This window comes from Humulus lupulus, chromosome 4 (genome assembly GCF_963169125.1).
Source record: "Humulus lupulus chromosome 4, drHumLupu1.1, whole genome shotgun sequence".
Lineage (NCBI taxonomy): Eukaryota > Viridiplantae > Streptophyta > Magnoliopsida > Rosales > Cannabaceae > Humulus > Humulus lupulus.
Genome location: NC_084796.1, coordinates 45409406 through 45481494, shown reverse-complemented (window position 1 = coordinate 45481494; position 72089 = coordinate 45409406). Strand labels below are relative to the sequence as shown.

General features: G+C 40.0%; 2 protein-coding genes and 1 non-coding gene across 3 annotated transcripts; 2 read left to right on the top strand and 1 right to left on the bottom strand.

Annotated features, from left to right (window-relative positions):
- The first annotated feature begins 18912 nt into the window (after positions 1–18912).
- On the top strand, positions 18913–19019 carry LOC133833347 (small nucleolar RNA R71). Its single transcript, XR_009892728.1, has one exon. It is a non-coding gene; the product is annotated as a small nucleolar RNA R71 (small nucleolar RNA).
- A 3056-nt stretch (positions 19020–22075) lies between these two features.
- LOC133832137 (probable glucan endo-1,3-beta-glucosidase A6) lies at positions 22076–24827 on the bottom strand. Its single transcript, XM_062262521.1, has 4 exons — positions 24745–24827; positions 24492–24654; positions 22987–23026; positions 22076–22896 (listed from the first exon to the last, which is right to left on the bottom strand). Exons 1-4 carry the CDS (start codon positions 24825–24827, stop codon positions 22076–22078), a joined length of 1107 nt encoding a protein of 368 aa, XP_062118505.1.
- Positions 24828–30540: 5713 nt separating this feature from the next.
- LOC133830387 (U-box domain-containing protein 38-like) lies at positions 30541–32969 on the top strand. The gene has a single exon (XM_062260362.1). The coding sequence runs from the start codon at positions 30936–30938 to the stop codon at positions 32601–32603; it is 1668 nt and encodes a 555-aa protein (XP_062116346.1). The 5' UTR covers positions 30541–30935; the 3' UTR covers positions 32604–32969.
- Positions 32970–72089: the final 39120 nt, after the last annotated feature.

The window sequence follows — 72089 nt, the reverse complement described above, 5'->3', positions numbered from 1 at the left end:
GCCGCACCCTGTGCGCATGTGTAAACTCCAGTGCTCTTAGGCCACTCGTTTACTATTTACATGGCGTGATACCATCCATTTACATTATACATGGCATAATACCATTCTTTCAAAGCATACAAGATAGGGAACCCTTAGTCCCATTATATATCCACAACCGGGTGTAGTTTTGTTACCTTTAGTTCCAAGTACTTTAATTAGGAAAGACGACCCCCGAGCACAATCCTACTCCGAGCCCAAGTGTACACCTAGTCACAACCAAGGTATTGGATTCCATTAATATTCAGATATAAGTTTTCGGGTACAAAACTAACTTCCGGGAAACCGAATTCCACCAAGCACGGTGGTGAAATCAATCCCGAGCACTCTAGGCTAGATTCTCGTGCTTTAAAACCCTAAATGTTCAAGTACACACCTAAGGGTTGCGGCCCTTGAAGCTTAGCCGCGGCCCTGCCCTAAAACAGAACCAAGGCCACCCCTGAAAGAAGACACGCGTCGCGGCCCTTCCCTTGGGCGCCGCGACGCTTACCCTTGGTCGAGCCTCCCTGGCTCCTTTGCATCCTAGGGCCGCAACGCTCTAGACCAGAGCCGCGGCCCTTCCCTTCGTGCCCAGAAAACTCACCATTTCCAACATCTAAACCTCATCCAAAGCCATCCCAAAGCTCCCTAATTCAAAACCCATTAATCACAACACTTTTATCATGACTCTAACAACATATCTCAACAGAAATCCAGCCCAAAAACCTACTAGAATCCCATTTTTAATTTCTGAAACTCAATAACTCAAAACACCAAAACCAGTTATACAAAACTAAAATTTAAACTTTCAAATCACAAATTGGAGCTCACCTCTTCTGCTGAACCACTTCTCTAAGAAAAATCCAAGTTAATTCCCAAGTCTCCAGCTTCAATTCAACCTTAAACATCAAAATCACAATTATCTCACTACTCAGAAAAACTCAGAGTTTCTAACCTCAAAAACACAGTTTGATTCTCACATTGGCCTTGATTAAATGTTCCTTGGATAATCCTTGAGCTAAGCTTCTAAATCCCCACTGAAACCCTCTGAAATCCCAACTCAAATCCTCCAAATTTTCTCTATTTTCCTTGTGTTTTTCCTAGTTTCCTTGAAAGAGAAGAGAGAGAGAAAAAAAGTCAGTCTATTTTTGTTCCACTAGCTTCTGTTTTGGCTAAGTCTAACTTTGGCTAGTTAAGTCAATCCCGAGGCTCGGGGTGCCGAAAACGTCCCCGGGGGCAAAACGGTAAAATTCCCCAATATTCCCGCCTAGACTTCCTAACCTCAAATATATCTCCATATATTTATTTCCATAACCTGATAGTCTAAGATAACTACCCGATACCTGAAATTCCCCTTGACTTATCCAAAGTCAAATATTAAGCCACGTTGTGACCCTTTCCCGCTATCTAGCTCCCTAGGATCGCCTCATGCCGAAAACTACAAACACATATATCCACATAATAATGTGGTCTTAACAATTTATCACAAAATCACATTTATGCCCTAACGGGCCAAAATTACAATTATGCCCTTACAGCCAAACAGGGCCCGCATGCTGACCAGATACTCATAAACATACTTTTCACATAATCATGCATATCACACCATTAATTCACACAACTTCCAATTATGCCCTCCCGGCATACCAATCAAGGCCCTTAAGCCTTATTAGTAATTTTGGGTCGTTACACCTACACAACCCTAGGTGGCACAGCTTGTAGCTAAACAACTACCATAACAGATTGGCACAGTGGTGAAGGACATCTAGGCTATGCGAGAGAATTTCCCTATGCATGATTCATATGAAGATGACAATCACTCTTATTCATTCATCGATTGGATCTTTAACGCCCTAATGCCTTCAAATTTCATAATGCTTCAACAATTTTCATTGACGAATTTGTTAGGATTAATGCCCTAAAAGCTTGTAAGGACATTTTATTGAATTGAATAAAAAGAAAAAATTTATTATATTTGAATATTATAATTATTGTTTGAATTAATTATATGATAATGTCAAGAAAATTCCTTATTCATTCATGAGAATATGAACTTGTATTAGTACGAGAGAATTAAGATCATATGTAATGAAAAAAATAGTCAGTAACATACTAAAGTAATGAATGGCTACTAGTGCGGTTTATTAAGCATATAGGATGCAAGTGATCTAGATTCGGATTACTGATGTGGATAGACATCTTAGTAAATGTGTTGTGTATAATAGATATTATATATGACAGGTCTGATAAGAATTAATTATCTTTATAAACTTGTCGTTTGACATAAAGATTTGATTCTTATCATAATAAATGATCATTTGTAGATCAGTCTAAATCTTGAGTATTCATGAACTCGTGTTTGTGTTTATTGGATCTTTTGATTCACTCGTTAAGGTTTCTTAGTATAATGAGGCTAATGACTTTTGTTTTGGAGATTCAATATCATGAATGGTTGAGAACATGAATTACAATAATAGAATCCATACTTTCCTAATGAATCGAATATTAGTTCTCTTAAGGGTTAATTCTGGAACTGGATAATTATTGAGCTGAAATCTATAACTTAATTATAGATTAATTATTCACTAGTGAATTAATGGTACTTAAGGATCAAGAGTTAATTAGAAGGGTAAAACAGTAATCTTGACCATCTCTATTTAACGAACCAATAAATGGATGACATAACTACATTTATTGATTATATCAATGGACTACAAGAGAAAACTCTGTAAATATAATTCTATAAATACTTAGAGTGCAATTCAATATTTATAGTGAAGTAATCATGGAATTAATAAATAAGATTATTAGATTAAAGAGTTTAATTAATAATCTGGTTTATTGGAGCTTCGTATTATAGGTCCATGGTCCTCAGATTACCTCTATCCTACACTGTCAAGGGTAAGGATGTCAAAAGAAAAATTTGTAGAAAGAATAACTTAATTACAAAAGAATTAATTTTCTAGGGCAATTAAATAATTATGTGATAGTTATGGGCAATTGATTAATTATGAATTAATTATTTATTTTAACTATATAGTTTTTATTTTGAAAAACTATAGGTTAAAATAAATATTAATCTTGTTTGGATTAATATATAAAGAGAGATTAAAAACTATCTTAATTAGAATAAGATATTTATTTATTTGAAACTAATATTTTAAGATAAAGTTTATTTTGAATTAACTGATATTTATTTTGGGATAAATATATTGTCTTAAATATTAATTAAATAAACAAATGAGAAAATTAGGGATAACCCTAATGGTGTGGTCAACACACTCACTGTAAAGTGAGTGTGGCGCCACACACAGTGATTTCCTATCTTCGGGATTTGAATTTTGAATTTCAAATAATTTGTTTTATTTAATTATTTTTTTAAAATACGATTTAAATTAAATAATTAAATAAGGTTATAACTGATCAATTTTATTTTAATAAAATAAAGATTAATTAAATTAGTTAATTATCTTTATAAACCTGAAAAGAACTGATATTTTTCATAGACTGTCAGACTCTTTTTCTGAGATAGAAGTGATAGTTTTCCTAAACCTGAAAACTATTCAATTCCTCTTCTCTCTATCAAACCTCTCTACATCTCATGTGTTGAGTACATCTAGAGAGTCATAAATCAACATTTTGAACCTACGTGCCCACACATTTCCTTATGTGTTTGAGGATTGGTCAGGAAGATCAAGGTGTGAGCTTTTCAGAACTTGGATAGGAAGATCGATTATTTTATATACAAAAAGATTCGAAGACACTTGATAGGCTACAAGATGTAATCTCTAATCTGATTGTATGTGATTTAATATATATATATGTGTGTGTGTGTGTGTGTGTGTGTGTGTGATCTTGACTGATATTAATAATTATTAAAAAAAAAGACTCATTCCTCGATGCGTATCTTTGATTTTCTCTTTTAATACCAACAAAATTTATGTTTCAAGAGTAACCTAAATACCAATCAGCTAACACTACCTACAACCCTAGGTGGCACAACTTGTAGTTGCACAACTAGCAGAGCAAATTGCCACGGTGGTGAAGGACATTTAGGCTATGCGAGAGGAGTGCCCTATGCATGATTCATATTCAAATGAAAATCACTCTAATTCATTCATCGATCAGACCTTTAACGCCCCAATGCCTTCAAATATTATAATGCTTCAATGGTTTTCATTGACATATTTATGCTTCAACAATAACCTTAATACCAATCAACTGACACTGCCTACACAACCCTAGGTGGCACAGCTTGTAGCTGCACAACTAGCAGAGTAGATTGCCACAATGGTGAAGGGCATCCATGCTATGCGAGAGAAGTTCCCTATGCATGATTCATATTCAGATGACAATGACTCTAATTCATTCATCGATCAGATCTTTAACGCCTTAATGCCTTCAAATTTCATAATGCTAGTAATGGACAAATACAATACCACCACCAATTCACATGAGTGTCTCAATACAATCAACATACTGATGAATCTTCTCCATGTGTCAAATGATGCTCATTGTTTATGTTTCCCTCCAACCCTCATTATTATTGCTTGCTAGTGTTATATGAAGTTCAAAACGAACTCAATTACATCATGGGTGTAGTTTAAGAAGCAAATCCAAGTTGCTCGTACATGATCAAAAAAGGAAATAGTTTGGCCAATATGAAGCAAGGGCCCACTAAGTCTCTAAAGCAGTATGCAAGAGATTTTATGAGTTTATTTGTAACGACCCAAAATTACTAATAAGGCTTAAGGGCCTTGATTAGTGTGCCGGGAGGGCATAATTGGAGGTTAAGAGAGTTAATGGTAAGAAAGCATGAAAATTGGTATTAGATAAGTAATGCGGGCCCTGTTTGGCTGGTAAGGGCTTAATCGTAATTTTGTCCGTTAGGGCATAAATGTGAAAGTGTGTGATAAATTGTTGAGACCACATTATTATGTGGGTAGATTGATAATATATATATATATGCGTGTACATGTGTGTGCATTTGTAACTTTCGGCACGAGGCGATCCTAGGGAGCAGGTAGCGGGAAAAGTCACAACGGGGCTTAATAGTTGACTTTGGATAAGTCAGGGATATTATAGGTATCGGGTAGTTATTTAGACTATTGGGTTGTAACGCCCTACTACCTTAGGGCCGTTACTAAGTGAGTTTTTAAGACAAAACAGTGTGCAATGAACTCGCTAACCGAGGTTTTGAAACAAAAGTGTGACTAGTTAAAAGTTAAGGCTGTAATCTCTGAAAATGCGTCGTTTCATTAAAACTTCTATTATTAAACATTTGGGATCCCAAAATAAGGTTTGAAAACTAATTACATCTTGAAATAAGGTTACAGTTGAGAAATCATAAAATCATAGGTTATTACAGCCATTTTTGAATAAACCCCCAACCAAAGCAGTCGGGCAGGCCAAACATGTATGCGTCGCTTCACGCTCTCCGTACTCATGGTTGGTTGACTCAGTCATTGCCCTTACCTGCAACACAGAGCACCCGTGAGCCGAAGCCCAGCAAGAAAACTCATGCAGAACATAACATATGCAATGTATACAGTTTATCATAACAGGTAGTCCACAAATAAACAAGTCAATCATTAGACTAAGCAAACACGGCCAAGCCGCCCCAGAGCCTTACCGAAGCCTGGGGTATCGGTTCTCACCGCGAGGATAACTCATGTATCCCTTGGGTCCCACCCTGAATATAGCATAACACATGTATCCACCGGGCCCCGCCCTGACTATAGCATCCCATGTGCTAGGTGTTACTTTCGGCCCACGGCCGCCACGGCTTACGCCGTACTCGGCCCACGGCCGCCCCGGCTTACGCCGTACTCGGCCCACGGCCGCCCCGGCTTACGCCGTACTCGGCCCACGGCCGTTCATTTCATCATAATCACACATATAGTACATTCGAAATAACCATTCACACACATCATGATTCATTTAAGTTTAAACATTTGCACATAATACAATCTGGGGCCATGCCCTATTCTCGGGTGCTATAGTTTTCTTACCTGCATTCCGAGCCTCCTGATGCACTAAAGCCGTGAGCACGGTCCTCTAGCACGAGCCTCTCAAAGAACCTAGTCACAACACACAAGAAACATCCCTCATTACTAATCAACCCAAAACCACTTTCCGGGACCAATCCCGCACTCTCGGGACCCCTAAAACCTTAGAACAACACCCCGGAGGCATCCCCCGAACCCCCGGAGCAAAGGCCTAAAATTGCCTAAAAATGATGCCCTGAAATTAGCCTTGTGCCGCGGCACCACATCCTTGTGCCGTGGCACCCATCAGTCAGAGGCTCCCTTGCCGCGGCACGAAAAACCTGTGTCGCGGCACGCCTTCGCAGACCCAGAATTCTGGGTTTTCTCCTGCGTTTTCTCCGAGCTAAAACCTTACCAAATCAACCCAAACTCACACCCCAGCCCCAAAACCAACTCAAGACTCCAAATAAACCATCCAACAACCCATAAACATCACCAAAACATCTAAACACCCAATCAAATCCCCAAAATTCACATCCTTGATTTCAATTTCAGAAAAAAATAAAAACTCAAACATCAAACTTAACCCATGCTCAAATTCTTAACCCATAACATAATCAAGCCTTACATGTGTATAAAATTCCTTACCTCATATGGAGAATCCATCCCTAAGCTTCCTTCATCTCCTAGGTCTCCAACTTCTCCTTCTCTTCTTCTTCTTCTTCTTCCTCATGCCCTAGCTTTTCCCTCTCTTTTCTCTTCTCTTCAAACACTATCAAGACCAAAATGGTTAAGCCCCAAACCGTGTACCCCATAAAACCAGCTGCCATTTATCTAATTCCCAACCAAATGACCATTTTGCCCCTCCTTGCCTATCCTTTCCCACCTAAACCTCAAGGGTACTTAAGTCTTTTCATTTCTACCATTTTCTTTCTAAAACTTGTTACTCTCAGCAGTAACTAATGGTTACCCAGGTTACTAAATCTCCAATAACCATTACCCGCTAAATCTCAACTTAACCATAAAATTCCCGAGGTACCCCTAGGCTCCTCCCGAGCCGGGTATAGAAATCCCGTTGTGACTCTTGAGTTAACTAGCTCTCTAGAACCGTCTCGGCACGTGCATCAAAATAATACAACCACACCCACGTGGTACAATTCACAGAATACAGTTATCACATATCAATACAGTTATGCCCAACATGGCCGAAATTACAATTATGCCCTTCTAACACGATCCGGGCCTACATGCATACTAGTAAACATAGCCATGCATCTCAGTTAAACAAATAGCCAAATAACATGCTTTAAATCATAATCATGCATTTAATTCATAAAATCACACATAAATCCCAACCTGCCCTCCTGGCACACTAATCAAGGCCCTTAAGCCTTATTAGCGAATTTGGGTCGTTACATGGGTTATGAAAATAAATATATGGAGATATATTTGAGGTTAGAAAGTCTAGGCGGGAATATTGGGGAATTTTACTGTTTTGGCCTCGGGGACGGTTCCGGCACCCCGAGCCTTGGGAATTAACTTAGCAGATAAGATAAACTTAAGGAAACCCTTAGAGGAAAATAAACCGACTCTTTCTCAGCTCTATACTCTACTCTCTCTTAAGGAAAAACAAGGCAATAGGAACATTGAAATCTAAATGAAACAAGCTGGGAATTTCTGGAAATTGAGGCTGGATCTTTGGGGCTTAGTTCAAGAATCATCCAAGGAATAGAATCAACACTAAGGTAAGCATTGAATCTTCTTTCTATGATTATAAATTCTGGGTTTTGGTTGGGTTTTGAGGTAAACATGGTTTTGATGTTTAAAGACAGAATTAAGGAGGAAAGCTTGGGAATTAGCTTGGTTTTGGCTTGGTGAAGTGGTTCAGCAGAAGAGGTAAGTTTCAATTCATGGTTTAGTGGTTTTAATCTAAGTTTGAATGGTTGGTTTGAGTGTTTGAGGTTCTTGAGTTTTAGAAGTTGGAGATGGGGTTCTAGTAGGTTGTTGGGCTGTAATTATGTTGAATTGTGCTGTTTAAGGTATGCTAAGAGTGTTGGGAATAATTGATAATGGAATAGAGAACTTTGGGATGATTTTGGGTAAGGTTTGGAGGTTAGAATTGGTGGAAATTCTGGGCTCGAAAGGAAGGGTCGCAGCACTGTTCTAGAGCGCTGCGGCCCTAGGATGAAGATGAGCCAGGAGGGCTCGGCCAAGGGTGAGCGCCGCGGCGCCCGAGGCAAGGGCCACAGCGCGTGTCTCCTTCCAGGAAGGGCTTAGGTTCTATTTTGGTGCAGGGCCGCGGCTAGGCTTCAAGGGCTGCAGCCCTTAGATGTATACTTGAACATTTGGGGTTTTTAAGCACGGGAATCGTACCTAAAGTGCTCGGGATCGATTTCACCACCGTCTTTGGTGGAACTCGATTTCTGGAAGCTAGTTTTGTACCCGAAAACCTATATTTGAATATTAATGGCATCCATTATCTTGGTTGTGACTAGGTAATAAGCTAGGGCTCGGGAAACGGATCGTGCTCGGGGGTCGTCCTTTCTAATAGAAGCATATGGAATTAAGGTAAGAAAACTGCACCTGTGTATGTGGATAGGATGGGACTAAGTGTTCCCTATATTTGAATGTATTGTTATGTGATCATGATAAACCATGTGAATATGTTGGGACTAAGAGTTCCCTATAATCGTATGAGTGTCATAAGGTGGTATTATGCCACGGGGACATGTGGAAACGGCCTAAGGGTGCCGAAATCCACACTTGCGCATATGGCGCGGCTCGGACACTGGTATCCGAGGGCAGCTTATTAATCACTGAGCTCGGTTAAGCTGGTCGAAGTCAGTGGGCATGTCAATGGAGTTGGCCTAAGCGAGCCAAAGGCAGTGAATTGAATAGAGGGTGCGGCCTGCGGGCGTTAACCCTAGTTATTGCCTTATATGTGTTTATTGTGGATTATTGTCTGTGACCTAATGAATATCTGGAGCTGGAGTAATGGTTATTGACCAGTGTTTTGCCTTGAATGAATTTTGTGGCCTGATGGAACCGAATAATACTTCGTGATAATTGAACTATGCTCTGTGAACTGTTAGCTGTTAATACTGTTATGTTATGATATTATGTTTTCTTGCTGGGCTTCGGCTCACGGGTGCTACATGGTGCAGGTAAGGCAAGTTGGCCATGGGTTGGAGAGCTCTGGGGCCGAGGTGTACATTGTCAGCCGCTCAGCCACCACGGTCGAGGTTTTGTACAGGAACAGGAACCTAAAACGTATATTTTGCCATTAGAGTGGCTTGGTCATTTAATTGTAATTAAGAATTTTGTATTTACGTTATTTAAACCCTGATTTGGGATCCCATGTAACAAACATCTGTTTTAATAAGGTTTAACCGTTTATAATCAAAATTATGTTTAACCTAATCTTTTTGTGTCATTAGATACACAGTTCGAACTAAATGACTTAATTAGCAAGTCTTGCACTATTTCAAACACACAGTGTAACGGTCTTGGTTATCCAGGGCGTTACATTATTCATATCAATTGTAACACCCTGGTTATCCCAAGATTGTTACGGTGAACGTTGAACCATGAATTTAACTCGCTACTCGAGTTCTTTGGTTAAAAACGTGCTTCTAGGTGTTATTAATAGGGTAAGGTGGAAAACCAGTCAAAAGGAAAGGATATGTTTTATTTAAAACATAAGACTTCTCATGGGCCCATAAAAACATTTACAAGTTATTTACAACTCAAAATGGTCATTAGAACTTAAATTTACAGCCCGCCGACCTAAGCGGCAAAAATAGGGTAAACCCCCTAGTCCCTCTGAGAACTCCTTGGCCGTGGTGGTCAAGCGGCCGCATATGTACACAACACCACCTAAGCTCTCCACTCAAGGCTGGGTGAGGTTTTCTTTTCCTTTACCTGCACCACATAGCACCCATGAGCCAAAGCCCAGCAAGAAAACACAATATTGCATGAATATAATATCAACAATGATCGTAATAATCATTCAGGACTTTCAGTCCAAAATAAAGGAGTGACAGTTGTAAAAGTCACTAAGGTGGGTTCCGTTCCCATCAGCCATGTGATGATAGGGACACTTTGGTCATTTTGATGCCTAGAGATGGGCTTGGTTTGGGGCTCTAGACTTTAGTAGAAGCTGGGAAAACAAAAGCAAAAGGATAACACTCTCTTTCGAGAATTTTCTTAGGAATTGAAGAGGTTGGAGGCTAGGATTACTGGGGTTCTGTTTAGAGGTCGAATCTCTACTGAGGTAAGCTTTACAATCTGAATTTTCTTTGTGAATTTTGTGATTTAGCTAGGTTTGGCTAAGTTTAGTTCTAACTTGGGTTGTGAATTGGATTAAGGATTTGATCTGGATTTCAGGTTGTTTGTACTGTTTAGGGTGTGTTGTTGAGAGTCCTAGACTCAATTTTGGCTATAGTATATGTTTAAACTGAATTCTGGTTATTTTAGCTCAAGGAAAACGCAGGAAAGGTTCTGGAATTTCTGAGTTCGCGGGGTCGCGCCGTGGCCCGCATGAACTCAGAAGCCTAGGGGGTTCCCTGAACCGCCTTGACGTCGCGGCACTGGGAAGGGCATGCCACACTGCGTGTCCAGGGGAACTCCTAGGATTACTCTCTGACTTTAGGGGATCGCGGCACCTCTAAGGAGGGTCGCGGCTCAAATAGAAGACATTGGCTAAATAAGGATTTTTAAGCTCGGGAACTCATACCTAAAGGCTTGGGAAAGATTCTACTACCTGGTTTAGTAGAATTTGAGGTCCTGGAGGCTAGTATATTATTCTAAGGTTTTTAATTGGCTTAGGTTTTGATGGTTATCCATTATTGCTTGTGACTCGATTATACCGCTAGGGCCTAGGGATAAAGATCGTGCTCAGGACTGCCATACGCTTGCTGCTCAGGACTCAAGGTAAGAAAATTGCGTCGAGTTTGTGAATGGGGCTTAGACCCTTGTTAATGAATATGTTCTAGTTGTGAATATATCTATATATGAGAATATCTAGGCAGGCATGCTTGTATACGCTGCCTTTGATTGCTTGTTATACGATGTACATTTGTGATTATATCTGTCTAAAGGTCGGTCTAAGGGTGTCGGGGCCGATAGCTAGCGTGCGAAATATAACCCGGCCTAAGGGTGCCAGGGTCGGCCATAAAACCAGAGGACTCAGCCTAAGGGCACCGGGCCTGAACACTATACAATAAACAGAAGTGTTGTTTGCACTTAACTATTTGTACTAGCTAATGAGATTGATTTATAAATCTGATTGACTTGAATATTACTGTTGAGTTTGTTTCGTACATCCTGTTGTTGATTGAATTTATTGATTTGAATTTACTGTGTTATATATTGTTGTTCATTTGTGCATGTGATTTAAGTTTTCTTGCTGAGCCTTGGCTCACGGGTGCTATGTGGTGCAGGTAAGGGAAAGGGATAGCCAGACCAGCCATGAGTTGGAGAGCTTCAGGGGTAGTGTGTACATATGCAGCCTACTCGACCGCCACGACTGGGATTACCTAGGAGGAACTATGGTTGAACCATGTGTTGCCGCTTAGGATGGCTAATTTGTATTCTCTTTGTATTTTATCAATTAATAACTATTTTTGAGATCCCGTGTATCTACTTAATATTTTTTATGAAAAATAATCACTTGTTGACCAAACTTTTTAATACTTGGCCTTGAGTTAGTCTTTAATTACACATTTAAGTGCAAATGACTCGTTTAGTGAGTTATGCATTTTTTTAAACACACGGTGTAACGGTCTTTATTAACCAGGACGTTACAAATGTATTGGCTAAAATGTGTCATAAGAAAACAAAGAATATGATGTTTAATAATAAGGACATATTTTCACAAGATTAGCTTGAAAGGCTCAAACATTTAAAACATAACCTAAATCATCTCCCTTAGGATAATCACTTGCTGATGTGGCCATCCACATCAATGCCACATATGTATTTTTTTTTTAAATTAATTTTAAAATATTAAAAATCTCTTATTTAATTAAAAATTAATAAATTTAAAATAAATCATTACACTAAAAATAATTTAAATTAAATAAAATCTTACAAAATTAATTTTTTTTATATAAACTATGATTTATTGATTTTTAATAAAAAAGAGAGTTTTTTAATATTTTTTAAATTACACATGTTGCGCTAACGTGGCCAAGACACATTAGCAAGCAAAGAGTCACGTGAGCATGTCATTAGCCACATTTGACAAAATTGGACGGAAGTCCCACTTTACAACATTGTGAATAGTTCGGGAGAACTTTTAACGACCTAAAAAAATCAAGGAGCACAATAATATATTGGTCATAGTTCGGGGGGCAAAAATCCTAAATAACCTTTATTAATTACATAGTTTTTTAAAATACATGTTTTTTTCGCTTAAGAATGACATATTTTTTTGGATGTCAAGTAGTAATTATATTTGAACTCTCATTGTCATGTTTGGTAAAATGATTATATAATAATTACATAGTAAAATAAATGATATGTGATAATAAAAATTTTAAATTAATAATTGTTGCGGATTTTCCTAAGTGTGTGCAAGTGTACACAATCGTTGAACAAGTAATATAATGAAAGTAATTTTTATCGTCTCCTCAAGGATTGCCAAACAAATATTGTAAAAATCATCATCAAACAATTTGGGGTACAATTAACTATCTTTTTTTTTTATGACTTAGTCAATTGAACTAAAGAACAAAAAGAACTAAACAGGAGAATTAAAATAGGCTTTTAACAATAAAGCTAGAAAATGACAAATTATGATTACTATGATGATAAAAGTTAGGCATATCGAATCCCCCTAATTTGTATTTTTTCTCTTGATGTTGCAACAAAGTTCATAGTAAAGTTCTCTTGTAACTAGGATTTCCAATTTAATGCACATGCCATTTTTCCAAATGCTCATGTTAAAGTTCCATCAATTAGATTCACATATTCCTATGCTAATTTTAATTTCAAGAACATAATTCCAAGCATCAATCCTTCAAGTTTGCAAGGTGAATAAAATATTCCTAATCAATAACAAGAGTATCAACATGCATCAATCAAGCATTTCCACTAATTTTTACCCTTCCAGAATTAAAACTAGCTTGTCTCTCACCTAAGTTGATAATTCTCAAGCAAGAGATTTGCACAATAAAAATAGCTCAATTGAACAAGAGAAAATTTTCATAAAACAGTCAACAATTTGGGGGCAATGGCAAATTAGGGTTCATTAATATCCCTAACACAAACAATTTAAGTCATAGTAAAAATACCCAAGTCACCACAATAAACATTCAACATTATCTCAAGAGTTCAAGGAAGAAAGAAAAATAAAATAAAATTATATGAAAGTAGAGTTTAGAAAAACAAGCCAAATTGATAGAGATATTATGTGCAAAATTTAATATGAGTGCAAGTGTACACTGTCAACAAGTAATAAGGTGATAAGAACCCAATATCGTATCCACAAGGATTGTTTTTAAGCTTAAAATTGTGAAATTAAAGTTTAGCAAAATGATTAAAAAATAAAAGAACCAAACTCAAATTAAATTAGAAGTTGATTTTTTTATATGCAATTAAAAATAACTAACTGCTGAATTTAAAGTCTAAATTAATGGGATGCAATAGGAAAATCAGTTGATAATGAAATGGTAAGCTAGGATAATTAATTCCCCCTATTATGCAATTACTCGAAACAATGCTATGAGAATGCTGTAGCATTCCTGACAGTTTAATAATCAAGAATTCTATTCAAGTCCATGAGTTTCTGTCGAAATCAAATGGGTTTAATTCCCTAATTAATTTGCTTATGTCTAAGCCAATTTAATTTCAGGAATTTCAACTAAAGCACCAATTCCATTTGATTATGCAAGGCAAAGATATATGTCTATACCTTCACAAAATAAAAAAAATCAAAGAAATTAATCTTGCACCATTCAAGTCTTTTGTCCAATAGTTATAACCCTTTTCAGCAATCCTAATCATTTCAATCATTTACTAAAGGTGATCAAGCAATAGTAAATATTTAACATGCAAATTACTCAAATGAATAAACCTCAATTAACATTAAGCATCAATAGCAAAGTTCCACAATTACATAATAAAGTTCCTTAACTATCCTAACTTAAAGATAATTAGTTCATAACTTTAAACACAAAATAAACTAGCTTATAATTAGTCATAAATCAAAATAAAATCCAAGAAAGAGTTGAGTTCAATAAGAAGGGGAAGAAAAACAAGCCAAGAGTATGATGGAGTGTCTTCCAAATAGCTCTTCTCTCTTAAGTCTTCTTCCTTCCAAAATCCCTTCTCTCTCTCCTTCCTTTAACTCTTTAATGGCTGCCAAAAATGGGTGTATTCTCTCTTCTAGGTGGCTGCTCCTTTCTTCTTGCCTCTAGGGCACATTTTTCTTGGCTGCCAAAAGAAGACCACCCTACCCTAGGTCACTTTTTCCTCTTTTTGTCATGTGGGCCTCTTTTCCTTCTTTTACTTTTTTTTTTGTCCTCTTGTCCATTAATTGGGTCCAAGGAAAAATAAAGCTCACTAATCCTTTTCTTATCTATAATGCAGCCCACTTTAAATAATCCCTAAAATGGGCTAGAAAGTAGTGTCCACATGGGTCATCCAAATAGGCTGGCTGGCAGTACGTCATGCTGCTGAAATGCTGCAGCATTCCTTCCTGCTGAAACCATTTAAAACTTAAATCTCTTTCCAAATGACCAAAATTCCACCACCACCTGCCAAAATAAGATTTTCACACTTTAGGATATATTTTTCTAGCAAAATACTAGTATATAATATTATTTTATTATATTTTAATATTTCACAAAACAAAGATAAAGACTCTACAAAACACTCTAACCCACTCTTTCTTGATAAAATTACAAGTTTAAGCACATAAAAATAACTCTAATTCCTAGAGTTATCACACCCCCAAACTTATTTCATTGCTTGTCCCGAGTGATGACACTTATGAACCTAAGAACACAAACCAAAACAAACACAACAAACAAACAAAGTTCACATGGACGCAAACACAACAATAAAACAACACACAACAGACAAATGGAACCAATTCTTACAAAGATCATGCCAAAGTAGGGGGACAAGGCTCTCAAATTTATTATGCAAATGATAACTCCAATGCGCTCACAAGCCAACTTCCACAAGTATTAAGATGCTAACAAAATCAAGATTTGAATGCTATTCCCGTGAGTGTGTGAATATTTCTTTCCAATCAACTCATATTCCCTAGATCAAGCTAAACTACAATCGTAAGGTTCATTTCATGCCCTCATATGTTGGACTTAATAATCCCTCTCCACTAATGTAGCTGGCTAAGCACTTTAGATCAATAGGTCTTTCTTAGGTTGTAATGTTGGCTAGGCTAAAGGTATGGATGGAGTTAAATATTTTTTTTAAGCTAAAACCTTCAACCTAGCTTGTCTTGGACCTCACAAATATATTGCTTTCTACCCCTTCTCAACACAATGAACCCTCCAAATCACCCAATAACTACACTTTTCCCACTTCTTTGAATATAAAACATATGCTCAATTATTACAAACACAACTTCTGTAAAACAACTTATTTATTTACAACATACAGTTTTTTTTTTTTTTTGAATACTTGAATGAATATAAATTTTTCTTTTTCAGATTTTTTTTTTTTTTTGAATGAATAAAATCAAACAGCTAAATGAAATTGAGCATATTCATGAATAACATTGATAAACAAGACAAATTATATGCCAATTTCCCTCCCCTAAACTCACACAAATTCATGTCCAAGACAAACTAAGCTTAAGGTTTGGTGAAGGAAAGAAAAGGAGATATTCAAAGGAATGGGCTATTTAATTTCAATTCATGGGTTTTCAAAATAAAAATAAAAATAGGCCATTAAGCTCAAAGTGGTTCAGCTAGGGACAATTTTCAGTAGGGTAGGCTTGAAAAGCTCAAACAGTCCAAGAAAATGCCTAAATCCTCTCTAACTTGCATAGCCTCCTAGGATTTCGCCTCAAGAGAATTATTAAGCCAATTCTAAAAGCTTGAACCTTCATGCATGCTTAGTTCTTCTCTAAGGAATTTGGAGTTTTCATGGTTGAATATGTGCATTAAATGGAATTCACACTCTCACTAAAATTCAGTTAGCATCAAAAACTTTTAAGAACTAACAGCCCATTCACACACAAAAGTTACCACATTACATCATTTTTTTTTAAATTTTTATCATTGAGCCACCCCCAAACTTTGGCACAACACTACATTCGTTGATTCCAAATCACACTCCCCCCCCCCCCCCCCCCCAAACTCAGAGGAAAGCAATGTCCTCATTGCTGCTAGACACAAACAACACAAAATCACAAGAACAAGACAGAAACTAAAAACAAAAATCAAAATAAACAATGCAAAACAATAGAAAATGCAGTAACAAAAAGGGTCAAGAGAAACTCCCTCCCACACTAGTCGCTGGTCGCGTCAGCGTCCTCGTCAGAATCAGTGCTCTCTTCGTGGTCCAGAATGTGCTTGGGGAATGGAGCCCAAGTGCGCAGGGCTTCAGGAAATTGCCTGTTTATGGCATCCCGAAGGGAGTCATCACGCATATATATATATATTATATACATACATTTTTTTTTCTTTTCATATATTTCTTTTCTTCTTCTTTTTTGTTTTTGTTTTTTTTTTTTGTTTTTCTTTTCTCTTTATATATATATATACATAATATACATCTATATAAAACTTGGGTTGCTCTACAATTAAATCTCAAAGTTCCACAGCAACCCGAGTTTTTACATATTCTTCAAGGATCCTCCAAAATGAGCGAGGTCTTATTTGGCTTAACCTCGCCACCCCCAAACATAAGTTCTTTCCCTTTCACCTTCAACTTTCTTCCTGAAATTTCATCACGCAAGTCCAATGCACCACAAGGAAAGACTTTAATTATCAAGAATGAATCAGAGAAACTTGATGTTAGATGTCTGGAACTTGCTTTCATTTGAGAATTAGAGAAACACACTCGCTGCCCTGCTTCGAACCTTTGGGAATGAGCCTTCCTTCCACACTTCTTTTTCTTTTTCTTCTTCCTATGTGGCTCTTGCAAATGAGATGGTGCCTTATTTATACTTGCCCCTAGCTCATTGTTGCTCTCAAATTCTTTAGGAGATGGCCTAGTCCTCACTTTCTTACTATACCTTGTGGGTACCTCTTCCTCCATATTAGAGATTTTGACAGTAATGGCAAAACAATCTCCTACTTCATCTGGAGAACGTATAGGATTGAATACCTTGAAAGTTACTTGTTTTTCTTGAGCTCTCATTGTGAGCTCCCCCTTTTCCACATCTATCAAGGTTCTACCTGTAGCAAGGAATGGCCTTCCCAAAATAATAGGCACCTCTATATCCGCCTCATAGTCTAGAACAATAAAGTCAGCGGGAAAAATGAATTTGTCAACTCTTACCAACACATCTTCAATTTTTCCATCAGGGTGAGCGAGGGATCTATCAGCTAGTTGAAGGGTAACTGTTGTAGGTCTAACCTTTCCAATCCCTAACCGCTTGAACACAGACATTGGCATCAAGTTTATGCTAGCACCCAAATCACACAAAGCCATCCCACTATAAGAGTCTCCAATAGTACATGGAATGGTGAAACTTCCTGGAACTTTCATTTTAGGAGGCAGCTTGTTCTACAAGAATGAGCTACACTCCTTGGTTAAAGCTACAGTTTCAAACTCCCCCAACCTTCTCTTCTTTATAAGAATATCTTTCAAAAAATTTGCATAGTTGGGCATTTGTTCAAGGGCTTCCACAAGTGGGATGTTAATACGCAACTTCTTTAAAACATCTAGAAATTTCTTGAATTGAGCATCTTGCTTTTGCTTCTCAAACCGTTGGGGAAATGGAGGTGGCTGCTTTGAAATTGAGTTGTCTGGGTGCTGATGCTGCGGCATTCCTGCAGCATTCTGGGTAGAGGCAGATTTTTGTACACTAGAAATTTCAGCATCTTTTTGAATTTCCTCATTTATTTGGATTGAGGAAGGCTCACCCTCATGCCCATAATTTGTCTTGGAATTCTCCAACTCCTTCCCACTTCTCAAAGTGATTGCTTTGCACTCCTCTTTACCTTCTCCTCTTGGGTTTATGGTGTCACTTGGCAACGACCCTTGGGATCGACTACGCATCTCATTAGCAAGTTGTCCAACTTGAATCTCCAAGTTTCTTAATGATGCTGCTTGGCTTTGTATCATGGCTTAATTCTTAACTATATACTCCTTCAACATGTCCTCAAGAGAGCTAGATTGCATTGCTTGTTGTTGTGGCCTTTGTTGTGGTGCTTGTGGGGGATAACCCAGCGGGAAATTTGGTCTTGGAGGCATAGAAGAATTGCTAGGGCCAGCCCCTTGATTACTCCACGAGAAGTTGGGATGTTGCCTCCATGATGGGTTGTAGGAATTAGAATAAGGGCTATTCCTATTTTGGTTCCCCATGTAACACACAGCGTCTGGATTGGAAGGACAGTTGTCAAAAGTATGGCCCTCACCACAATACACACAAGAAATGTTCTCCATAGGCCCCATTTGTGTCCCCATGGGCTGCCCCATTGACTGATTCATTCCCATATTCATTGTCTTGAGCATATTAGAAATAGAGGAGACTTGGGCTGCCAAAGAAGTGATGGCATCTACATCATGAATACCAGCCACCTTTCTACCTGTAGACAATCTAGAAGTGGGCCAGTGATAGTTGTTGTTGGATATCCTCTCAAGTATTTCATATGCCTCATTATAGGACTTAGCAAGAAGAGCCCCGTTCGCTGAAGCATCAACCACCATCCTAGTATGAGCATTGAGACCGCTATAGAAGGTCTCCATTTGGATGCAATGAGGAATGCCATGGTGAGGGCATTTGCGCAGCAACTCCTTAAACCGCTCCCATGCCTTATATAAGGATTCTTCATCAAGTTGTTGAAATGAAGTAATCTCATTGCGGAGCTTGGAATTTTTAGTGGGAGGAAAATACTTCATCGAAAACCGCTCAGCCAACTCTTGCCAAGTACTCACAGAATCAGATGGCAAAGAGTTCAACCAAGCTCTGGCTCTGTCTCTCAAGGAATATGGGAACAACTTTAGTCTTAATACATCCTCTATCACTCCGAGCAGCTTGAAAGAGTCACTTACTTCAATGAACAAGCGAAGGTGAAGGTGAGGATCCTCTGTTGGCATCCCACTAAACTGACCCACAGTTTGAAGCATCTGGAACATGACTGGCTTCAATTCAAACTGTGCTGCCTGAATTTCTGGTTTGATGATGCCTGGATTGAGCTCATTGAAGAGGGGGAGAGCATATTGCCTGATAGCACGATCTCTGTCATTAGCGACAATAACTGCATTTTTCCCATTGTTGGCAGCTACTCCCCCTTGAGCTACTCGATCTTGAGCAACTCCTGCTATATTTACTGGTGGATCATGAGCGACTCCTGATAGATTTGTTGCCCTCTGGGCAGCTCCCTGTTGAGCCCCTTGCTCAGTATCCATCACTACTACTTCCCTTTTTGACTTTTGTATTCTTCGCCTTCTTCTAAAAGTACGCTCGATTTCTAGATCAGTGGGAAGTAGTTCAGGGTCTTGATTCTCATTCATACACTTTATAAACCTAAAATTGCACGAGAATCACCCAAGTCAGTAAAAAAACAGTTGAAACCAAATTGCGATATACTTAATTTCACAATAAATGACTTTAAACAATCCCCGGCAACGGCGCCAAAAACTTGTTGTGCAAAATTTAATGTGAGTGCAAGTGTACACTGTCAACAAGTAATAAGGTGATAAGAACCCAATATCGTATCCACAAGGATTTTTTTTAAGCTTAAAATTGTGAAATTAAAGTTTAACAAAATGATTAAAAAATAAAAGAACCAAACTCAAATTAAATTGGAAGTTGATTTTTTTATATGCAATTAAAAATAACTAACTGCTGAATTTAAAGTCTAAATTAATGGGATGCAATAGGAAAATCAGTTGATAAAGAAATGGTAAGCTAGGATAATTAATTCTCCCTATTATGCAATTACTGGAAACAATGCTATAGCATTCCTAACAGTTTAATAATCAAGAATTCTATTCAAGTCCATGAGTTTCTGTCGAAATCAAATGGGTTTAATTCCCTACTTAATTTGCTTATGTCTAAGCCAATTTAATATCAGGAATTTCAATTAAAGCACCAATTTCATTAGATTATGCAAGGCAAAGATATATGTCTATACCTTCACAAAATAAATAAAAAATCAAAGAAATTAATCTTGCACCATTCAAGTCTTTTGTCTAATAGTTATAACCCTTTTCAGCAATCCTAACTATTTCAATCATTTACTAAAGGTGATCAAGCAATAGTAAATATTTAACATGCAAATTACTTGAATGAATAAACCTCAATTAACATTAAGCATCAATAGCAAAGTTCCACAATTACATAATAAAGTTCCTTAACTATCCTAACTTAAAGATAATTAGTTCATAACTTTAAACACAAAATAAACTAGCTTATAATCAGTCATAAATCAAAATAAAATCCAAGAAAGAGTTGAGTTCAATAATAAGGAGAAGAAAAACAAGCCAAGAGTGTGATGGAGTGTCTTCCAAATAGCTCTTCTCTCCTAGTCTTCTTCCTTCCAAAATCCCTTCTCTCTCTCCTTCCTTTAACTCTTTAATGGCTGCCAAAAATGGGTGTATTCTCTCTTCCAGGTGGCTGCTCCTTTCTTCTTGCCTCTAGGACACGTTTTTCTTGGCTGCCAAAGAAGACCACCCTACCCTAGGTCACTTTTTCCTCTTTTTGTCATGTGGGCCTCTTTTCCTTCTTTTACTTTTTTTTTTTGTCCTCTTGTCCATTAATTGGGTCCAAGGAAAAATAAAGCCCACTAATCATTTTCTTATCTATAATGCAGCCCACTTTAAATAATCCCCAAAATGGGCTAGAAAGTAGTGTCCACGTGGGTCATCCAAATAGGCTGGCTGGCTGGCAGTACATCATGCTGCTGAAATGATGCAGCATTCCCTCCTGCTGAAACCATTTAAAACTTAAATCTCTTTCCAAATGACCAAAATTCCACCACCACCTGCCAAAATAAGAATTTCACACTTTAGGATATATTTTTCCAGCAAAATACTAGTATATAATATTATTTTAATATTTGACAAAACAAAGATAAAGACTCTACAAAACACTCTAACCCACTATTTCTTGATAAAATTACAAGTTTAAGCGCATAAAAATAACTCTAATTCCTAGAGTTATCAATAATATTAAATAAAAAGTTAAAATAAATTTTATCTACTTAAGAGTTAAAATATTTAAGTATTTTCTATTCTTATGCCAATTAAAAAATCAAGTATATAATATATTATTACCTAATACACTCAACAATTCTTCAATGAAAAGCAATGAATACATAGAAATGTCAATTTTTTGTTTTGTTATTTACTTGAAATTATATTTTTGGTAAAAAAAAAAATCTATTGTAAACATAAAACAATAAAAATGATTTCCTACAATATTTATAAATACTCCTAGCCTAGAATATCTACATAATAAATTAAACAATATATAAATATAATAGAAAAATAACAATGTTAAATAAAATAAAAATATTTTGCCAGAAATTTGGAAGATAGTAAAAAAAAATATTAACTTTTGGAAAAAATATATTTTATTTGATAATTGATATTATTATTTATTTTTAATAAAATAATAGATATTATTTAGGCTATTTAGGTTTTTTACCCCCCGAACTATTACATATGCATTATCGTGCCCCCCGAATTTTTCAGGCCGTTAAAAAATCCCCCCGATTTATTCACAGTCATGTAAATTAGGACTTCCGTCCAATTCCGTTCATTTTTGTAACGGAAGGATGATGTGGCCTTTTTTTTACATATTTGGGATGACACGTGGGACTTATAACCCGCTGACATGGAAATTTAATTTTAACCCAAATAAGAATAATTTGTTATAAACCGAATTTTTTACAACAAACTTAGAACCCCAGTTTCAATTTTCATACATTTCGGTTGTAAGTGGCGGCGTTGTAAATGTTAGCTCCAATCTGGTCTATATCCCCGCCATTGGGCCAACCAGCCTCGGCGATCCATATCCGAACATCCGGGTACCCGACTCGTTTCATGGCGAAGATGACCGAGTCAACCATCTGGTCAAAGAGGTTGGTGTAGGTCAATCCAGATTTTGGGTCGGTGTAGGTGATATTCCTAGACTCGAATAGAGCGTAGTCTAGGTTAATGTTGTTGGGTTCAGCAGACCAAGGAAAGTACGGGTACACATCGAGGAAGAGGAAGGACTTGGTTCGGTTCAAGAACTGTAACATGGGTTTCATCACCGAACTCGAAATATCAGACCTGAAAGTTCCATTCGAGGGTGGAAACGAAAATTGGAGAACATCCATGGCTAGAGTTGTACCGACCTTGACTTTGTGGGCTCCATGGGTTTTAAGGGCTTTCTTGATTTTTCGCATGGCTGGGACGATACTGAACCAGGTTGAGTTATCAGAATCGTCGAGCATTTCGTTTCCGACCATGAGATATCGGATCAGAGTTTCTGGGTAGAAAGGGACGAGGTTGGTGTGAACCCATTGATCGGTGAGTGTTTGGTTGGTGGACATGTTTTTTACTATGTCGTTTGGCACCATTATCGACACTTGCAGACCAGTGTTCTTAAGCACCGTGAGGATTTCTGGGTTGGCATCGTAGATTTTGACTCGTTTCGCTTTCAGGGATTTGATTAGTTCGACTGATCGAGATGGAGTTGGTAGATTGTTCCCTAGTTGACCATAGTTGACACCTACTTTGCCTGAGATCTCTGCACCTATTCATCAAAAAAAAAAAAAAAAAAAAATTTGAACTTTAATAAAACCCAAAACGATTTCGGGGATTGACTAGTATATAGAAAACTTACAGGAAGATGAAACTAAGAAACAGAGTATGAACAAAGGGTTCTAAGTTTGTTGTAAAAAATTCAGTTTATAACAAATTATTCTTATTTGGGTTAAAATTAAATTTCCATGTCAGCGGGTTATAAGTCCCACGTGTCATCCCAAATATGTAAAAAAAAAGGCCACATCATCCTCCCGTTACAAAAAATAAACGGAATTGGACGGAAGTCCTAATTTACATGACTGTGAATAGATCGGGGGCATTTTTTAACGGCCTGAAAAATTCAGGGGGCACAATAATGCATATGTAATAGTTCGGGGGGTAAAAAACCTAAATAGCCTATTATTTATTGGTGTTATTACACAATGTAATTATACCAATTCTTAGGGGTTGTGAGAATTGGAGAGTATAATTAAGAAATCTCAATTATCTCTAATTACATGGTTACAATGTAATTATTTAGTTAATCAAACAAGTTTAATCTAGTAATTTATACTAATTTCATCTAATTATAATTACTAGGTGAATTTCTAAACACATCCTAAAAAAAAATTAAACTAAACAAACAAGCATCGTAATATATACAAAAATAAACAACACATGCAAACAAAAATTAAAGTTTTCTCCCCCAAACTAAAATCTAAGATTGTCTTCAATGTTAAAAATAAAATAAAAGAGAAAGAAAACTACTATGAAGTCGATGTATTGCTTATGATGCATTATCTCTTAGGATTTGTTAAATACATAGTAAAATTAGTTATGCACAAAGAGGTGCAAAAATCATAACGATTTCACTAAAATCAACATGAGTAAGTTGACTCTTGTTGTAGGCATTTAAAAATTATCTCTTTGTATCCAAAATATTTCTTTGGAGTATATAAGAGTACCCAAAAAGTTTAGAGGCATTAATTTGGAGACGTTTTGAGTCGATGTATGAGGTAAAAAGTCAGTGGAGGAGGCGTTGCATCGCTTGTTGAGAGGCAATGCATCGCTTGTCTCACAAAAGCCTAGATAGGTGATGCATCGCATGGCCTGTCCGTGCGAAGCCGTACAATTATATGTTTTGACTCCAAAAACTCATTTTAAAATGCTATAATCTCATTGGTTATTACTAATGATGCTTCCTACACTATTTAAGGTGTTCAAATGAGATTTTGGTGAATTGATCACTTTCCTCCCCCCCTCTCTCTCTCTAACTTACAAAGAATACTATTTTTCTCCAATAACTTCATCAAGAAATATTGACTTGTTTGAAGGCCAAGGCTTGTTGACTCCAAACTCATTCCACAATTATAGTAGCTTCAAGTTATCTCTTGTGGGAGGCTAGGAATAGAGTTTTCTAGACAACAATTCTAATTGTGTCAAGCCTTCTTATCATCTCCGTTGATTTATTACATAAAATCATAAATGTATGATTTTATGTAACTAGGGTTTCTCTCTTCAAAGGTCCTATGTTCCTCTTAATTTAATTTGTGTTATTCTCCCATTGTGTATATTGGTATATTGTGATTAATCCTCTTAAATTACAATATTTTTGTTGTGTTCATAAGCCATAACCCCAACATTATCATCATCGTTAGACAATATGAAGGTTGCCAATGTGAATGCTCTCAAGTTTAGTAAGATATGAATCAATTTGTCACGCCGCACCAACAAGGCATGACTTTGAACGATGAGCTTGAGGATGGAACTTCAATAGCTCATAGAGAACGTCATTGAACCATTGTTTCTTGCCAATATGCACAGCCCAATAAGGATCATTAGCAACTGGAACCCAAACCTTGAAGTCCCATCGTGCCACTCGTTGCCACCTGCCATGGGTGGTCGATTGAAGCTCACAATGCCACCACCTCCGACCTCCATTTTGATCTAGCTCTAATATCATTACAACAAGCTATTTGCATGGTTAAACTCAAATCATATAGAAGAACAAAACCCAACTGCTCAAGTGCTTCAACTCATTGACATCCCGCATCACCTGATTTGTAAGAAAAATGGGTTTTTTTTTTTTTTAAAAAAAATCTTCTTTTTAGTTGTCATTAGTTACAAATAGAGTCCTATTACATAATATAACATTCTTTGTAAATATTAATTTCACAAATATTTAACTACACTAACAAATAAGTTATGGAAATTCTAGTTACAAAAATTTATATTTAACTAAAAATTAGTTCTGTAGATTTTATTTACAAATTTTTCGCTTATAACAATTTTATAAATATTGTTTACTAACAAGAAAAAAAAATCTTTGAATTTACTCCTATTCGTACATCGTTCATACACTTAGGGATGTTCATCAAACTGCCCACGTCGCTCCAAAATATGCAATTTGGAACCCTCCGCAATGCAGTTGTGGGTATTTTTTTTCAAACCATGCAGTGAGGTGTGGTGTGCGGTTTGAAATTTCATAAATGAAGTTCAAAATGCACCGTACTACACTATTAGAAAAATATCAATTTAATTATTATAAAATTATATATATCTTAGTTTATATTTTATTGTTACTATTTTGCTTTGTAAATATGCATTGTTTAGCTTACATTTTTATTAATATAATAATTTTCAAGTGATAAGTTATATATAGATATATAATTATGTATATGTTTATGCTATTGCTTGCTAAGTTTTGAGTTAGACATTGGTTTTTATGATTTTTTATAAGTTATTGGATAAATTATGAATAATTTGTGGATTTATTTCTATTTTGTTGAAATATGTATTTTGTATATGACACTATCTTGATTTTGAATGAGTGTATGTATTTTGTTAATTGTTAAATTATTAAGGTTTTTTCTTAAATACATATTTTTTTTGTTTTTTTACTGTTCCTAATTTTTTTTCAAAAATACGTACTAAATTTTTCAAAAATATGATTTTTAAAGTTACATAATTACAAACTACAGTCTCAGAAAAAAAAATTAGAAAATAGCTTAAAAGCAACTTGAAAACAACTCACCGCATCAACAAAAGAAAACCGACCAAAAAACAATATATATCAGAACAATCAAATATCAATCCAAAATAAACCTAAAAAAACATGAAAACAACAAAAAAGAAAAAAAAATGCAAAACCGTAAAAATGTAAAAATTGCCCTGAAACTGTAAAATTGAAAGAAAAAAAATGTTTGACCGTAAAAACATAAGTTTTTAGCGAAACTAAGTATTTTTTTGTAAAAATTTCTAAACTATTTGGTAATAGGTGTAAATCGCCCATGCCACACTGTACCGTATCGACGCAATTGTATGATGTGGTGTAGTGCGGTTTGAGGTCTATGTGGTGCAGATGTAGTTTATAAAATTATTCAAACTGCATATGTAGTGCAGTCTAATAAATTAGCAAAAAAATTGCACTCCCTGCACTGCAAACACCCCTCCATACTCCCTTTATTTGTATACATAAAAAAAGTATTATTGTAAATTAAACCCATATTTGTATTATGAGATAATTAATGAGATTTTTTTAAAAAAAATTGAATATCTTTGCAAATTAATCTCAAATAACATACTTTTGTCAAAAAAAAAATCTTAAATAACACACTGATATCTCCAAGCCCAATTCTGGATTTGAAATGGGCCAAGGAATCTTACAAACAATCGAAGCCCAATATCTTATTTGATGTGGGTCCATGACCACATGAAAGAGCGCCTTGATTTGGATCCAATGTGGAGACACGCCTGTGCTAAATTGGGCTACTGGTCCCACTTGAGTTTATAAAAAGGTTTCCAACCTAAGTTCCCTACCTACCCACATGTAATAGATAATAGAAGTTTAGTTCTTATTAACAAAAGAAAAAGAGGTTAGTTTGGGTACTTTAGATTGCAAAAGCAAAAGGTCATTATCTGAAGGGGTACCCAAAGTTTGGTTGTTTTCACAATAATCACATAAAAATAATTATTGATTTTTCAATTATTAAAAAGGAGCATTATGAGGTCTTTTCTTTCTCTATTTTAGAGCCATTTTTGTACGTGATTATCTTTGCCTTTGAATCATGAAAATAACATAATGCGGTCTTCTGTGACTATAAAACATAGCCATTTTCGTTGTATAAAAATACTAATTATATAATATTATTAAAAAGTTTTACACTGAGATAGGAGAAGCCATGTAATTTTGAAAATAAGAATATAATTTATTATAACGATGTGAAGTGAATTAGAAGCCAAATCAATTATCTACACGGCCTTTGAATTTAATTTTAAGCTACTAACCCTTTTATTCACAAAACGTGTTATATTATGCAAGCTGGGCTCAAAGTCAATAAGCAAATTATAAAAAATATTCAAAGCTAACTGCATAACATGTAGGAGTTCATGTGAATTGTTTTTTAATTTAAGCATAATGGATTTGCATAACTTTATTTATTTTTCAATAAATTAAAGAAAATACTATATATATGCATAAATAAATGATGAAAATTACTGTTTCATAATATATTCAATTATACACATCGCTTTTTATATATAAATAATATACATCACTTGTTTTTGCCTGGTATGTTTGTAATATCCTATATTTATTAAATCTATATGGACAATTTCTTTTATTTGTTAGGTGGATCATAGATGAGCTCAGAAGGTTTAATTTAACACTATTCAACCCAAAATGACAACCTGAATTGTCCTTGAGTTTTTAACAGCTATTACAGACCTAATCCTCCACAACCCAATTGGTAGTTTAATTAATATACTATTTTAGTGATTAATCTATGAATAATACAGTAATTTATCTATCCATTCAATCCGTATGGTATATATATATTTGACTAATTAATTTAATTGAGATATTGTGATTGAAGCATATATGATGTTGACTGACGAATATCATTATTATTTTTGGTTTTGTATGAGTGGACTTCGTTTACTTACATTTTAATTGATGCAAAGACTCTTTATTATAATGGAATATTTTTTTTATCTTTGATTTCAATGCAGAGATTGTCTGAAAATGAATGAGCTAAAAGTCAATTAATTCACTCACCTCCATGATTCTCACACCCTCTAAATCTCAATAACATAATTAATTAATCAAACATAAAAGAAAATGTAGTGCTGGGTTGCAGATAAAAAAGAAGGTTTCAATTTAAATTAGAGAGATTCTTTGAGCTTAAATTAGACAATCTATATAAACTATAGACGACTCTGCCAAACTCTGCCTTGCCTTTACTATAACCAATTATTTATCACATAACAGTTTAATAAATTTATCTGTAATTAGAATGAGACAAGTGGAATATTTCTATAGTTTTTGTACTTTAAATGAAAAAAAAAATTATATACATATATATATATATATATATTTATATAAGAGTTGGCATGTACAAAGTTTGTAAGACATGGTTACTAGTTACTACATGCTAGTACTAGAACTGGCATCTCAACAGAAACTATATATATAGAGAGAGACTCGTTCAAAATTCCTTACACATGACAAGCTGATGATGATCAGTGCATGCGTAAGCTTTGCCTACGCCACAACCTAATCGAATTTTTTTTAAAAGAGTTTTAGGTAATTAAAGCATTTCTCTTTAAATACATATATTATATTTCTAAACAAACATGTCTTAATCCTAATTTTGTAGCACAAGAGAGTCTCATTAAGAATTTAAGATGACCCTAATAATCAATACCCATGGTGGCAAAGAATAAATTTATTATGGTTCTCCTCTTGGTTATTATTAATCGATTCTTGATATTCCTTTAGGAGAGGTTGAAATAACGTATTACTTCTCTAGGTGTCTCTTTGAATGGATCTTACTAATAGACTCCTTGTATATTCATAAAAAAAGTTAGGTTTGTATTTTATCCTTTGATAATATCAACATATTTCTTAAAAATGGTGCCATATTGAGAGTGTTATATTTTATATGTGTTTTTAGCATGTTCAAAAATTAAGTACGCAATTTGTCTCCACCTGTATAGCATGTGCAATATATCTCACAGTTGTTACGATTAGATTATTAGACTCGTAGCAATTTGTTTGTATGAAGTGAACAAATATTTCCTTGAACAAGGTCGTATCATTACCCTTAAAAAAAGAGGTAGAGTATCATAACATACTATTATGTGAACAGACCATATGCAAGTAAATATTTCGCAGTCAATTCGGCAAGTAGGTGTCTCGCGAACAAAAACCTGGGAATAGCTATTTTTTTTAGTAAGACTTCAAAATCTTTAAAGAAAGACAGATATGAAGGGAGTTAATATTAATTCTTAAATATTTTAGTGGTTAATAACTTAGTCATTCAAAATTGATTAGTAACTCGAAATTAAGAAATTATATTATATTTATTCAAATAACTCTTTTTAAATTTAAACTGTTTATAGCTATAATAGGTTTAAGATTATCCCACAACGGTAGTAGATTCGGATGAGGTTTAATGTTCTGTGAATAAAGATTTTTAGATTGTAAAGTAAAAAGTGGAATTGCCACAAACAATAAGCAATAAAAAGCTGTTATGGATGGTTTTTAGGCTAAACTATTTTAAAAATTTATCGGTCATTCATCTTTCATATTTTAAAACATGAACCATACTCATCTATCTTAAAATTTATTTGTTGAGGAAAAATCCAATTCAAATATATTTAATTATGGTCCTGTTTTTCCATATGATTATGTTAAATATATGTATGTTATTGTTAAGACATTAATGAATTTTATACCATGTACACATTCATAATTCCATACACATCACAACTTCTCAGTTAGTTCTTGTGTAATCTGACTTTGCCATAATTTTAGGAAAATGTCAATATAATTAGATAGGTTAAGAACATTCTTTTTTCTTAAATGAGACTCTCAACACTTAGGTCAACACAAAATGGCATATGAAAAGTCATGGACAATCCCCACCTCGAGATATCTCGTATATCACTATTTGCTCATAATACTTTTTTATCTGGTTGTATAAAAATCATTCTGTTTTATTTTTGGAATATTTTATAATGTTTTGGTTTATGATTTACGAGGAATTGTTGAATAGTAGATCATAGTTATGATGAGGACTATAGGATTAATGCATGTATTGGTAAATCACTAAATCTAGTCCATACAATATGAAAAAGTGTGAAGTCAAAATGTCCTCCTTTATATTACTATTATTAATGTGATAATTTGATAATGGTGAATATAGTAAAATAATAAAATGATAAAAGAATATCATATGAGTTTGTCTATCAAATTAAAGCATCATGATAAGTTTGTAACATGTCAATTGCGCATGCAAATAAAATGTCAAAATGTATATTTAAAGTTAAAGAAATTATTAATGATAAGTTTTTATTACAAATGTGAAATATTAATTACCTTAATAATTGGTATAAGTTATTGTCAATATATTTCATATACATAACAATTAATGTATCTCAAATAAAATTATTTTTAAATGTAATTTTCTGTACTTCTAGAAAAATTATACACTGAGAAAGAAAAAAAGGGTGGGTGTTGTCGCCAAGCGAGTTGGTACTCGCGTACTCGGTGTATAGAATAGTCAATTTGGACAATTTTCCAATTACGCAAAAAAAAGAAAATTTTATAATAAAATAAAAATAGGAACAAAGAAGAAAGAGAGAAAAAAAAATGTAAAAAAAAAAAATCATAGAAAAGATCATATTAAGAAAGTAAAAAAAAATCATTGAGAGAGACCCAATCCCTACTCTTCTTCCTTCTTCCTTCTTCCTTCTTCCTTCTTCCTCACCTCTGCTTCTCAGCTCGGAAAAAATCCAAATAACTCCTACTCAATTCTACTTACATCTTCATCTCCATCTTCTCCGCCATAGCCACACAAGAACTATTATTTTCATATTCTTTACTATAATTGCCTGCTTACCCTAAACTACCTTAGCTTCCCTCCTTCACTCTGGGCCAAAACCCATTTTCTCCATTTGACTAGTTCAACTTTGTTTATATACATGCCCATGTCTATTATAATACGGATTAGATATTGAAAGAATCTCTTTGAGCTTTGCTTTTGGATGATGGGGGGTAATGGTAAGCACAGGTGGAAGATCTCCTTCTATCGCTCCTCCTCTTCTAATTCGTCTCCCTCGACCTCGAAAATGGATATCAAGCCACCTCCTATGGATTTCGTCTGCCCCGTTTATGGTACTTTGATGGCTGACCCAGTTATCGTCTCCTCCGGTCAGACCTTCGAGCGGGCTACTGTACAAGTATGCAGAGATTTAGGGTTTTCGCCCAAGCTTGAAGATGGGTCTCGACCCGATTTCTCAACCGTGATTGCTAACAGGGCCATCAAGTCGACGATTGCTCATTGGTGCAACGATTCAGGTATGGAGCACCCGCGTCTGCCGGAGTACGAATCCGTCGAGAAGGTCGTTCGAGCTCTAATGGCGGCGGAGGAGGAGGAGAAGCTGAGCAGGTCGCGGAAACCGGACCTTAGGGTTTCGGAGCGGGAGCTGCTCCGCGGTGTGGCTGAACATCCGCCTGTGATATTCTCCCACGCGACGACTGAGTTGGGCCACCGAGTCAACCATTTCTACTCTAGCTCTTCGGAGGAATCGGTCGTCATTCCGGGTACGTCGAATCCGGGTACTCCTCTTCCCCTCACGACTAGACCTCTCTGCTACTCTTCCTCGTCTTCCTCTGAAATCGCAGAGCTTGATGCCCTAACCGGAATCCCCAATTCCAACGGCCCGGTTTCGGAGGAAGAAGAGAATTTGTTGAAGAAGCTCAAGAATCCCGAAGTCGTGGAGCAAGAAGAAGGCGTGATTTTGCTGAGAAAGATGACCAGAACAAAAGAGGAGCTTAGGGTTTCGCTCTGTACTCCTCGGCTTCTCGTAGCTCTGAAACCTTTGATTACTTCTAGGTACGCCGTTGTCCAAACAAACGCCATAGCTTCCTTAGTCAACCTCTCGCTCGAAAAGCCGAACAAGGTGTTGATCGTGCGGTCAGGATTCGTGCCATTCTTGATCGACGTCCTCAAAGGCGGCTCGAGCGAGTCGCAGGAGCACGCCGCTGGAGCTCTCTTTAGCTTGGCATTAGAAGACGAGAACAAAATGGCAATCGGCGTTCTCGGCGCTTTGCCGCCGCTTATGCACGCACTCGTCCGGTCTGAGAGCGAGCGGACTCGGCACGACTCAGCCCTAGCCTTGTACCACTTGACACTGGTTCAGAGCAACCGAGTCAAACTCGTGAAACTCAACACGGTCCCGACTCTATTGGCCTTAGCCCAAACCGGATCTTCCGCGAGCCGGGTCTTGCTGATTCTCTGCAACTTGGCGGCTTGTCCGGAGGGGAGGTCCTCCATGCTCGATGCCAATGCGGTGGAGTGCCTTGTTAGTATGCTTAGGAGGAATGAGTTGGACTCCGAGTCGACTCGCGAGAACTGCGTTGCAGCTCTGTTTGCACTGAGCCATGGAAGCATGAGGTTCAGAGGGTTGGCTAAGGAAGCCAGGGCTGTGGAGGTTTTGAGGGAGATCGAGGAGAGAGGGAGTGAGAGGGCTAGAGAGAAGGCTAAGAGGATGTTGCAGATGATGAGAGGGAGAGATGAAGGAGAAGATGAAGAAGGAGACTGGGAAGCGGCGCTTAACTCCGGCAGTGGACTCACTGGGTCAAGGTACCGAGTTGGGGTTGCCGGGAGGAATATGCATATGTTACATAGTGCAAACTCAACGACTTTTTAATTAATTTTTTTTTCTGTTTTCTTTTTTTATCTTTTTATCTTTCTGTAGGTTCAGTCTGTAAATTTTCTATTTCGGTCCTTAAAGGAAAGAAAGAAAAAAGTAGTAATTTTTTATGTTGTGTTGGGGGAATGATTTTGAGCTGACTCGGTACTGAGTTTAGTGACGAGTTTGGCAATTGGGTATTTTTGGGGTAGATATGGGTGTAATTATTTGGTGGGTTGGAGCATGTTCAATGGTGTTTTTGTTTGGTTTTATTTTTAACACTTATTTTGATTGTTTGTCGACAATGTGTGTTCAAAGTTTTTACTATGTAGAATAACATATGTAATTTAATTATGGTTTAATTAATGATTTCATTTCATTCAATTACAACAGCTGAGTTTACCTAAGCCAGTTGGCTAAAGACAATAACAGCTCTTCTACTTAAGACTTGGTCGTTTTTTTTTGCTGCTTTGTGTTTTTTCTGACTAGAATTCAGAATAAGAATGAAGAATTTTGAGAGGCTGGCTAATAAGTACTAATAATTGGACCATATGAGATATGGCTTTGATTTTTTTAGGTACTAATTAGTATTGACTTTCTTTTTTTGTTAATGAAAATCGGTGGGCACATAATAGAATAGGGTACTTTTCGTTTTACGTACGAGGGAAGTTATGGTGAAGTGCTTGTTTATAATAATAATAATAATGGATGTCGATAATTGTGTATAACTAATTTCAGATTAAAAAAAGTTGATTAAACCATGGGTGGGGTGGGGTATTATATTATGTTAATTGCCATGCATACAAGTGAAGTGATGAGTATAAATATAATTCTCCTTTAGTTTTTTTATTTTTCTTTGTGCAAAAGGTTAGAGGCAATTTAGTTTAGAGAGGAGTGCTTTTTCTATAGTAGGTTATAACCTAATTTTTTATGCACAATTTGGACAAAAGTAGATACTGATAAAGCTCTTCTTACCTTTAGGGTGTCACCTGAGTATCGTGAAGGATGTGATGACTTCAATTGCTTTAATTTTTTTTAATACTTAATATTTGTTCGTTATAAAATAAATAAATTCCTTATAATAATAAATTATAAATATATCTTCTATATAAAAAGTGTGTAAATAATATAATTTTAATGATTTTTTATTTTTTAATTAAGTTTAACAGAATATTTTTATATTTATCAATAGATTACAAATATGAATTAAATTTAAACTTAAATAAAATTAAATAAATATTTAATTAAACAAGTTAAAATACGACATTTTTCATAAATTTTACAATAATTATTATTTATAAATAATAAAATCATACATTTTATAATTTAAATAAAATTCAATTAAACATAATAAAATAGGGCACATAATTTAATTAAACAAACTTAAACAAAAATAAATAAATTAAAATAGGATATTTTAAGATAATTTATGATAATTTAAATAATTAAATCATATTTATTTAAAATAATAAATGCATACATATTATTTTTTTATTTTATAAATTTGCGTGATAATTTATTTTTTATGAAGTGAGTGAAGCTCTTTTTCTTCATCTAATTCACCATGAAGCAATATATTATAAACTAAAAATAGTTGATACATATATACTTCTATCTACACTATGATTTTTTCTATTATTATTTTATTTATATTATTAATTTTTTTTAAATATTATTGTATTTATATATATATGTTATATAATTATATAAATATATATATATGTCAATGTTGTGTTTGTTGTGTTTAAATGTCGTATATGTAAAAATTATTTATATAAATATTTATTCATATTATAAAACTATAATTTATTTTATTATATATATTTAAAAAATAATTAATTAATTTTTATTAAAATTATAAATAATATTTACAATTTTAAAATTAAACAATCTTACATTCCTTTTGACTAATATATATATATTTATACGAGAGGGAGAGATTTGACAATTGTTTTGAACAATTATTGTTGTGTTAAGATTGGATTGTATGGTACGTGGTTTGCATCAAAAAAGATAAATAAGTAAACGACAAATTATATAAATAAATAAATAATCATTATTATTATATAAACAAACGGGTCGAAGAAAAAAGTGTTGTAGTTTGGGTTTCTCTCCCCCGCTCACTCGTTAAGCCCAAACAACAGTTTACCATCTAGACCTTCAGTGGTCTAAAACATTGGTCTAAACTAACCCACTCTCCAAAGGTCAACATTTCTCTCGCCAAATACCGAGTTAACCAAAATATTTGCGTGGGCAGCCAATTTGGTGCTGAGTGTCCATTTTATCTATAAAATGTGTATGTTACACTGTCTACCTCTGTTCTGTTCCGTCATTGTAATCCACATGGTTAGCTTAGTTGTGTCATTTCTAGTGAAATTTATGATTGTTGTTGTATTAGACTTGTATCTATATAAACAATTATTGAAATTATCATTTTCTTTCAAAAAGAAAAATATTCACTTTTTCTATTAATATATAGTTTAAGGTTTATATAAACAATTAATGTGAAATACGTCTTATTCTCCAAATACCAAATTATTGTTATTAATATATAATTTAATGTTCATAGAAACAATTAATGATAAATACTCACACATACAGTACATGCCATCAATACAATCTAGCAATCTTATTTAAAAATATGAGAAAATATCAATTTTGTCCTTGTATTTTTCCTAAATACGCAATCGTTTTTTGTATTTTGTTAAATGATGATTCGAACACAGTATTTTATAATATGGATCAAAATAGTACCCTAAACTCGATTTTAATCAAAATATTTTCAAATATAACTTTCATTCTCAATTTCTCGACCACCTTCTCCTCTTCTCTAAACTATTGCATCACGAATGACACAAGAATTGATCTTTTAATTGAGAATATATTGATCAAAATCGGATCTAGGGTATTATTTTGATCCATTTTGTAAAACACAGGGTCCGAACTATTATTTACCAAAACACAAGAGTCAATTACGTATTCAGAAATTGACTTCTGGATCGGTGTTTACACTGAGTGGAGGAAATGTAGTCTGGAAAAGTAATAAACAAACTAGTATTGCATATTCTACCATGGAAGTTAAATACATAGCGACTTGTGAAACAGCTATGTAGGATCTATAATATTTTTGTCTAGATGCATGCTTCCTATTTTCATATACAAAATATAAAATAGAAAACACCAAAACATGTTCACATATGAATATTCATGTTTTACTTAAAATGGCAGAGAGTACTTACAAATTGCGTAGCGAAACAATATCTCATTCCTTTAAATTATCTATCTTTTGATCCTTTCTGAATGCAAGGAATTGTCAAGAGTCTAAACTACTTTGAACGATACCAAAATCCTTCCAAGCCTATCTTTAAAACAAGTCTAACCAAGGGTGGGGTGGGCAAGTTCTCAATACACGAGAAAAAATTTCAGAGGGAAAGGAAGAGAGTGATGGGCGACCAAGCAAGGAGATTCAAGTGTCTAGGTTTTCACTTACCCAAAAATGAAACAACACAGTTACTGAAAACCCTAGACATTGCATTCCTTATATAGGCAACTAAATGAGCTTTATTTCAATTAAATTAATTAAAATAATAAACAAACAAAAAAATCAAGAGCTTGGGTGCCTCAGACATCCATTTGGGCCCAATCCCATTGTCTTGAATTTAAATCACAATAGGGCCAAATTCAAAATATTTTATTTATTTATTTATATTTTAATTAATTAAATAAATAAATAGTTAAATCCTTATTCAAATTAACTAATTATAATTTTAAACTTGATTTAATATTATTTATTTATATTGACACCAATTTGTCAATGTTAATAAATTTGCCCAAAAGACTCTTTTATTCTAAAATTCTTAATACATGTGAATATCATTAAATTGACCTAGTCAATTTGATATTTATAATTAATAATTAAATCAATTGTTTGAGACTATTAAACTTAATTTTATAAGAGACGACATGGGGACCATGAATCTATGGATACAAGCTTCAAAAAATTCCCATGAGTTTATTTATCAAATAAACTATCTCACAATTTATTAATTTCTCGTGACTCCACTATAAATTTGGAATTGAACTCTTGAATTCATAGAATGATATTACTCGTATAAAGTTGTTATCCATTGTTATAGTCACTACCGTCAGTCAATTCTCTATTGATGACTTACTAATGAGTTGAGAGTAAATTACTGTTTTACTCCTCGTTAGTATTTTATCCTTAACTCCCTTTAAGTCTCTTATAAATGATAAATCAATGAACTTAATCACAGATATAAGTGCTCAGTCATTTAACCATTTGGACAAAGTTATTAAGAAAGTCATATTTTCACTTCTCATATAGAAGCTATAGATTTCATATCTATGATATACTCTCATTCAATTATACTAATGAACCTCCAAGATGTAAGTATAGGGTATGTCGTAGGATAAACTTTTAAGGAACAAATCAAAAGATTCACATAATATAATTAATAGAAATAGTATCACTTAGAATTTAGATCGACTTGACCTATGATCAACGTTATGACTCTAATTAGATTCGATAATAACGATACTTATTTATCTACCAATAATCAGTGTTGGTCCTAGTCCAATGTAACAAAATACATTCAATCATATTGTTTACCGAGTTTTTCGAAAACTAGAATTATGAAAGATAAGAAAGCTAAAAGAAAGGGTTTAAAGATAATCACGTAAGAGTTTTTACGTGGTTGGGGCGTTAAAGAGCCTTAGTCCACGAGCCTCTTGTATTAGAGTTTAGAAAGCTTTAGCAATGGATTTTTCTGCAAGTTTGAGCAGAGTAATTGCTTACCAGAGAAAAATTCCCCTCTCCACAATGCACAACTGGTCCTATTTATAGACAGTTGGGTGCACTGGGCTTGGGTCGGACTAATCCGGGCCCAATATGGTTATAATCATGATTTGCTCACTAACAGAGGCTTAATACAAATGATTCTATCAAATAAAATACACTAATCAGGACCCATTGGGCCACCTTGAGCCTATTCAAGCTTTTTGGCTGACAACAGTACGTTGCTTTAGACTGGTCCGCGTGGGCTACCAAGGGGATCCTGAGGACAGGATCTGTCAGAGTAGTGGTGCTACTATTCTGGATGACGACGTACATTCCGTATGTAACCTCTTCTGCAGGTTAGTCGAGAAACAAAACTCTGTGTTTCTCGGGCTGATGTCAGTATCGGGGACAGTTTATCCTGCCCAACCCGGGCACCTGGTCCGCGTTCATTTACCAAAATCCTGGTCCATTTACCAGGACCCTGGCTCGTTTACCAGTGCTCGGGTTCATCCGCTATCATCCCAGTCCATCACCCTTAATCGCATCCCAGATGATGCATTAGGGTTGGGTCCAGGAAGACAAATCGGGCCCACATCATGGTCCCAATTCCCTCGTGCGGGGGCGCCCAATGGACAATGCTAGGCTTGCTGGTAATTGGGCCACCAGGACTTATTCCTTCCCTGTCCATTGGGCTCGGTCTAGGCCTTCGATCTCTTTAAAATAGCCCATGGACACAGTGTGTCGTGCCACATGTCCGGGGGGAAAACAAGGATAACATTTACCCCCCAAGCCTTCGTTTATGCTTGCACAGTGGAGGTTTACTTCATTTTCCCGGATCAAATTCCAATATCCTGGTTTGTTCCCCAAGAGACGGGTCTGTTTCCATGGGGGGTCACTTGGTTAACCTCGCATGAAAAATGTTTGCGCCAATGTCGTTGATCAAATCCCAACAGCCCGGTTTGCTTCCCAGAAGGCGGGTTCATTTACTTAAGGCACGTTTGGGCGACCCCTGTCCTTTCAAACTCATCATGCTATACGTACGTGTTTCCGTATAATTGGTGTGTCTGTATTACTCGTGCCTAACATATTTGGCGAGAATCTCTCTATTATCGTGTTGATAGGCAGGTGTCAGCGTGATTTCTGAGACGTCCCGTCTATACTAGTGATGCTGATAAGGTAATTGAGTGATTTAATATTTCTGCTCCAACTAGGACCGTCGAATGAGGAAATTTCTGAAATTTCCTATTGTGGGCCGTTAGATCGGATGGACGCGGATCGCGAATTGGCGAATCCATGATCCGATACTCGATTGGGCTAATTAAAGCCCCTGCGTAATCCGGGACCGTTAGATGAGGGAATTCATCCTGAACCGTCGGATCAAGAATTGTGCTTTTGGCCCTATAAATACCCCCAGATTTTCATATGCAACTTTACACATTCTGAACAATCAGAGTTAAAAAAAAGAATCATTTTATGTTCGAGTTTGCCGATGAATTTCTCCGACGACTGCTCCATCTTTGTTGCTGTTTCTTTCCGACTCGTCCTTGTTCTGCACCATCGTCAAACAGTTCAGTCTTAGTTCAACCAGTAGACGAGCTTCTGTATCGCCTTCGTCTATTCAAAGGCGAGATCTTGCCGACCTTATCACCAGAAACACTACAACCTTCAGACCGAGTGCCTTACAGTAAGTTCCATGGTCTTTTATTTCTGTTCCTTTTTTTTTGTTTTATAGTACTACCTTCATGACCATAGGATTATTAGAGCCGGGACCACTGTATAGGGTGGTTCCGAGCACAATATAGTAGGTCTGTAGAACAGGTGGTCTAGGTCGTCCCAGATCTCTATGCGCGTTTTAGATTGATATGGGAAAATTGAGAAAAAAACCTTTCCTTCCTAGTTCCCAATCAAGATTCTTGGGATCTCTATTGATCCCAGATCTGGGTCTGGAGGGGACTTCTCCAAGCAGTTTTAGGAGAACCCTTGTACCTTAACCAATCTTTTTGGGTTCTAGTGCTAACTGCTTGGTTTCCTTGTTTCCTTAATTGTTCCCAGATCATCGATCATGAGCCGCGATGTCTCCCTTCATCCGAAGGAATTCGTACAATCGGGCCCCATCTTCCTGGAGGGGCATAAGCCTCCCACTGGTAACACATGGGAAATGGATGGGGAGAAAAATGAGTTCTGGAACTACCGGATGCTGGACGCTTTAGAGAAGCATTTGGGAATAGAATCGACTCCTGGGCTCTTCTACAATCGACTAGCCAGGAGGGAGGAGAAGGCCCACACCAGCGTGGGAGAATTCGAGGTCTGGAGCGTAGGCCATATTAATGCGGGAGCTAGCTCCTGCTTCAAGGCTACTTCGCGCGATTCCTTAAGTTTGTGGGAATCCGGTCGTTCCAACTCCTGCCCTACGCCTACAAGTTGCTCGCAGGGTGGCGCATTTTCTGTGCATCTAAGGAGATCCCGACGCCTACTACCGTGGAGGTGCTATACTTCTATAAGCTGGAGCCGCAACTTAACGTCAAAGACAAGACTCGGGACACCTTCTACAGATTGAAGCCCCACGGCAACTATCCGGCTCCTTATAGTTCCTGGAAGCACCCTCCGGATGTTAGGCACTACTGGTTCATGACATCCGGGTTTCTCCTCAAGAAGAACCCCATGTTGGTGTTGGACTTCCAGCACGTGGGTAAGTTGTTTTCTCCCTAACTCCTTTTGATTTTCCTTTTGTTTCATCTGTTCCTCATTCATGCTCCTGGAAAACAGGACCATATGGCCAAACTCTCCTCACCAAGTTGATTCAGGATCGGAAGAAGTATTATGCCAACCTGAGCATGGAGAAGCTGGATGTGGGTGACTACGTGAACAAGGAGAATTTACAACTGGTTGGGATGCTCACGGTCAACCAGACGATCGTGGCCCCTAGCTTCCGGGGGCTGTAGTGCGAGAAAGATATGACCCTAAGGGAGGAATTGGCCCTTGTCTATATCGAGGTAGTTGAGGCCGCGGCCCGTGCGGACGCAGCGAAAAAGAAAAAGGAGCAGGCTCGCCAAGCAGAGAGGGCCGCATCTGAGGAGCTGGATGCCCTCCTCTGGGAAAGGCACAACCACCTCGTGTGCCCCAGACGTCTCGCGAGCCACCTCGCCCTCACCTTGCCCTGCGCATTAGCCTCTCCATGGGCCTCGCGAGACCAGCGTCTCGCCCTCGCCTCGCCCCGCGCATCGGCCGCGCCATGGGCCTCGCGAGACCAGCGTCTCGCCCTCACCTCACCCCGTGCATCAGCTGTGCCATGGGCCTCACGAGAGATGCCCCCACCTCGGCTCGTCATATCCGTGCCACTAGGGGTCACGTACATAGTGGGCCTCGTTGGAGGGGCCTAATCTCTCCCCTTAAGATAGGTGCTAGTGACGGGGCACCACTCTTACTATGGGTCTAACAAGAGGTAAGATCAAGGACCTTTTTAACGCACCATTAAGAAGGAATTGGGGAAGCCTCATAGCGATTCATGCAAAGTCAGAAGAAATACTGAGCAACCGGACAAACTGAGGGGAGCTAAGGCATGGACACAAGGCCCATGCCCAACAACTAGTGGGAGTACTAGGAGAAGGGACATGGCCTGTATGTTTCTAACCAGATGTCAGAGTCGACACCACCAGCACCACTACGCCTGGCACCACTCATCTGATACTCGTACTAAATAAGTAGTGGAGACATCCCCACGGAATCTGACCATGTACTGGAACCAACACCACTACCCCTGAGACCACTCTCCTGAAAATGTACTTGTGTACCATTTGGTCCCCTGGACCACAATGTATCAGGAGCCCTTAGAGCCCACTATAAAAGGAACCCCACTTCCACATGAGAGGGGGTTGAAAAAAAAAACACTGTAGCACTACACCTTGAAAAAAAAATACGAGTTCATTTCACCATTTTCTTTCTGCAACTATTCTTTACGTTTCTGATTAGATCTTTGAAGTTTTTCATTGATAAGCTCTATATTTCAATTTTTCTAACTTAACTTGGTTGACAAGTTCTCACCGTCAACAGTTTGGCCCCGTCTGTGGGAAGAATAGACAGCAAGCCACTGTTCTTCTGCCGATTCTGATAAGAAAGAGATGTCGCGACGTTCGAAACAGTTGAGAGAGCCGCGCGAGGTGGAGGTCCATCTTGACGGAGATCAGCTAAAAGCCTCCATGAGGGAGCCTCCTCCACCTGCAAACGTGGAGGCCCCAAAGGAGCCTGTGGTTCACGGAGATGAAAGGGAGGCCTCGTCCCTGGTGGTCCAACCTGAGGAGGATCGTCCAAGGCCGGCGGCTGCCCCAGCAAGGGGTGCTGGTGAGTTCCTGCCTTGAAGGCCTCTGCAAGTGCCAAACCCCAGTCGGCAGGATCCAGGCCCATTGGCGCACCGGGCTGACAAGCACCCTCGGGTCCACTCCGTGAGCTCGAGTTCTAAGTCTCAATTCTACGAAGATGAGATACGAGAACTTCACCGCAAGAATCAGAGGCTAGAAACCACCCTGGAAACACATGCAAGAGGTGCTAAATGGCCTGTTGCAAGGGAGATCAAACGTGACACTCCCTAAGCAGAAAGAGAGAGGCCAGGAGGGGGTAGAAACCACCGTCCCAGTAGATGATGGAAGGACCTGACTCTCCACTAGTAACACCCCCCAGGCGAAGTAGCACGAACGTCTCGGACCATCGAAGCAGTCCTAGGGGCTAGAGCCGAAGACCAATGCTGCCCTTCGTAACGATGTCGAGGTCACCTCAAGGAGAACACCCTCAGATTTACGAGAAGAACTCAACAAAAAGAGGGTGGGTAAAAGGACCACACCCCCTATGGCGCCCCGGGAAGGCAAAGGGAAGGGGGATCCTAACCCATCCACGTTGAGAGACTCCTTGAACAAGAGGAGGCAAGACCTGGACACAGAAATGAGGAGCCTATGAAGCAAAATTATCACCGCCTCCGGAGGTCAAGCCTTTGAGGATGAGTTCGACCATGAGTCACCCTTCATCAAGGAGATCCAAGCCATCCGGCTCCCGGCTAACTTTAAGGAGCCCCATATGACCCCCTATGAAGGAAGCACAGATCTGAAATACCATCTGGATATTTAACGACCTGATGAAGCTGAGGGGAATTAGTAGCGGGGCCAGATGTCATTGCTTCGCTGTCACATTGAAAGGACCTGCGTACAAATGGTTCAACAGACTTAGACCGGGGTCCATCAAATCTTGGCAGCAGTTTTCCGATGAATTCCTCCAGCAACACCACGTCGTGCGAGACTACATGATGCCAGGCACCAGCCTCGCCAACGTGAAGCAAGGAGAAAATGAGAGTCTGAAGAGCTACATTCACAGGTTCAATATGGAGGCAGCTATAGTAGGGAGCTTGACCCCTAGAGAGCTGAAAATGGCCATCACAGCTGGAGTGTGCCCGGGAAGCAAGTTATGGGATAACATGCTCAAGAGGGAGGTCACAGACTTGGATGATTTCTACGAGCGAGCGCAAAAATATATTCGCGTGGAGGATGGTCACGAAAGCCTCAAAGCCGGGAAAGGTCAGTCGCCACCAAAACCTTCAATCCGAGAAATCCAAAGTGGTGCAAAGAAGAATAGGGTCTATGAGGGAACGAGATATGATCGACCTCGGAAGCATCAACTCTCTGATGAGCGCAGACAGGGCCCCTACACCTTTTATACTGACCTCACCCATGCGAGAGAACATATTTTCGTTACGAACGAAAACCAGGTCCCCTCCAGAAGGCCTCCGCCAATGAAAAAAGACCGGTCTAAAAGAGATGCATCAAGTATTGCCAGTATCATAAAGATATCGACCACACCACCGCGGAATGCAACCATTTGAAGGTGGAAATCGAGGAGCTCATCCGTAGGGGACATCTGGGCAGATATGTGTGCAAGGAGAGCCAAAGGCTAGAAGAAGGAGCATCCCCGCTGCGGGCGCGAGAGGTGGCCCCAGAAGTACAGGGAGAGGTCAGGACCAGGATTCGGGGACGAATCAAGGAAGGGGCGAGATAGATATGCCAGGGAGGCTAGACGAAGTCCATCACTGTGCGTCTTAAGTCTGGAGCAGCGCCCCCCGAAGAGTTTTAAGGGTGAAAATGACTCAATAACCTTCACCGAAGAAGACGTATACTTCCCCTATAATGACCCCCTAGTGCTGACTGTCCAGCTTGCTAACATGAGGGTGCATTGGGTCTTGGTGGATAACGGAAGCTCTGTGGACATCTTATAACGCCCAGCACTGGAGAAGATGGGCTAAATATCCGACACCTAAAGCCTTGCAATACTTCTTTGTATGGATTTACAGGAGATTCGATACTGCCCCTAGGGGCAATCGAGTTAGCCACCACTATGGGAGAATAGCCCAGACAAACCACCATAATGGCAAACTTTGTTGTGGTGGATTGTGCCTCAGCCTTCAATGCGGTATTAGGGAGACCTTCCCTAAGAGAATTAAAGGTGATAACTTCTGTATACCACTTAGCTATGAAATTCCCAACTCCCAGGGGAATAGCATGCATGAAAGGAGAGCAGAAGGAAGTGAGAGAATGCTATAACACATCCCTCTGCACAACCACAAAGCCATCAGCGCCTATGGCGATGGTTGTGCATGAAGGCGCGAACCCAAACAAATTGGACCCATGAATCACAGAAGAATCCAGAGCTAAACCGGTAGAGGAATTGGAGGAAGTAACAGTCATGAATGAGCCGTTGAGAAAGTTGAAGGTAGGGAAAAACCTTGTAGGTGACATGAAGGAGAAGCTAGTAGAGTTCTTAAAAGCCAACCTCGACGTATTCGTCTAGAGTCACGAGGATATGGTAGGGATAGACCCAGCGGTCATGTGCCACCATCTGAACATCGACCCGAAAGCAAGGTCGGTGAGGCAGAAAAGGAGAGCGATGGACCAAGAGAGATACACGGCCCTAAAAGAGGAGGTTGACAAGTTGAAGGCGAACGGGTTCGGCGAATGGGTTCGGTGAACGGGTTCATCTGAGAGGCATTTTACCCACTATGGGTATCAAACCTAGTGCTAGTCCCAAAGCCCAATGGAAAATGGAGGACTTGTGTGGATTTTACCAGCCTCAACAAGGTCTGCCCTAAGGACAACTTCCCGCTTCCTAGGATAGACCAGTTGGTAGACGCCACAGCGGGGCACGGGCTACTTAGCTTCATGGACGCATATTATGGGTATAACCAAATACCCATGAACCCTGCTGACGAAGAGCACACTTCGTTCGTAACGGACAAGGGGCTATATTGCTATAAAGTGATGCCCTTTGGTTTAAAAAACGCAGGTGTCACTTATCAAAGGTTGGTGAATAAAATGTTCGCAAATCAAATAGGAAGGAACATGGAAGTATACGTGGACGATATGCTAGTGAAGATAAAGAAGGCGGGGGAGCTCACCAGCAACCTCATGGAAATGTTCAACACCCTTCGAAGGTATAGAATGAAGCTGAATCCACTCAAATGCACCTTCGAAGTTTTGTCGGGAAAGTCCCTGGGTTTCATGGTGAATTCCCGAGGTATCAAGGCTAATCCTGAAAAAATCAAGGCCTTGCTGGAAATGAGCCCATCACGAAGCAAAAAAGAGGTTCAATGCTTAACAGGGAGAGTAGCAGCCCTCAATAGGTTCATCTCTAGGTCTACTGACAAATGCTTCCCTTTCTTCAACATCCTAAAAGGGAACAAAAAGTTCGCTTGGGATGATGAATGCCAGGATGCCTTCACCAAGCTAAAGGAACACCTTGGAAAGCCACCCCTTTTCGCCAAGCCAGAAAAAGGGGAGAAGTTGTATTTGTATCTAGCTGTATCAGAGCATGCCATAAGCACCGCCTTGGTCAAGGGGGAAAAGAAGCACCAGCAACCTGTGTACTATGTGAGTAAACGGTTGGTAGACGCAGAAACCCGGTACCCGGAAATAGAAAGTTAGCATATGCACTGATAGTGGCTTCTCGAAAGTTGAGGCCCTATTTTTATGCTCATGCGATTGAGGTGCTCACAAACACCCCATGCGTCAAGTCTTGCACAAGCCGGAGACTTCGGGAAGGTTGTTAAAATGGTCGATTGAATTAAGTCAGTTCGACATCACTTACACCCCAAGGACCTCAATCAACGGGCAGGTGCTTACAGACTTTATAGTCGAGTTTGCATACCGGCCCCAAGAGGAGGGGGAAATAGAGCAGAACGAACTGACGCATGAAGGGGAAAGGCACCCTGAAGAATGGAGCCTCCATGTAGATGGGGCGTCTAACGAAGGGGGAGTCGGTGCTGGCATAGTGATGATGGGACCTAAAGGGCACAAGATGTATTGTGCCTTGAGATTTGGATTCGAAGCTTCCAATAATGAGGCAGAATATGAGGCGTTGTTGGCCGGCCTGCGGCTAGCTAAGGAGTTAAAGGTATCCCACTTGCATGTCTTTAGTGACTCACAGCTGGTAATGTTTCAAGTGAAAGGCAAATACCAAGCTAGAGGTCCAAAAATGGCTGCATACCTCACCAAGGTGAAGGAGTATTTGGATCAGTTCGAAAAATACACGATAGAACAGATTCCTAGGGAGCAGAACACAAACGCCGATGCACTCGCGAAACTCACCTCCGCATGAGACGAAGACACGCTTGAGTCCATACCGGTCGAATATCTCCCCAAGCCAAGCATAGCAGAAGAAAGAATCAACATGGTCAAGAGCTCTGAGGAGTCATGGTTTGCACCCACTGGGAGGAACTTAAATGACGGGACCTTGCCTTTGGATAAAAAAGAGGCCCGCAAACTGATTTACAGAGCCGCCCAGTACACCCTAGTAGATGGAACCTTTTATAAGAGAGGCTTCTCTACCCCGCTCCTGCGGTGCGTAGATAAGGGAGAGGCATCAAAATTTTTACAAGAGATACACGAAGGAGAATGTGGAAACCATGCTGGGGGGCAGTCCACGGCAAAAAAGGCCATCCGCCAGGGGTATTATTGGCCTACCATGGAGAAGGACGCGAGCGACTTCGCGAGAAGGTGTGACAAGTGCCAGAGACATGCAAATTACCCCCGACAGTCACCAAATGAGCTGGTGAGCATGACCAGTCCATGGCCCTTCGCTGTGTTGGGGATTGACTGTTGGATTAGCATATACAGGATCTTTATCTATTTTCATGTATATATAATATTAAACAAATTAATACGAGATAGCCTAAAACATGTTTCTAAAATTGAATTCAAAGAGAAACAAATAATAGAATACTTACAGTATACGCAGCGGAATTAAAGAGTCCTTCCTTCAGTTTCTCAAACTCTTGTATCCTCTCTGTCGCAGAGTATTATCAAGAAACTGAACCGATCTTCTATTTTCTTCACAATCTTCCAATGTATCCTTAGAACCACCTAGACTAGTGTGGGCAATTCTCAACACATGAGGTAGATATAGAGAGAAGAAGAGAAAATAATAAAGTGGCTTAGAAAAGGACTTGTGTTTAGAGAGAATCTAAAACTATCAGAAAATCTGACTTGAGACTTATCAAACTTATGTTTTGACTTCTCTCTAAGCACTCCTTTTATAGACTCAATTAGGTCATTTAATTTAATTAAAAAATCAATAAATAACAACCATTTTGAAGCCCTAGGTCGAAATTATCATGGGCTATAGGCCCGTGAAATTTCCCATTTGATTATAAGCCCATTGGACTTAAAATCAAGGCATGTATTATTTTCTATTGATTTAATTAATTAAATAATTATTTAAATCCTTTATCAAATTAATTATTTATAATTTGAACCTTGATTTAAACTTATTTATTAATTTAGATACAAATTTATCTTAATTAATAAATCTGCCATAATTTCTCTTTTCTTCTCAAAATTACACACTTTGTGAAACTATCCAAAATTGACCTGGTCAACTTTGATAATTCTAATTGATGATTAAATCAATTAATTGAGACTATCTAGATGATTTTATCCAAAGTACAATGGGGACCATGGGCCTATGAAATCAAGCTCCAATAAGTTATCATAAATCTAACAAATAAATTTACTAACTTATTAATTCCTCGTGACTCCACTATAGACTTGGAATTGCACTCTTGAATTCATAGAACGCTCTATAACAAATATAGATACGCTATTAATTATCCATTGTTACAACCATAATTGTCACTCAATCCTCTATAGAGGGTCTACAATGAGATAGGACTAAAATACCGTTTTACCCCTCATTGTATTTTATCCTTAAAACACTAAGTTCCTTGTAAATGATATTTCAGTAAATTAATTTAATTACTGAAATGAGATCTCTATCATTTAACACCTTGAACCAAACTAAAAGGAAACCATCCTTTCACTTCTTCATCATAAGCTATAGATGTTCATATCTATGATTAACACTCCCACTCAATTATACTACCGAGTTCCCAAGATGTAAGTATGGGCTAGTCCGTAGGGTAAGCTAGTAACGAACAAGTCAAAGAACTCAAATAATACAATCAGGTAGAATACTAACCACTCAGAATTCAGATTGAATTGACTTATGGTCAACTATATGATATGACTAGAATAGATAATAACGGTATGTTTACTTATCTTATCAACTGCAATATCGGTCCTGTCCGATGTAAAAAATACATCCGATCTTATCTACTTTGCTAATGTTCTGGAAAGAACATAACACTGTAATGTGTAAGTAGATCATCTCCTAGATTGGCAAGTCAGTGTAAATCCAGTGCACTGAATAATCTTAGGACTAACTTATTTTGAACATATAATCATATTTATATTCCACTGTGATTACGTCACTATAAATAAGATTAGCTATATGCTCGGGATTTAATAGAAGTTTATATTAAACAAATAATCATGAAAATAAAAATGTGAGCAAAGTGATTGACCAAGTCAAAAAATGATTTCTATTCTTTTATTGATAATAAAATGAGATTATAAAGAATTTGAGTTTTAATTAGGGCATAAAACCCCAACAAACTCCCACTTGCACTAATTGAAACTAATGTCTTAATTCTACTAATCCCAACATGCGAGACCCGAGGGCGGGGGTACTAGGGGCGAACTTGGAAGGACCCTACCAGGTCGCTCAGTGAATACCACCAAACACCTACAAACTGGCATGCATGGATAACACCATTATACCTCGGGCGTGGAATGCAGAACACCTCAAGAAATACTACCAGTGAGAATTCTGCACCCGTGCAAAGAAGGCCTATGTTTAGTTTGTTCCCTGTTATGTTCACTTAGTAAGTAAGAATTAAAGAGGCTACCTGGGTAACCTCCTAATTAGATGCAACCCTTTCATATGTATGTCATTGTAACCTGCACGCTATGAATGAAACAGTTCGCCACTTTACGTGTCATTCTTCTTCCATGTAGCACCCACCAAAGTGCCTGCTGAAATAAATTTCACCAAACACTTGGGGAGTAGGACAGGAGGCAAAACAGACAACAAACAGGAGGATCCTAAAAAGGACCCCTCATATCAGAGGGAACCTAAAAAGGACCCCCTATCAGGAGGATCATAAAAGGACCTCTTATATCAGGGCCTTAAACGAGGTCCTTATATATAAAAGAAAATGTGAAGAACCCTTACAAACAGGGAGAAGACCTTGCAAGGCATCTCTTGAGTTCACAAGGATTAGCTACCCTTGTGAACATCAAGGAGGCCAAAAGGTCTTTAAAAAAAAAGCAAACTTCCAAATAAAGGCAGATGGTTCCACAAGAGGAAAGGCCTCAGAAAGAGCACCCACCAATAAGCCTAGAGCAGCTACCAAGTCGTCTAGCCAAAAAGGATCCTAAAAGAGACCCTTGAAAAAATAGTACTATGAATAATGACGAGAAGGGCGCTTCTCGCAAGAAATAATAAGCGCGCGCAAAAATATATAAAAGGATAGCTAGAACCCAAGGGGTCAATATATCCTTATAAGAACAATCAAGAGGCACCAAAAAAGGACCTACTGAACCCTTTCACATGGGCTCCCAAAGGACCTCTAGCCTGATAAATAAAAAAGGGGAACCTATCGAACCCCATCATACGGGCTCAAAAAGACCTCGAACATAGAGGAATAAAAGATGAATAATCACATATGTATATATAAAAAGAGAGTTTTGGTAACATAACAAGACTCGAAAAAAAATTTACAAGCAAAATAGGGCTCGAACGAGCATACATCCACAGTGAATTAACTGGCAAAAATTATAAAATGATAATCCCAAGGCCTCCTGCCATGGGCGTTCCACCCAGCCGCCCGGGCAACGGCGTGCTCGCCAAAGGAGGAGAAATTGAAGTTAGGATCCTGCCTCCATACGCCATAAAGGGCGCGCTCTGTGGACCTATACTCAATAGCTGCCTTGTCCACCTCTAAGGAAGTGACCTTCCCCTGCGACGCAGCTGTAGCAGCCTTGGCACCCTCAAGTTCCGCCTCTAAGGAAGCAACCCTCTCCTACGACGCAGCCATAGTAGCCTTGGCACCCTCAAGCTCGACCTCTAAGCTGGTGACCCATTCCTGCAACATCGTGGCCTTAGCAATCGCCATCTTCTTATTTTTTGATGAAGAAGAAGCTTTCTCCAAGGCCTTCTCTAGCTTAGACCTGGTTTCAGCAAGTTCCCTCTCGAGCTCCTAGACCTGAACCGCAAGACGGTCCCTCTCAGCATTTGAAGTGGAAAGGTTGTGAGTCGAGTCGGCAAACCGCTGAGCCACTGTATAGGTCTACACAAGAAAAATAATAACAACAATGATAAGTAACAAAAAAAAAGGAATAAAAAGGGATAAGGCCGACATAAGATGCATGAACTCACCCAAGCAGCGGAGCGCGTAAGAGTCTCCCCAAGATCCGACGTAGCGAAACTCCCAAGACCACTCCAATCAGCTTCAGGGAGGTTTGTGGCGATCTAGACATATCGCTGCCTGTAAGAGGCCGCCATGCGGCCCACCCAGGACGCCCCTTCTGAGCCAAGGGTACCTGGCTGAGTAAGGACAGACGAGCTGCTCGTCGAAACAGGAGGGGGCGCAGGAAGATCAGAAAAATGAGCCCCCGGTAGATCAGGAGGGGGTGCAGAAAGATCGGGAAAGAAAGGCCCCGATGGACCGGGGTCGAGGGGAGCTTGAGGAAAAGCATCAAAGTCCTTAGGATAAGGGCAAACGAAATGCCCCGGCATGGCTTGTTGATCCTGGAAGTGGGAAGCCATGTCAGGGTCTAGAGGGGCAAAATGGGGGCATCCCCCGGGGGATGAAGACAGCTAGTGAGGTTTCCCGTGTCCAAGGGAGACTCCCTCTGGCACACGCTCTGCCTCACCTTCATCTGAGCGATGCTCAGCCGAAGCAGCCTTTGTCTTCTTTGACCCGAGAATAGTCCATAACAACCCGGGATCCGAAACCGGGGACAGCTTGTGAAAGTTGAGTTTTTCCACAGTGAAGAGGTATGTAGCCCTTTTCTCGGCAGGGTTAGCATTGATGAGTGCATTCACCGCGTCCGCCTCCGACCCAACAACTCCAGGTATGGCGAAATGCTCTGCACGATTCACACAATTGTCAACACAAACATAAGTTATAAAACAATAAGTTTCAAAAAGAAATGAAAAAGGTGGCTTGAAGTACTTACTGGGAGCAGAACGAAGTGCTCACGAACAGAGAGGGGACCCTGCATAAAGAAAAAGTCCTGCTTCCAGGACCCTGGGTTGGACACAGCGCCCTCTATCAAGGGGACCGAAGTATTGGCTTTTTGCATGAAATAAAATCCCTTGAACTTAGGAGAGGGCATGAGATTGTACATGAAATGCACCTCTTGGGTCGTAGGAGCACGACGGACAAGTTTCATAAACGTGATTGTAACACCCCAAGTTGCTAATAAGGTTTAGGACCTTGATTAGCATTCCTGGAGGGCATTAAGCGAATTAATATGATAATATATGTGAATTTGAATGAATATGTGATTAGGGTGCATGTTTAGTGGTATAAATATGCATGTGGACCTCGTTTGTATGCTAAGGGTAAAGTGGTAATTTTAGCCCGCTGAGGGCATAAATGTGATAATTGTATTATGTGATTTGTACCACGTGAGTGTGGTGATATTATTGTGATGCACGTGCTGAGACGGTCCTAAGGAGCTAATTAGTTTAAAAGTCACAACGGGATTAAATACCTGGCTCGGGAGGAGCCTAGGGGTATTTTGGGGATTTTGTAAATTGAGTTTTTGTGAGTTAATGGTAATTGGTAATTGAGTAACTTGGGTAACCATTAGTAACTGCTGAGAGTAGCAAGCTGTGATAGGAAAATGGTAGAATTGCAATAGAGGTGAGTTGACAAAAGTGCCCTTGAGGTTTAGTTAGGAAAGAATTCTATGGAAGGGTAGAGTGGTCATTAGGCAAGGATAGATAACTTCAGGTGAAGGAAAGGGGAATTACGTATTACACTTGATTATAGATGGTTTATGCTGGAATTTGGAAGTGGAAGCTAGAAGAAAAGAGATGAAAAAGGAGAAAGTTGAATTTGAGACCTAGGAGGAGAAACAAGGGGTTTGAGGCAACCAAAATCAAGCTTAAGCTTGGATTATTCAGAGGTAAGAGTTATGCACTGTTTTTGTGTAAATTTAAGTTTGATTTTCAGAGATTAAGTGTTGGATTTAAAGGAAATATGGCTGGTTTGGCTTGGAAGGTTCAGCTTGGATAATTAAGGGGGGAGTGGCTTGAAGTTGGGATTGAGGTGAATTCAAGCTAAATTCTTGATTGAGGTAAGGGTTTTTATCATGTTTGAATTTTGTATCTGGTATGATTTGAGATTTTAGAGGCATGGATTATATTTTTCAAGCTCTGGTTTAGGTCTTAGAAGCCATGGTTTGAGTTTCTGAAATTTGAAACTCAAGAGTGGATTTTGAGTGTGATTGTGCAATTGAGTTTGTTTTTGATGTTTATAGGTTGTTAAAGGGTTCATTTGGGGTTTTAAATTGATTTTGGGGCTTAGGTATTTGTTTGGGTTGAATTGGAGTTGTTTTCGCTCGGGAAAAATGCAGGGGAAAACCCAGAAATCTGGGTTTGCGTAGGGGCATCGCGGCCCTGTTCTTTGGTGCAGCGGCGCAGGCTTGCATCAGGATCAGGAAAATTTTCTGGGCGCCTAGGCCCTTTATGGGAGTGTCGCGGCCCTAGGCAAATTTTGACAGTGTAATTTTGCATTTTTAGGGCTTTTGCCCGGGGGCTCGGGGGATGGTTCCAATACATTGTTCTAGGAAATTAGAGGTCCCGAGAGTACAGGATTGGTCTCGGGAAGTGGTTTTTGGTTTGGTTAGTATTAAAAGTGCTTTATATGTGTTGTGACTAGGACTTCGGAGAGGCTCGTGATAGAGGACCGTGCTTGTGACTTTGGTGCATCAGAAAGCTCGAGATACAGGTAAGAAAACTGTAGCACCCGTAGAGCAGGGCACGGGCCCATAGTGTTGTTGCAGGGCGTGGCCCTAAGTTGTGTTGTTGTTAGCATGTAGTCTTGATTGAGTTATTATATGTTTGCATGCTGTTTGAGAATGTTATATGTGGTTTTAGCATAAGGAACGGCGCAGAGCCGGGAACGGCGAAGGGTCGAGAATGGCGAAGGCCGAGAACTGCAGTGGGGCCAGGAATATCACTTAGCACATGGAGTGCTTATGGTTAGGGTGAGACCCCAAAGGATACATGGGATATCCTTACGGTGAGGACCGAGATCCCGGGCTTTGGTAACGCTTCCAAGACGGCATGGCCGTACTTGTTTAGTCTGATGGACTATCTGTCTTGTCTGTGGTTTGTCTAATATGTTGATTATATAATATGCATATGTTATGTGTTGTATGAGTTTTCTTGCTGGGCTTCGGCTCACGGGTGCTTTGTGTTGCAGGTAAAGGCAAAGAGAAAGTCAACCAGCCATGAGTACGGAGAGCGTGGGGGCGGCACGTACATGTTTGGCCTGCCCGACTACTTTGGTTGGGGGCATTTCGAGAAATGGCTGTATTAAACTACGTTTTGATAACTAGTCATCTGTAAACCTATTTTGAATTGTAAATATTTTACAAACCTTACGTTGGGATCCCGAATGTTAAACTCTTGAACTTTTAGTGAAATGGAGTACTTTTATAAAATTACAGCCTTGACTTGTTGTTTAATCACACTTTTGTTCTAAAAACCTCGCTTAGAGAGTTAATTACACATTTTAAACTCACTTAGTAACGGCTCTAAGGAATTAGGCCGTTACAACTTGGTATCAGAGCGAGCCAAGGTTTATTGGTTCTGGGGATTGACCGAACATGTACGCACGCTGCCATTGAAAAGCTCGACTCAGGGTTGATTGGTATGGTTGATTAATATACTTGAATATGTGTTTGAATGCCTTGTTTGCCTACTTAGTTCATAAAGAGCATGATGAGTGAGATAACATATGCATGATGTCAGGGCAAGGCCCGTTGTGTGTTATATGCTATTTGTATTTTATCTGGATTGTTGATGTTGGATGGTTGTTGGGACTGGGAGGTGGAATTGGATTTTGTTATCATGCCTGATGAGCGGTGTCACTAATTGCAGGCATATAGCTGTAATCCCTCGGCAATCATCTAGACTCCGCGACAGCAGAGCCGAGGATGACAATCAGGGTTAGGACCCTCCACCTGCCCCACAGAACTGGCAGCAGATATTGGCCGAGATGGAGGCTAGATTTCAGAGAACGGAGGAAGAACTTCGTCAGATGAGGCAACAGGCCCCTCCACAGGTTACAGGGTTACCAATATAGCAGAATGTGGCGCCAGTGCCGGTTCAGCCTGTGGTTGAGAATAGGTGGGAACCCTTGTACGAAAGATTCAGGAAGCAACAACCTCCTACCTTTGAGGGTGGGTTAGACCCACTATGGGCCGAGCAGTGGATGAATATGATTTCCTTGATCTTAGACTTTATGAGGGTCGAAGGAAATGAAAGGGTAGCTTGTGCCCGCATCTAGTGGGATGTAGTGAGTCAGCGGAGGAATGTTGCAGTCATGACATGGGAAGAATTTAAGAGTATCTTTAATGAGAAATACTACAGCATAACAGTTCGAGCTACGAAGGTTTATGAGTTTATCAACCTCACTCAGAACAGGTTATCAGTTACTGAGTACGCCCTAAGATTTGACAGACTGGCGAAGTTTGCGCCAGACTTAGTGCCGACGGATGCGGCCAGGAGAGATAGATTCATACGAGGGTTGAATGTGATGATCGCCCGTGATGTGAATATTACGTTGATTCCAGAGACCACTACTTATGCTCAAGCTGTGGATAAGGCCCTTACTGCAGAGAGGGTTGAGGATCAGATATGGAAGGACAGCGCTGTTAGGCGCGATGCTAGGAGGACGGTGCCTCCTTTTTTTGGGTCTAGTCGGGGCAGTGGCCCCAGCGAACAGAAAAGAAGGGTTCCAGATTCATTTACTCCTCCTAGTTCTGATAGGAGGATGCGGGGTTCTATTGGTGGCCGTCAGGGCAGTGGTGACAACTGGAGGAGTTTTCCAGTGTGTCCTCAGTGCAGACGACGACATCAGGGTGAGTGCCGGATTAAGGCATATTTTATCTGTGGGAGTGCCAACCATCTGAAGAAACACTGCCCACAAGCTAAGAAAGAGGAGCCAAAGCAGGGAGACAGTCTCGCTCCTGCCAGGGTATTCGCTTTGACTCAGACTGAGGCGGAGGCTAGTCCCTCAGTTGTGACAGGTCAGATCTCTAGCGCTGGTTCCTTGTATACTGCATTGATTGATTGGGTTAAATGTGATTTGAATGATTTTATTGATTTTAATGCGTAATTATATGATTAATAATGCTTGTATGATTATATTGATGTTAATGTGATATATATTTGGTATTTGTGAGAACCACATTATTATGTGGGTAGGTTTGCAGAGCACGACTCGAGGCAATCCTAGGGCTAGATAGCGGGAAAAGTGACAACGGGGCTTAGCAGTTTACTTTGGATAAGTCAGGGGTATTTTAGGTATCGGGTAGTTATTTAGACTATCAGGTTATGAAAATAAATATATGGAGATATATTTGAGGTTAGGAAGTCTAGGCGAGAATATTGGGGAATTTTACCGTTTTGCCCTCGGGTACGGTTCCGGCACCCCGAGCCTCGGGATTGACTTAACGGGATAAGGGTAAACTAAATTAAAGGAAAACAGTAGAACGAAAATAAGACCGACACTATTTCTCAGCCATTTTCTCTCTCTTCTCTCTCAAGGAAAACACAAGAAAAACACTGAATATTTTAGAGGAATTCAGTGGAATGAAGGAGTGATTTAGAGGCTTAGCTCAAGAATCATCCAGGAAATTTAATCAGTACTAAGGTAAGCATTGAATTTCTTTCTTTTTGGTTAGAAGTTCTGAGTTATGGCTGAGTAGTGAGATAGTTGTGATTTTGATGTTAAGGGCAGAATTAAGGTGGAAAAGCTTGGGAATTGACTTGGATTTTTCCTTAGAGAAGTGGTTCAGCAGAAGAGGTAAGGTCTAATTCATGATTTAGAGGTTTCAATCTGAGTTTGTATGGCTGGTTTTAGTGTTTGAAGTTCTTGAGTTTTCAAAATTGAAGATGGGATTTCCATGAGGTTTAGGTTGAGTTTTCAGTTGAATTATGTTGTTTAAATCATTCTAAAAGTGTTGGGATTAATTGGTTTTGAATTAGGAAGCTTTGGGATGATTTTGGGTAAGGTTTAGGTGTTGAAAATGGTGGAATTTCTGGGCACGAAGGGAAGGGTCGCGGCTCTGTTCTAGAGCGTTGTGGCCTTAGGATGCAAAGGAGCCAGGGAGGCTCGGCCAGGCATAAGTGCCGCGACGCCCAAATCAAGGGTCGCGGCGCGTGTCTTCTTCTAGGGATGCCTTAGGTTCTATTTTTAGAGAAGGGCCGCAGCCCTTAGGTGTGTACTTGAACATTTAGAGTTTTAAAGCAAGGGAATCTAGCCTAGAGTGCTTGGGATTGATTTCACCACCGTGCTTGGTGGAATTCGGTTTCCCGGAAGCTAGTTTTGTACCCGAAAACGTATATCAAATATTAATGGAACCCAATATCTTGGTTGTGACTAGTTGTTAAATCTAGGGCTCGGGAATGGATCGTGCTTGAGGAGCGTTGCTCGTAATCAGTAAACGCAGAAACTAAAGGTAAGAAAACTGCACCTGGTTGTATATCTGTAATGGGACTAAGGGTTCCTTATTGTGTATGCATGAAAGGATGGTATTATGCCATGCAAACTAATCAGTGAACCAACAGCCCAAGAGTGCCAAGGGTTACACTAGCGCACAAGGCGCGACTTGGCCACTGGTAGCCGAGGACAACTTAATATGCATTGAGCTTGGTTGAAGCGGGCCGAAGTCAGTGGGATAAACAGAGGGTGCGGCCTAAGTTGTCGGCCCTGATTGTTATGTGATATGGATGTTATGAGACTTGAATGTTATAAGTGATTAATTACATCCTTGATTCTGAATATATGTTGAATGGTTAATGTGGATTATTTGATGAGAGTTCATGCTTAGTGAATTTACTATTTGTTATTATTGTTTGTGTTGCACATTATGTTTTCTTGCTGGGCCTTGGCTCACGGGTGCTACGTGGTGTAGGTAAAGGCAAGGGCAAACCTTATCAGCCTTGATTTGGAGAGCTCTGCGAGCGGAATGTACATGACCAGCTGCTCAGCCGCCACGGTTGAGATTTTAGGCAGGGACGCGAGACCTAGAAATGTTCATTTTGCCTTAGTATGGCTGACAATTGTTTGTATTTTGGAGAGTCTTTAATCCAACTTTTAAACTCTGTTTCTTTTGGGATCCCATGTATATAACTGTTTAATTATATAAAATGTAACTTTTGAGACCAAAACCTTTTTAACCCTAGCTCATACATGTTTAGTGACACGTTTTTAAATTAATGACTTGATTAGCAAGTCTTGCACCTTTATAAGTACACAGTGTAGCGGTCTTGGCTATCCAGGGCGTTACAACTTGGTATCAGAGCGTCCTAGGTTTAAGGGTTCCTGAAGACAGGCTGGACATGTACATTCGCTGCTAGAGACAAGCTCAATTTAGGGTTGGTAATGTGTATATGTGCTTATATGCTTATATGTCTGAAATGAGTTATGAATGCTGTTATTTACTGGATTAATAGGAAGCATGAAAGACTGATAGGGCCTAGCCCTTGACTGCTATATGAGAATATTAGGTCGTGCTTATCAGCATCGTATTGCATGTAAATGAATATTTGAATGATTAAATGTATATTGTATACTAGTGAATGCTTTTATCTTAGCTTTGGTATGATAATGTTGGAGCACGCTTATTAGCAGCCGGTGCATGTGGATGGATGCCTATATGATGATTGTTTGTGATTGGTTATGTTCCATTGGCGGATTTTGGAGAAATTTTTACCCTGTCATCATGGTCTGACTGCCGAGTCGTTGATTACAGATTGACTTGGATAGCTGTGCGTCCAAGAAAATCTACGCGACTAGCCGACACTAGGTCTGGGACCGGGGGTGATGACCAGGGCCAGATTCCTCTGCCAGTCCCTGAGAACTGGCAGCAGCTTATGGCAGATATGCAGGCTCGATTACAGAGCCAGGATGAACATATTTGCTTACTGCGACAGCAGGCTCCATCAGGGAGCGCTGCCCCTATTGTACCACCTACAGTGGTACCTGTTGTTTAGTCTGGGGAGGTTGGGAACGGGTGGGAGCCATTATATGAACGGTTCAGGAAGCAGCAACCTCCAATCTTTGAAGGGGGGCCTGATCCACTGAAGGCTGAGCAGTGGTTGACTATGATTATGACTATTCTGGATTTCATGAGGATAGAGGGGCATGATAGAGTGGCCTGTAGCACGTATATGTTGAGAGAAGATGCCCGCATCTGGTGGGAAGTGCTATCACAGACCAGGGATGTTACTGCTTTGAGTTGGGAAGGTTTCAAAGATTTGTTCAGTCAGAAATATTACAATGTTGCCGTCAGGGCAACAAAAGTCAATAAGCTCATGGGTTTGGTTCAGGGCAATATGACTATCACTGAATATGCCCTAAAATTTGACAGGCTTGCAAAGTTTGCACCAAATCTTGTGCCTACTGATGCTGCTAGGCAAGATAGATTCATTAGGGGGCTTAATGCTATGATTTCTCGGGTTGTCAGGATCACAACGGTACCTGGAGGAACAACTTATGCCCAGGCCATTGAGAAGGCTCTTACCGCTGAGGAAGCATAGAACAAGATATGGAGGGAAAGTGTAGTGAGGCATGAGGGTCGCAGAGTGGTGCCACCTTATTCAGGGACAGGTAGGGGCGGAGGCCCCAGCGATTTCAAGAGAAAGGCTCCTGACACTTCGACAGCTGTTGGTCCTGATAGGAGGAGTCGGGGTGGTCAGGGTGGCCATCAGGGTGGCGGCGAGGCATGGCGGACCTATCCGGAATGGCCGAGGTGTAAAAGATGCCATCTGGGCGAGTGTTGGGCCAAGGCTTGTTTTGTGTGCAGAACAGTGGGGCATCTCAAGAAAGACTACCCAACAGTAAAGAAAGGTGAAGCAGGGAAGGCGGATAGCTTGACTCCAGCTCGAGTATTCACCTTGACTCAGGCAGAGGCCGAGGCTAGTCCCTTAGTAGTAACAGGTCAGCTTTCTAGCGCTGGCTTTCCTTTTGCAGTATTGATTGATTCTGGTGCTACACATTCCTTTGTTTTTAGTAGAGTAATTGATAGATTGTGTAGACCTAGTGAATATCGGACTGCAGGGTTTGGGACTCTATTGCCTACAGGGGAACTGGTAGTTTCTAGGAGATGGATTAGGGTACTGCCAGTGATGGTTGATAGTAGGGAACTTTCGGTGGAATTGATTGAGTTAGACATGGAGGATTTTGACATGATTCTGGGGATGGATTGGTTGGTCAGATATGGGGCTACCATTGACTACAGGAAGAAGATGGTGACTTTTGAGCCTGAGGGCGAGGATCCTTTTGTTTTTGTGGGTGCGGTATGTGGACCCCGCGTACCCATGATTTCAGCGTTGAGAGCTAGAGACTTGTTACAGGGAGGATGCATAGGTTTTCTAGCCAGCGTAGTGGATACTACTAGGATTATGCCGGCAGGGCTGGGAGAGACCAGATTAGTGTGTGAATTTTTGGATGTATTTCCTGAGGATCTACCAGGGTGAGATTTAGTTTGAGATTGAGTTAGCACCGAGGATAGAACCAGTATCAAGGACACCATATAGGATGGCTCCAGCTGAGTTGAAGGAATTAAAGATACAGTTGCAGTAGCTTCTGGATTTAGGATTCATCAGACCTAGTTACTCACCATGGGGAGCTCCAGTGTTATTTGTTAAGAAGAAGGATGGGACATTGAGGATGTGTATAGACTACCAGGAATTGAACAAGCTAACCATCAAGAATAAGTACCCTTTACCAAGGATTGATGACTTGTTCGATCAATTGCAGGGAAAGACGGTGTTCTCAAAGATTGATCTTCGATCTGGTTATCACCAGCTGAGGATCAAAGATGAGGATTTACCAAAGACAGCCTTTCGGACGCGATATGGGCACTATGAGTTCTTGGTCATGTCTTTTGGTTTGACCAATGCCCTAGTAGCTTTTATGGATTTGATGAACAGGGTGTTCAAGGACTTCTTGGATCAATTCGTCATTGTCTTCATCGACGACATTTTGGTATACTCCAGTTCAGAGGCACAGCATGAGTAGCATCTCCGACAGGTTTTACAGAGGTTAAGGGAGCATCAGTTATATGCCAAGTTTAAGAAGTGTGAAACTTGGTTGCCAAAGGTGACTTTTCTTAGGCATATAGTTGGAGCAGAAGGGATTAAGGTAGATTCGTCCAACGTAGAAGCAGTAAGGGATTGGTCGAGGCCAAGGAACGCCTCGGAGGTGCGGAGTTTCCTTGGATTGGTAGGTTATTACAGACGGTTTGTAGAGGGGTTTTCAAAGATTTCTTCACCCATGACAGAGTTGACAAGGAAGAATCAGAAGTTTGTTTGGTCAGAGAAGTGTGAGAACAGTTTTCAAGAGTTTAAGCGACGGCTTATTTCTGCACCTGTGCTGAGTCTTCCTTCGGAGGAAGGAAAGTTTGTGGTTTACTATGATGCATCGAGGATGGGTTTAGGCTGCATGCTAATGCAGAATGAGAAAGTTATATCATATGCATCTCGGCAGCTGAAGGAGGATGAGCAGCTATCCTACTCATGACTTGGAACTAGCGGTAGTGGTATTCACACTAAAGGTTTGGCGACATTATCTGTATGGGGAGAAGTGCGAGATATACACTGACCACAAGAGTTTGAAATATTTCTTTACTCAGAAAGATCTGAACATGAGACAGAGGCATTGGTTGGAGCTGGTTAAGGATTGTGATATCCTTTACCACCCAGGGAAAGCCAACGTGATGGCAGATGCATTGAGTCGAAGGGGCCCAGGGCAGTTGTATAGCTCCACCTAGGTCTCGAGGGAGTTAGCTGATGAAATGTCCAGAGCAAGGATAAAATTGGTGGTGGGCCAGTTAGCTAATATTACCCTGCAGTCGACCTTGCTAGAGAGGATTAAGGAGGGACAATTGGTAGATGCGTAGTTACAGGAAGTCAGGCAGCATGTTTTAGCGGGGACTGCTAAGGATTATTCTATCTATGAGACTGGTATGCTTCGATATCAGGGGCGGATTTGTGTTCCAGCAGATGAGGGGATCAGACGAGAGATACTGGATGGGTCACACACTACGCCATACTCACTTCATCCGGGTACCACGAAGATGTATCAGGATCTACGGACATTATATTGGTGGCCTGGGATGAAGAAGGATGTGGTAGAGTATGTGTCTAGATGTTTGACATGTCAGCAGGTAAAGGTTGAGCATCAGCGACCAGCGGGATTGCTTCGGCCTTTGGGTATCCCAGAATGGAAGTGGGAGGACATCACCATGGATTGTGTAGGAGGATTACCCAGAACAGTGGGACTTTGTGACTCGGTGTGGATGATAGTGGACAGATACACCAAGTCAGCTCATTTTCTGCCAGTGAGGTCGACCTTTACAGTGGAACAATATGCAGAGTTGTATGTGAGGGAGATAGTTCATCTCCATGGGGTTCAAAAGTCTATCGTGTCAGATCAAGATCCCATCTGTACCTCCAAGTTTTGGGGAGCTCTACAGAGAGCTATGGGGACTCAGTTGAAGTTTAGCATAGCTTTTCATCCTCAAACTGATGGATAGTCTGAGAGGACGATTCAAGTAATGGAGGACATGCTTAGGGCGTGTGTGATTGATTTTGAGGGGTCTTGGAGTAAGTATTTACCGTTGATTGAATTCTCGTATAACAACAACTATCAATCCACGATTGGGGTGGCCCCATATGAGATGTTATATGGGAGAAAATATAGATCACCCATACATTGGGATGAGATGGGTGAGAGGAGGTACTTAGGGCCAGATATGATCCAGAGGACTAATGAGGCTATTGAGAAAATTCGAGCCAGAATGCTTGCTTCGCAGAGTAGACAGAAAAGCTATGCTGATCCTAAGCGTAGGAACGTGGAGTTCCAGGTTGGGGACCACGTGTTTCTGCGAGTTTCACCACTGAGAGGGGTGAGGAGGTTTGGAGTAAAGGTCCAGCTAAGCCCTCGGTTTGTTGGACCTTTCGAGATCCTAGAGAGGATTGGACATGTGGCTTATAGGTTGGCCTTGACACCGTCACTGTCAGGAGTTCATGATGTTTTCCATGTCTCCATGTTGCGAAAGTATATTTCTGATACAACACATGTACTAAAGTATGAGGACTTAGAGCTACAGATAGATTTATCCTATGAAGAGCAACCAGTTCAGATTTTGGATCGGAAGGAAAAAGTTTTACGAAATAAGACAATTCCGTTAGTTAAGGTGTTGTGGAGAAACAGCAAGGTCGAGGAAGCGACTTGGGAGTTAGAGTCAGCGATGCGAGATCAATATCCTGAGTTATTCAGGTAAATTTCGAGGATGAAATTCTCAGTAGGAGGGGATAGTTGTAACGACCCTAAATTCGCTAATGAGGCTTAAGGGCTTTGATTAGTGTGCCGGGAGGGCATAATTGGGTTAAATGTGATTTGAATGATTTTATTGATTTTAATGCGTAATTATATGATTAATAATGCTTGTATGATTATATTGATGTTAATGTTATATATATTTGGTATTTGTGAGAACCACATTATTATGTGGGTAGGTTTGCAGAGCACGACTCGAGGCGATCCTAGGGCTAGATAGCGGGAAAAGTCACAACGGGGCTTAGCAGTTGACTTTGGATAAGTCAGGGGTATTTTAGGTGTCGGGTAGTTATTTAGACTATCAGGTTATGAAAATAAATATATGGAGATATATTTGAGGTTAGGAAGTCTAGGCGGGAATATTGGGGAATTTTACCGTTTTGCCCTCGGGTACGGTTCCGGCACCCCGAGCCTCGGGATTGACTTAACGGGATAAGGGTAAACTGAATTAAAGGAAAATAGTAGAACAAAATAAGACCGACTCTATTTCTCAGCCCTTTTCTCTCTCTTCTCTCTCAAGGAAAACACAAGAAAAACACTGAAAATTTTAGAGGAATTCAGATGGAATTCAGTGGATTGAAGGAGTGATTTAGAGGCTTAGCTCAAGAATCATCCAGGAAATTTAATCAGTACTAAGGTAAGCATTGAATTCCTTTCTTTTTGGTTAGAAATGATGAGTTATGGCTGAGTAGTGAGATAGTTGTGATTTTGATGTTAAGGGCAGAATTAAGGTGGAAAAGCTTGGGAATTGACTTATATTTTTCCTTAGAGAAGTGGTTCAGCAGAAGAGGTAAGGTCTAATTCATGATTTAGAGGTTTCAATCTGAGTTTGTATGGCTGGTTTTAGTGTTTGAAGCTCTTGAGTTTCAGAAATTGAAGATGGGATTTCCATGAGTTTTAGGTTGAGTTTTCAGTTGAATTATGTTGTTTAAATCATTCTAAAAGTGTTGGGATTAATTGGTTTTGAATTAGGAAGCTTTGGGATGATTTTGGGTAAGGTTTAGGTGTTGAAAATGGTGGAATTTCTGGGCACGAAGGGAAGGGCCGCGGCTCTGTTCTAGAGTGCTGCGGCCCTAGGATGTAAAGGAGCCAAGGAGGCTCGGCCAGGGGTAAGTGCCGCGGTGCCCAAAGCAAGGGCCGCGACGCGTGTCTTCTTCCAGGGAAGCCTTCGGTTTTGTTTTTAGGGTAGGGCCGCGGCTAGGCTTCAAGGGCTGCAGCCCTTAGGTGTGTACTTGAACATTTAGAGTTTTAAAGCACGAGTATCTAGCCTAGAGTGCTCGGGATTGATTTCACCACCGTGCTTGGTGGAATTCGGTTTCCCGAAAGTTAATTTTGTACCCGAAAACTTATATCTGAATATTAATGGAACCCAATATCTTGGTTGTGAGTATGTGTTAAAGCTAGGGCTCGGGAATGGATCGTGCTCGAGGAGCATCGCTCGTAATCAGTAAACGCAGAAACTAAAGGTAAGAAAACTGCACCTGGTTGTATATCTGTAATGGGACTAAGGGTTCCCTGTTGTGTATGCTTGAAAGGATGGTATTATGCCATACAAACTAATCAGTGAACCAACGGCCTAAGAGTTCCAAGGGTTACACTAACGGACAGGGCGCGGCTTGGCCACTGGTAGCCGAGGACAGCTTAATATGCACTGAGCTCGGTTTTAGCGGGCCGGAGTCAGTGGGATAAACAGAGGGTGCGGCCTAAGTTGTCGGCCCTGATTGTTATGTGATATGGATGTTATGAGACTTGCATGTTATAAGTGATTAATTGCATCCGTGATTCTGAATATATGCTGAATGGTTAATGTGGATTATTTGATGAGAGTTAATGCTTAGTGAATTTACTATTTGTTATTATTATTTGTGTTGCACATTATGTTTTCTTGCTGGGCCTTGTCTCATGGGTGCTACGTGGTGCAGGTAAAGGCAAGGGCAAACCTAATCAGCCCTGATTTGTAGAGCTCTGTGAGCGGTATGTACATGACCAGCTGCTCAGCCGCCACGGTTGAGATTTTAGGCAGGGACGCGAGACCCAGAAATGTTCATTTTGCCTTAGTATGGCTGACAATTGTCTGTATTTTGGAGAGTCTGTAATCCAACTTTTAAACTCTGTTTCTTTTGGGATCCCATGTATATAACTGTTTAATTATATAAAATGTAACTTTTGAGACCAAAACCTTTTTAACCCTAGCTCATACATGTTTAGTGACACGTTTTTAAATTAATGACTTGATTAGCAAGTCTTGCACCTTTATAAGTACACAGTGTAGCGGTCTTGGCTATCTAGGGCGTTACACTCTAAATGACCCACTACGGGGTATGAAAAAAGGGGCATGCAACAAGATTAGCTCACGACAAGCTCAGGCCAAAATACCCCATCCCGAGCAGTGCTAATTTGGAACCAATGAACATAAGAAAAAAAGAAGATATACCTCAAGCAGGTAAAATGAGGCGCTGTCATGGTCAAAAGGAGGTTGAGGGCCAAAAGCACCGTCATGGTCAAAAAGAGCCAAATGGTCGAAAGTACGCGTCTGCAAAAATAAACAGAAAAGATGTGTTAGCCTTCAAATATCTGAAGGGATATGGACATATAAAAAATGAGCTCAAATATTAAAAAAAAAGGGAGGAAACAATAACAAAAATGAGATAGTGGGGGATTGAACCCCTCACCTCTTGAAAGAAGAAGGAATCTCAAAACCACTAAGCTGAAGAGGTAAGGTGTAAATAATAGGCTAGACATGAAGCCTATTTATAAGAATCAAAGAGAATTGTCTACCAGAGCACCTAAAGGCCCTCTCCTAGACTAGGGGGGCAAGTGTGGATGCTGAAAATTCAACACCGGTAAAAGACCCACATCTCATGCCTAAGGTCCCTGGGAGATCCAAAGCAACAATGTCTGAAATCCCTATTATCCCTCGAAGGGATGCCCGAACCAACCTTGCTCCAAATGACCACTTTGCCTTGGGCACCCATGAGCGCCCCAGACATCTCACGAGACTTGTCGCCTCGCACCAGCCAAGGCGCCTCGCACCTCATGGGTGCATACAACACATCGCAGACATATATTGCGCCTCACGCCCACGTGGCCTCGCAGGCACACGAGGGTCTCGCGTGCACCCCTAATGTCACACAACCGCCTCGTGCGCCCCAGGCGTCTCGCGAGCCATCTCGCCCTCACCTTGCCCCATGCATCAGCCGCGCCCTGGGCCTCGCGAGACCAGCGTCTTGCCCTCGCCTCGCCCCACGCATCAGTCGCGCCATGGGCCTCGCGAGACCAGCATCTTGCCCTCGCCTCGCCCTGCGCATCAGCCGCGCCATGGGCCTCGCGAGACCAGCGTCTCGCGCTCACCTCGCCCCGCGCATCGTCTATGCCATGGGCCTCGCGAGACCAACGTCTTGCCCTCGCCTCGCCCTGCGCATCAGCCGTGCCATGGGCCTCACAAGAGACGCCCCCACCTCGACTCGTCATATCCGTGCCACTAGGGGTCGCGTACGTAGTGGGCCTCGTTGGAGGCGCCTAATCTATCCCCTTAAGATAGGTGCTAGTGACGGGGCACCACTCTTACTATAGGTCTAACAAGAGGTAATGTAACGCCCTACCTCCTTAGAGCCGTTACTAAATGTGTTTAAAAATCGTGCTTTCAACTCGCTAACCGAGGTTTTAACTCAAAACGTGTCATTAAGCCCTAATTACAAGGAAAACATTAGAGAAAGTAGTTTTTCACATTCAATTATAAAGACTTACATTTGGGATCCCAAAACATGGTTTAGAAAATATTTACAACACAAAACCGGTCAGAGTTGACTAGGCGACAAAATCTAAGTTCATTTACAAGCATCTCCCAAAATCCCCTAGCTAAGACAGCCAGGCTGGTCGGACATGTACACGCCGCCTCACGCCAGCTGTGCTCATGGTTGGTTGATCTTCTCCTTACCCTTACCTGCACCACAGAGCATCTGTGAGTCGAAGCCCAGCAAGAAAACCCATAACAGATAACATATGCAATACATGAATCAAACATATAAGCAGGTCACCAAAGGCTAAACACATACGGCCTAGCCGTCCCAGGCGTTTACCAAGCCCTGGGTTCGCGGACCATGCCGTAAGGATATCCCAGGTATCCTATTAGGGACTCGCCCTAGCAACTCGCACCCCACGTGCTCAACGCCGCTCTCGGCCTCTTGCCGTTCTCGGCCTTGCACTCATCGTGCTTGACGCCGTTCTCGGCCCCACGCCGTTCCCGGTCTACACCGTTCCCGACTCTAGCTGATCACACATATAATATCAAACACGATATAGCAACAAGCACAGAATTCAAACATAAACAGACAAAGAACCATGCTCAACAATTCTAGTATTTAGGGCTCGGCCCTGCATGTCATTTCCATTCAATATATTGGGCTCAGCCCTGCACACAAGCTCTATGGGAACAGGGGTTTTCTTACCTGAGTTCCAAGCTTCCTGAGCACCGATACCCTGAGCACAGTCCGCTAACGTGAGCCTCGCCGAAATCCTAGTCACAACACATAATAATATCCGACCATCAAATTCCAACCCAACCAATAACCACAAACCGTAACCCTAACCTCCGGGATCTTGAATTCTATCAATCCGAATGATAAAATCCATCCCGAGCCTTACCCTTTAAGTTCCCAAGTCAAAAATATCATTAAAATCCTCACTGACACTAAGGGCCGCGACCCCTCCCACTAGAGCCGCGGCTAGCCTCTAAACAGAGGCTAGCTCTCCACTGACCACCACGCGGGCCGCGGCGCGCTCGAATTTTCTCAGCCTCCCATGGCTGCGCACGCATGCGGGCCGCGGCACACCCCTCCTAGGGTCGCGACTCCATACGACGAACCCAGATTTTCCATCAATTTCCCATCCCTTCCTCAAGCCAATTACCACCAAAACCAAGCTAAGACTCCTAGATATTCAACATAGTTACTCCAGCACAGAAACAACATCAAAACCTTATCAAAGTATGCTCCAAAACTTAGCTAAAACACCCAAAGATTAAGCAAACTTAGCTACATGCAAACCTCTAGAATCAGCAGAAAATTCAAGACTAGACTTTAGTATTTAGAGCTTACCTTGCTGAGCTTAATCCCAGAATTTTGATCCTCAATCCCAAAGCTTCAAACTCCTAAAGCATCCCAGTTGAAATCCCCTCAATTCCTTGGTAATTCCTTTAGGTTTCCTCTTGAGTGTTGTCTTAGAGAGTGAGAGAGAGAGATAAGCTCAAACTAACTTCTGTATGAGGAGAAGTATGAGTCGGTTTACAAGTTTCTAAACAGTTCCTTTCTTTTATTTGTTTTATATAACTTAAGTCTAAAGGTTACCTCAAGGCTCGGGATGTCAAAACGTCCCCGAGGGCAAAAATGGTAAATTCCCCAAATATTCCCACCTAGGCATTCTATCCTCAAATATATCTCCAAATATTTATTTCCATGTCCCGATAATCCCATAACTCAACTAATACCCGATTTACCCCTCGACTCGCCCCGAGTTCGAATCTCAACCCCGTTGTGACTCTCTGGCCAACTGCTCCTCAGGACTGTCTCGGATCGTGCTGTACAGACATATCACACATATACAACATATATACACATAAATTCACATACAAGCAAATTAAATCACTTATTGCCCTCCAAGCACACTAATCAAGGCCCAAAGCCCAATTAGCAAATTCGGGTCGTTACAGGTAAGATCAAGGACCTATTTAACGCACCATTCAGAAGGAATTGGGGAAGCCTCATAGCGATTCATGCAGAGTTAGAAGAAATACTGAGCAACCTGACAAACTTAGGGGAGCTAAGGCATGGACACAAGGCCCATGCCCAACAAGTAGTGGGAGTACTAGGAGAGGGGACATGGCCTGTATGTTTCTAACTAGATGTCAGAGTCGACACCACCAGCACCACTACGCCTGGTGCCACTCATCTGACACTCGTACTAAATAAGTAGTGGAGACATCCCCACGGAATCTGACCATGTACTAGAACCAACACCACTACCCCTGAGACCACTCTCTTAACAATGAACTTGTGTACCATTTGGTCCCCTAGACCACAATGTATCAGGAGCCATTAGAGCCCACTATAAAAGGAACCCCACTTCCACATGAGAGGGGGTTGAAAAAAAAACACTTTAGCACTACACCATAAAAAAAAATACGAGTTCATTTCACCATTTTATTTCCGCAACTATTCTTTAAGTTTCTGATTAGATCTTTGAAGTTTTTCATTGATAAGCTCTATATTTCAATTTTTCTAACTTAACTTGGTTGACGAGTTCTCACCGTCAACACTACCCAATTGGGGCCATCCAAGAAGTTGGGCTTCCCTGCCCCATTGCCCTGGATTCGTCAACCCTCATGTATTCGTCTGGGTTCCTACAATATGGTAATTTTCTGGACCTAAACGACATGGGGGACCGCATTCATTCCTTCGCCTTAGGGGAGTTGAGTCGTGCCTGTGGTTTAGATAAGGGTTCGTCCCGAAGGACCTTAGAATAATATTTGTTTTATCTTTGGTCTCTGTCTCCATTCACATATCTTGCTGACTGTTTTCTGTTGTTCCATTTTAGAAGATTCAGACATGTCTAACCCCGTGACCAAGATGAAGGAGATGATGGAGGCCCGGGCAGCCATGGCCAAAGCATCGGCGAAGAAGGCCGCCAAGGGCCTGCCCAAGAAGAAGGTGCTTAAGTTGGTCCTTGGGGATTCGAGACCGGATCCGGAGGTTTCCGAGAGGACTCCAGCCACGACTGTTCTCCTGATGGTACGCACTAAAGCCGTTTCTTCCTCGCCCGTTCATCTCCCAGTTATCTATTTGGGGCAGGAGCCCTTGGCGAATCAAGGGTCAGAGAAAAGAGTCGCAGACTCGGCTGCTAGCAAGTCCGCGAACCGGGCTAAGTGGGCTATAATTAAAGATCTTACCCTAGCCAAGGAGCAGTCTTCTGGGGAGAGCCTTATTGTCACTTGGGAGATCCCGAGGGCCCCCATGCTCCTTGTCAATCCAGCCCTCCCCGAGGAGGGGGACATGGTACTCCAGTAGCAGAGGACGTGGATGGTGTCTCGGGCCTGGGAAGATGGCCGGGGAAAATGGGAGGAAGTCTACCGGGCCTTAACTGTCAGGCGAAAGGTGGAGTTCACCGAGCACCTGACCGCCTTTAGCGCTCCGCAATTCATCGTGGACTGGCTCGTTGCTAAGACTGGGTTTCATTCCATGTTGGGGCAAGACACGACTTCGCTGGCCATGGATCTGTTGGCCCAGGTTGGAACGACCATGTCCAAACTACAATTGAAGTGGTACGCCACTCTGGCCAATCAAGATGCCTTGTTCATCTCCCAGGCCATTCGTCACCAGGCCACTACCATAAGTTATATGTTCGCACGACTTTACCACACTTCTGACTCGTACGTTTTCTAACTTTGGTTTGTTCCAGGATGCAGTGCTGGCCCACAAGAACGCCGACCTAGTGGCGGAGATGGCGATGAAGCTGGAGACGGCCCAAATGGAGCTGGAGGGAGACGTGAACTAGCGGGAAGCCACTAGGGAGGCCCTGGCCAAGGAGGCTGCTCGGGTTCAGGCTGACTGCGAGGAGGTCGCCCGGGTTCGGTTCCAACTTGAGGAAACTCTGTCAAGGAAGGAAGCTGACCACAAAGGGTTGGTGGATTGTGTTGACGCCGTTTTTCGTCAAACAATAAAAGAAGAGCACATAAACAATGAATGACAATGGCCAAATGAAATAAAACAAATCAAACACACGATTTTTACGTGGTTCAGCAGTTAAATCTGCCTAGTCCACGAGTCTCTATTATTAATCTCAAGATTATCTCTGAAAATTCTTAAGCATGAATTCTTCAGAGTTTTCTCTCCAGGATCAGAATTTTGGTCCTTTACAATGATGCATGGCTTCTCTATTTATAGAGAAGGATGCAGAATACTATCCCAAATATTTTGGGTAGTTACTCTTTTTGTCAATAAAATAAATGGCTTTAAATGCCTATAATCAGATATAAAAGGAAACGTCCATGAAGACCAGGAAACGCATAACTGACCAAATAATATCCCACAATTCTAGGGGATTTACATTAATAATATGAGGATTACATCTCATATTTATAATACTTGTAGATATTCAAGGTGGTTATCGCGTATCTCTAAGGCTTTAGCTTCCCAGGCTTCCCGTCATCGCCCGAGCTAATGACATCTCCCGAATTCACGTGGCTTTCTAGATCATACGTACATCGAGCTCGAGACCCCTGATCCGAAGTCGTCCCTGAAGATGAGTGTATTCTCGGAGCTACCTTTCGAGATCGAGATCGTTTCGAGGTCACCATATTCGAGGTCATATATCGTACTTTGTAGGTTCGATATACAATCCTGAAGCATACTCTAATCCTTACGAGACCATTTGTTGCGAATCCAACTTTCGAGGTCACATTTACCATGGCTCGAAATCTGGGTATAACAGATTGTAACTCCCTGGGTAGCCAAGACCGTTACACTGTGTATTTATAAAGGTGCAAAACTTGCTAATAAGGTCATTTAGTTGAAATAGGGTTAAAAGATTTTGGTCATAAAAGATACATTTCATTTAATTAAACATTTCATACATGGGATCCCAAAAGAAATAGAGTATAAAGGACAGTTACAAAATCTCAGGGTATATACGACTACTGGCCACTCTAAGGGCAAAATAAACATTTAAGGTTCTCCTATTCCTGTCCATCCCACGACCGTAGCGGCCAAGCAGCTTACTATGTATTTCTGCCACTAGAGCTCTCCAAATTAGGGTATGTAATGACCTGGAGAGCCAAGACCGCTACACTGTGTACTTATAAAGGTGCAGGACATGCTAATCAAGTCATTTAGTTAAAAACGTGTCACTAACCCTAAATGTGCTAGGGTTTTAGAGGGTTTTGGTCTCAAAAGATACAATTTATATAATTAAACAGTTTTACACATGGGATCCCAAAAAAAAAACAGTGTTTAAAAGTCGGTTTATAGAATCTCTAAAATACAGACAACCATCAGCCATTCTAAGGCAAAACAAATGTTTATAGCTCTCCTGTTCCTATCATCCTCACAACCGTGGCGGCTGAGCAACTGGTCATGTACATTCAGCTCAAGGAGCCCTCCAAGTCAGGGCTGATCAAGTTTGCCCTTGCCTTTACCTACACCACGTAGTACCCGTGAGCCAAGGCCCAGCAAGAAAACATAATATGCATCACAAACAACAATAATAGATAATTAATCCTTTAAGCATGATCAAACACTTAACACTCATATTAACCACGTAGCATGTATTCAGAATCAAAGATGCAACCAAGCATTAATAACAATCAAGTTACATGATTAACAGGGCCGACAGCTTAGGCCGCACCCTCTGTTTACCCCACTGACTCCGGTCCGCTTAAACCGAGCCCAGTGCATAATAAGCTGTCATCGGCTACCAGTGGTCGAGCCACGCCCTGTGCGCTAGTGTAACCTTGGCAATCTTAGGCCATTGGTTTACTGTTTACATGGCATAATACCATCCTTTAAAGCATACATATTAGGGAACCCTTAGTCCCATTACAATTACACAACCGGGTTCAGTTTTCTTACCTTTAATTTCCACGTGCATTGTCTACAAGCGACGTCTCTCGAGCACAATCCGCTTCCCGAGCCCT

Coding starts and splice junctions, on each gene's coding strand:
- LOC133832137 (XM_062262521.1), bottom strand. CDS start 24,827: ATGGAGGTCGGAGGTGGTGGCATTGTGAGCTTCAATCGACCACCCATG. Junction 23,027..24,491: donor ATGAACACAACAAAAATATT/GTAATTTAAGAG, acceptor CAACAAACTTAG/AACCCTTTGTTCATACTCTG. Junction 22,897..22,986: donor TTTCTTAGTTTCATCTTCCT/GTAAGTTTTCTA, acceptor TTTGATGAATAG/GTGCAGAGATCTCAGGCAAA.
- LOC133830387 (XM_062260362.1), top strand. CDS start 30,936: ATGATGGGGGGTAATGGTAAGCACAGGTGGAAGATCTCCTTCTATCGC.